Below are 72,089 nucleotides of genomic sequence, written 5' to 3'. Positions count from 1 at the left end.
AAAGTGAAGGCCTATGCTGAAAACAGTAGCTTTTCAGCTGCTCACATAAGGCATGAATTCATAGTCTCCACCAAATCCTAAATGGACCTGGAAGGAGAGAGAAGAGTAAATGTCAAAGATCTTTGGATTCATGCCAAGCTTGGTTCCCCTCCTTGAGCTTTGAAGATTGAAATCAGTCAGAATTCTAAGGGGAACTTTTTTTTCAAGATTATCCTTTTCAACTTGGTTTTGGTTGAAAAGGGATTATTACCTCCTTGAAGACAAAAACTTATGCCAGCTGCCAACACTGGCTTGTTATAACCCCTGAGTAGAAAGCCAAAAAGTTGCTATAGAATTTAGGAGAATGGATGCTATTTCCTGCTCAGCTTCTGAGAACAAAGGTATCCAGCTACATAGGGTAATGACAGACTTAATATGAGAGGATGACTGCTTTTCAAATATTTAAGTGGATAATTCAGAATATTTCAGAAAAAGGAAGAGTAGGCAACTCTGTATTGACCCCTAAATTGTCCAGTCAATTAGGCAACTCCTTTCAGAGAGGCATCTTAGGGATATGGGAATATAACATCATGTCCCAAGAATTTTAATATATTCATATAATTTAAATATCATAACAACCACTAAAAACAGATTTTTTAAATATACTCATTTTGGAGATATCCAAAGTAAGGCTTAAGGGGTTGGGTCAGGTGTACGGTCCATCTGCTGGTCTATCAGGAATAAGCGGCTAGACCAACATTTGAGCCCCGCTCTATATAGGGCTAAAAACATTCTTTTCTGACTCTACCAGAGATTCTAATTTGATACTCTTAAGGGCCAGAAATGGTCCACATACTGTTTTGCTTCGCCTGCATAATGACTTGGAACACTTTAGAATGCTGAACTTTAAAAAAGAAGAAAAAAAGAAAGAAAGTATAAGATTTTACATAAAAACTGAAAAAGCTGGCATTTCTCCTTGTGAATAACTGACTGGAATTCATGGTGTCACCACAGGTACCCCAATTCCTTTCACATCCCTCTCACTGCTGTTCAGAGGTTTATGATGTAGTGTGTTTTTTTTTTTAATTTTTTTTTTTTTAAATGTCTGAGAGAGAGAGAGACAGCATGAGCAGGGGAGGGTCAGAGAGAGAGAGAGACACAGAATCTGAAATAGGCTCCAGGCCCTGGGCTAACTGTCAGCACAGAGCCTGATGCTGGACTTGAACCCAGGAACTGCGAGATTATGACCTGAGCTGAAGTTGGAGGCTTAACCGACTGAGCCACCCAGGTGCCCCTATGATGCAGTGTTTGTTACTTATTGTCATGGATTGAATTGTGCCCCTTCCCAAATTCCTATATTGAATCTTAATCTCCGAAGGTAATTACAGTTAATGATCATAGAGTGAGGCTCTAATCTAGTAAGACTAGTGTCCTTATAAAAAGAAGAAGAGACACCAGAGATGTGTCTCTCTGCACTATACAGAGAGGCCAGGTAAGCACTAGCAAAAAGTAGTCTGCTGCAAGTCAGAAAGAAAAATGTCACCAGAAACCACCTCTGTTTATACTTTGATCTTGAAATTCCAGCATCCTCAACTGTAAGAAAATAAATGTTAGTTGCTTAAGCCACGTCTTCTGTGGTATGTTAAGGCAGCCTGATCAAACTATTCACTCACATTCAGCTATCTTCATTTATTTTATTTCTGTTACATGCCTGGTCTCTTTACCTGTGTCTTTCATATGATAATTTTTTACCCTGCCATAGAGAAAATACCGGAGTTATACTAATTTTAAAGTTCTCACTTGAAGCTGACATTCATCAGATTATTCTAAAAATTTGGAGGGTCAACATACAGTCTTATTTGAAAATGATATTGTGTCTAAGATTTTGATGTGAAATATCCTGGATTAGTACTTCTTAACCAATATATTTAAAGACTTATTCCCAGAGGGAAAAAATGTTGACAAAATAACAAGATTGTATTTATGGAAAAGTGTGCTCAAGATATTCAGGAGACTGTCCATTATAGTGATTAAGTAGAAATAGTGGCTTAACCCTTTCTACAAATTATGAATTATTTACAAAGGGCACAAACCATTTTTACATGATTCATATGTTATTATATACATATACACACATATACGTAGAAAGAATGGGAAAAGGATCAAATATATTTCCAACTAAAACTTAATATTCACGAGGACATAAACTATCTGTGGCCTTTTTACCTGTGTAGCTCCAGGACCTTCACAATGTATGTGCTTAAAAAATACTTATGAAGAAAGTAAGTGCATATTCCACACCCAGCATAGCTCAAAGGAAGTAGACTAAATCCAAGAGACCTGGTTTCATTTCCAATTCCTTCAGTAACTCTGCAATGTTACATAACTCCCTAAACTGAGCCCAGATTTATTTTTACTTTAAGTTGGTCAAATGAAAGGATTCAATTTTCATTTTGCCTATGGACATGAATACTCTTAAGATCCCCAGACAGAAATTGATTTAAAAATTTGTAAATAGGAATGTCCTTGTAAATAGGAAGCTTGTCCTTCAAACAGTGGGTAACAGTCCTCTGAGCCAAGACAGTGATGTGTTCTATCACCTATCCTTTCAATACATGTAATGGCAACAGGATGAGAAGGAATTAATGTAATATGGGTTTGTATATAGAAAACATTTGTTCCAATAAATCAATGGAAATTTGTGTTTACCGTGTGATAATTTAAAAAATCTTTTAGAAGTTTCACCCATTGCTAAATGTCTAAGGAAAACTTACAAATAAATGAGTATCTTGTTACTAGGCTCTGATTTTGAAACACATTTTAAGGGAATGATTAAAAGTCATTTTTTAATACTAGGTGAACTGATGAATAACTACTGCAGTGCATTCTATGTAATCTTGAAGAGTTAGCACAGTTGTTGAAGCATGCAATTTATTCTCTGCAAGCAGTTATATAGTGGAGCAATTAAATTTGTTTAAATAGTTTACCAACAGATTTTTGGTAATATTATACCAAATTAATCACAGTAATATATGTTTGTAGTAAGTTAATGTGTTTGCCATGATTTCAAATTCTGTAATTGCAAAGAAATTACCCACCTTCCTTTATTCATACCTGATCCTTTTTTTTTTTTTTCACGTGCTATCTTTTGACAGGAATAGTTTTTTTAAACAGTAATTATATTGAATAATTCATGATGGTAATAACCATATAGAAAATGAAATGACAATCCCATTCATTTCATTAACCTCTTGACATTAGAAGAATTCCGTCATGTCTGAAAGAAATGTTTGACAAGAGACGGGACTTTCAAAATTTAGAGGTCATAAGAAAAGTCTGGAAATATTTTTTTAAGAATACAAAATACAGGGGCGCCTGGGTGGCTTAGTCGGTTAAGCGTCCGACTTTCGCTTAGGTCATGATCTCGCGGTTCGTGGGTTCAAGCCCCTCGTCGGGCTCTGTGCTGACTGCCAGCTCGGAGCCTGGAGCCTGTTTCAGTCTGTGACTCCCTGTCTCTCTGACCCTCCCCTGCTCACGCTGTCTCTCTCTCTCTCTCTCCTAGGGAAAAAAAAAAAAAAAAAGAATACAAAATGTAAACATGTAAACATGTAAATCTATACAAAACATTCAAATTACACTTCATGAATTGATATGACATTGGACATATGGACTCCGGTGTTTCTGGAAATTAGTAACACCATATATTTCAATCATAACTGTATGACAGTAAATTATTTTTAGCTTCCTTTCTGCCAATGAACATCATACTCAGCCCACTTCCAAATTTTACTGAATAGCCAGAAGAGTGATATAACTCATAGTTAGACACTGAAAAATGTGTTTGTGTGGGCTTTCTTTTTATATGTATATCTACAAACTAATGGGTACTTGATAGCTTTCATGTGACCTCTGCCCTGTGAAACTTGCCCGCTAATGGGAAAGGCAATGATGAGGTGTTATCAGTATGATGAATATTAAAAAATAAATGAGCAAAAGAGATGAATGCAGTGCTGTGAGAATGTGCAGGAAGTCAGTTTAACTTAAGGGAGGTCCTTAAGGAAGAATATGTTTAAGATGAGACTTAAAGAATTAGTAACATTAAAGCATCCCTTGGTGGCTCAGTCAGTTAAGTGTTCAGCTTCAGCTCAGGACATGATCTCATGGTTCATGGGTTCGAGCCTTGAGTCAGGCTCAATGCTGACAGCTCAGAGCCTGGAGACTACTTCAGGCAGGCTTCTGTGTCTCCCTTGCTCTCTGCCCCTCTCCCACTCATGCTCTGTCTCTCTGTGTCTCTCAAAAATGAATAAACACTTTAAAAAAACATTAAGAATTCATAACATTGAACCAGACAAGGATGGGGAAAGAGCATTTGGGGAAGAGTGAAAAGCCAAGCTCCTCAAGAAGCCCTGGAGGGTAGAGAAGGAAAAGGTTAGCCTAGAGATAATGCTGAGACAAAAACAGAATCTTGAGCAAAAGGTGACACAGAAAAATGAGAGGAGAGATAGGAGGAACTTTACAGTGTGTAAAAGATAAGAGGAGTCTTTCCCAAAAGTAATGTATGATCTATTTATGAGGGTGTATCACACAAAGCATTAAAAAACACATGTGTAAGTCAACATGATAAGAAGTAAAATTAATAGGATTGCATACTTTAAACTTTATAGATTCTGACACAAATATTTAGAGGATTTGGGTAATATCTTATATTTCAAAACTTTACAATAATAAAATTATCTTTAACAAGTGGATTTATCTCCCCCATTTTAACTTCTACAGAAATAGAATGTACGTTAGATAAAAGCCTTTTAAATTTTTTGAAAAACAAAGAGAAAATACAAGCTTGTGACAGAAAAATTAAAATAAGAAATACACCATCAACAAGTGTAAATAGGGGTTAGCATCAAAAATAAAAGACTGAAGAGTTTCTTGAGAATTCAGCTTTTCAAATAATCATTTAAAAGTAAGAATTCAAAGAATTGTTTATGTTTACTGAAGACAGATGAGGAAAACAGCCATTTTAGGTCATAAGTAGTTTCTTGAGAATGGATCATATTATATTTATCTACAAATTTTTCCTTCTTAGAACCGTAAGTAAAATTAATGTGATATTTTATTTATGCAACTACTTGAGTGTAGATTGTTAATGTATGTTCTTATTTTCCTGAGGTGCTCAACCCCTAAGTTAACTGTATATCAAATACACACACACACACACACACACACACACACACACACACACACCCCTCTTAATCACATCAAATTCCATTGTAGTAAGATTCTACACTACAGTTTGAGAATATTCTATGCCACTGTGATTTCTGGAGGGGGAATAATTGGATATTTTGAAATGTTCTAGCAATTCAGTTTCTTTCTTCATCAGAGAATAAACATGTAAGCCAAGTGGTCAGGTGGGAGTTTATGAGAATGCCAGTTTCTAATGGATAGCTCACTTTAGTTCAATAATAATCAAACCTTTTCTTTTACATATTGCTACCAAAATACAGATGATAGAAGTTTGGATTTTTTCCCAGAAATGACTTTGACAGCAAAAGCAGAAGGAGTGACCATGGTTTTGTTCTGCTTAAGCATGACCCCATCTCAGCTTTTGTAAATACTGAAAGGATGAGCCAAATCAGAATATCCTATCCTCTTTAAAGTTTGGCCAATGATTCACAAATGCCTGATGAGGACGTTTTCTTACCAAACCTGGCCACTGTCCAGAACCCAGATGAAAATGTTGGGAGGCTGTGATTCCTTTCTGTTCCTAGCAACCAAAGTCAAAAAGGTGATGAGAGCTTCAGAAATGTTTTGATGTGTTAAGAACCAAGCAACTTAACAGGTGTACTGCATCTACAAAGATGATTTTCCCCTAGTTATGTCCAAGTCTCCCCATCTTCTGGCTATAGCCATAGCACTAAACAGAATTGGAAAAAAAAAAGTATGTCTATTTGTTTACAAGTACTCACAAATACTGCATAAACATTGACTCTAAGCTTAGAAATAGTAACAGTGGACTGTACAGACCCTTTCTCTTGGAAATATTTCAATGAAGTCTTTTATACCTCATTGTTAGTGCTGATCATTGCTTGAATATTGCAAAAGGGGTGTCTCAAAACACTTTCCATAATTGGAATCACACTAAAAGAGCAACCTTCTAAGTACTTTTTCCTCTGGAAAAGGACACTGAAACATGGTTTTGCAATACAACATTACAATAGATGGAAAGTACCATGAAAAGCCAGCTAAATTGATTTTACGATGGGCATTTACTGGTAAAAAAAAAAAAAAGGTTTAATTTGGTCTGATTTTAAAAATTCCAAGTTTTTGTTTTCCATGGGAGACAAGGGAGGACTTAGACGCATAATCAAATTTTTTATTGCATAAATCTTATGAAGCAAATGCTACTGGTCTCCTGCTCATATCTCTTCAACTGCCTCCAAATGTCACACAGAACCAGTATCTTGTTATCTGGATTCAGTAACATTGCCACCCACAAAACAGGCCAGACATGCCAAAAAGTTATGGCCTCAAACAACCCTCAAAGAGTGAGGGAGGTAATCTTGAATATAAATTAATCATCTTTAATTGAGATAATTCTGAGATGTCTTCCACACATCTGTCAGAGACTTCAGAGAAGATTGACAATGAGCTGCCCACTCAATAACACACTTTTCATTAGCTTTCCTGACACTCTCTAACAGCTCTTTCTGAGAGTTCCTTCCAGTAAGTGACTCACAATCAGACTGTTTCACTGGGGTCTGACTTTGGAGAAAAGCAAACCAATATACCATCAAGATTGTTAAATATAGAACATTATCTCATGGTATTTCCAAGGTAATAATCTGGAGCAGTATTAGTAACATTAAGAAATCTGTAGGAATTCTTTCTTTTTTAAATCTTAATTGCTCAGACAAAAACTTACTTAAGATACACTCTGTTGTCTTCATTGGGCGTGGCTAACTGAGGACAAGATTTACCTTAAAGCAAAGCATCCAAGGACAACAATCCATCACCTCCTGTTGTGAGGCCTAATTTGTTTTGTTGTTTCTCTTTTTATTCTAGTTGCTTCTCCAATTACACCTTTGCAGACTGACATATAAGTACAGAAAATAAGTGTCAGGAATGAGAGTCTGAACAGAGGAAAAGTCCAAGGATAACTGAAAATATGAGTAGCATAAGATAACTAACAGCTAAGATGTGGGGTATTACAGAAAGAGTCTGTAAGGAATCTTCCCCTATGTGAGAGAATAGAAGTCCATTATAAGGAACGTTAATTAAAATAAACCGAAATGGTAGGCAAAAAGGAAAAAAAGCAACCTGAGAGTCATAAGCACAAATGTCTTTAAATTGAGTCCATGTGATAAAGTTTGTTTGGCCTTCCAGATTCATTTCCATAATTACACTATGTAACTTTAAAGTTTGTCATTAGAGAGAGATTTTGCTAAGGTTTAAATTTTGAGTGTAGACCAGCAATTAAAGATGCAGAAATGAGATCACAGCCTAAAGGGATAGTTTATATTTTTGAAGCAGTTGAGCAAGTTATCTCATATGATGGGAGACAACAGAGTTCTAAAAATTTGTTCTCATCACTTGCCTTGTCAACTACATTTATGTACATATGTACATATGTATTTATGTATGTATGTTTGTATGTATATATTTGTATTTCTAGAAAACTGGTTGTCAGAGAAGAAATGGGAAATGTAATCATGAAATGCAACATGTGAAACATTTTAAAACCTAAATGAAACATATTTGATAATTCCCCAAATCAAAATCCAAAATTGCAAATTCTACTTTCCTGACATACTACACTGAACACATCCTCATCACTATAATTAAGTTGCAAGGCACCTGCTAATACCATACCTGCCATAACATGCCCAGGAAGAAAATACTGAAAAGGCTATCAGTGGTTTCAGTAATTGTTGAACCATCTGTGCTGCCAAATAATGTAAAAATTCAGATGTGTTCACGACACAGAAAGTTGGCTCATTTCAGGAAAAGCTGCTTGCTTTTCAGTTCCTCCTATTGGAAATTCTTAAAAACCCTATCAATAGAAATACTGAAAGTTAAGAATTATAGGCACTAGTGCAATGCGACACTCATTTCATATTTCCTCACATATCAAACATCCAATTACACAGTCGGAGATTGTGTCATTTCATAAAATGAGTTACAGCGGTTCACAGGGTATGTAAATCATCTGTGTGCAGCTGATTGGCAGAGTCACAGATACTTGTGCTTGTTATAGCTTCCCTGCCCACTTCCACAAGCTTACAAAATCTTTAAGGTGGTTAAGGTTGCAGAATGTAGACCAATTTTCCCTCATGCCAGTTTTCTGAGTACAGCGACCCTCCTCTCCCCGTGTAAAATCCGTCCTCAGTATCTTGCACACTGCCAGAATTTCAAGAAATTGAAACACCTGAATTACTCCAGTCAAGTTTGGAATAAGCTAAATTGCCCCAGTCCTAGAATAAGTCTGAATTTACAACGATGGAAGCCAGGTAACTCTGCTGATCTATCATTCCGATTTGGCATATATGATTATCTCATCTGCCAGTTAGAATTGCATTTGTTCATCGTCTTCCCCAGATAATGTTAAAACTTTTTGACATGGCTCTTCTTGTGCTTCTTCCCTCCGTCACCATGGGACTAACTCTTCATTATCCTCCAGTGCTCAGCATAAGTAATTCTCCCTACAAGGGTCTTACACAATTAGGTAGTTAATCTGATCGCACCAGGGTGCGATGCTGATCTCACCTTAGGGTCCTCTATTGCTTCCCTGGATTCATATCCATACCCATTGTCCTTCTGACTCTAACTTTTTTTTTTAATGTTTTATTTATTTCTAGGAGAGAGAGAGACAGCGTGAGTAGGGGAGGGTCAGAGAGAAAGGGAGTCACAGACTGAAACAGGCTCCAGGCTCTGAGCTGGCAGTCAGCACAGAGCCCGACGCGGGGCTCAAACCCACGAACCCACGAACCGCGAGATCATGACCTAAGCAAAAGTCGGACGCTTAACCGACTAAGCCACCCAGGCGCCCCATTCTGATTTTAACTTTAAAATGTATCTAAAACATACCCATCCATTCTTCTATCTCCATCCCCCAAGCTACCATCATTTCTTACCAGGACTATGTCCAATATTCTCCATTTCCTATGTTTTCTATAGTCCGTTCTCCAGAGCAGACAATGAGCTTTAAATAGATGTATAATATTAGAAGATTTTGCTAAGTGTCACCCCACAATGGCTCCCTACTGAACTTAGAAGAAAAAGGAAAAAAAAAAGAAAACAAGCTCCCTATTGTAATCTACCATACTGTAAATGATCTCTCCCCTACCTCATAATTTCAAATGTCTCACATTTACTTTATTTTAATAATGTATTTCTATTTTAATGACCTTATTGCTATTTTCTAAGCATCCTAAAGTTGTTTTTCCAATAATTGTCTAAATATTCCTCCAACTGAAATGTTATTTCCAAAATCTTTGATTGTCTTCTTTATGTTATTCAGGTCTTAGTTTGAATGTTACCCCTCCAGAAAGGTATCGGATTTCACCCTCAAATTCAGCCATTCAGTATTGCTCTATCACCTGACATACACTATTTATACTATTTTACAATGGCTGATACTATAAAATGTCATTCATTAAGTAATTATCCATAGAGATGCTGCTGACAGTATAAACAACCTTCAGGTCTAATCTTACCACATGGAGTAGTTTTGGCCCATAATAGCTTTCTGTAAATATTTGTTGAATAAATAAAGGGATGATTTTATAAATGAATGTCATTTATTATACTATCATACAAATATACACACATCTATATATAATATACGTATATACAAAATAACTAACCATAATAGGTACTCAACAAATACACTGTGAATGGAAATATCTGATTGTATTCAGTCTGCTTAGTTTATTGCAAGGATTATAGTATGCCTATTTCCCTTTTACCTATAGCAGATAATTAAATGGTCTCTTTTTTGAATACCCATATATGATGAAGAAATAAATGTCAAGAGGAGATGCCTTGCTAAGAATTTATGCTGATCAAGAATATGCCACTCCTAAAGGCAGGTCTGTAAAAATAGAAAAGTTTTGGAGCACCTGGGTGGTTGAGTTGGTCAAGCATCCAACTCAGTTTCAGGTTCGGTCATGATCTTGTGGTTTCATGAGTTCGAGGCCCTCATTTGGTCTTTGTGTTGAGGGTAGAAAGCCTGCTTGAGATTTTCTTTCTCTTCCTCTGTCTTTCTCTCTCTCCCTCTCTCTTTACCCCTCCTCCACTCACAGTGTCTCTGTCTCTCTCAAATAAATAAGCTTAAAAACATCTTTTTAATTTAAAAGTTTTCATAAAAATATTGAGCAAAAGGATACTGGCCTATGAAAAAGAATTTAGAAATATTCTCTATATTTAAGAATATTATTGAAATGAACAACTCTAAATAAGGACTGAAATATGCAGCAGAATGGTTATCACTGAAAAGTAACTTGGCAAGACAGAGGAGAAAGCCAAGGAAAAAAATTAGTAAAGATGCAATTTGGAGAACTAAAGGTTTAGTATAATATGATTTCCAGTTTAAAAACTTACAAGGAAATTATAGTAAATGCTAAGGTAAGCATAATCCCAGACAATTATAGGAAATATAAAAGAAGCCAAGGGAAAAAAAGAAATGTCTGAGGTTCACCTTTTAAATTCCCAAGAGTAGCTCTTTCTGGTAAGAGGAGTAAGGTTGGACATTGGTCAAGAAATAGAGTTTGGAGCATTTTATTGTTCCATGTAAAAAATGTATTCATACTCCTTGTGGAATTTTAAAAATAAAATATTGAGAGGCATGTGTGTACTCAGGCCTACAAATCTGGGAAGGGAATGTTTGTAAAATTGGTCAACAGGAACTGACAATGCAATAACTATTTTTCCTTTTTCTAAGTACAGGTGAGACTTCTAGATTACGACCCCTGCTTTTATCAAAGAAAGCCAAAGTCATTGGACCATATTAAGACTGGTCACACATTACAACTGGAAAAACTGAAACAAAACAAAACAAAACTCTTTGGAAACCATTCTGAAACTCTTTTAGTAGGTAAACCTCCCTAATCTATTTACAAGATACTTCTACTTTGCTTCATGTCTAATGAGACTCTGCCACTCTGAAGATTTAAAAATGGATTTAGACCACAGGATGTTATGGTAGATATTATTGCTGGCCACTATCTTTGCTCTGCAGAAAGTTTATAGTACATAGTCAGGACACTTCCATCACTTGCTGAATCGTTAGACTGTTCTCATAGATATATCTATGGGAATGAGCCCTCTGTTTCTGCTCCATTACCAACCAAGTTAGTTCACAAGACAAAAATTGGGGCTAGCCATAGTTAAGAATATTCAGTTAAAGACTTCTTTTTACAAAGCCAGCTTACAAAAAGAGGTTCAAATGCTACTTGTTTATCCAACTTCATGTAGGTGGCAGCAGATATAAATTCTTTCTGAAGGAAAGCATCCTCAGTTTATGTACCAAGAATTTTCACAAATTAAGATGAAAAAGCAGAGAAAATAAAAACAAAATCATTATTTTTTATTATAGAAAAGACTAAAAATATAGACAAGCAAAAAGGTACATGAAACTTAACTGTTAATCCCAGTATTCAGAAATAATCCTCCACTGGAAGTTAATTCCTTTACTACTTTTCTATGATTATGTGCATGTATATTTTGTTTTCATATGTGGAAACATAATATACTTACTAAACTTTAATCTCCTTTTTTATGTAATAATAAGCCATTAAGATATATTTTGCTATGAAATCTTTCTAAGCTTAATCCTTTTTTATAAATGAGATGATATTTCCAAACATTATAGAATGTTTGGAACTTTGTGCTTGATGAATTTTGACAATTACCCATGGCACATGAAAGTAGGAAAAATAGTATTTCCATAGTTCCAGAAATTTCCTTCATGACTTTCTTAAGTGCTTGATGAATTTTGACAATTACCCATGGCACGGGAAAGTAAGAAAAATAGGATGTCCATAGTTCCAGAAATTTCCTTCATGACTTTCTTCATCCAATCCCAACTTACCACAGGCAACCACTTTCTGACTTCTACTACTAGGTTAATATGCTCATAGCCAGACTTCAAATAAATGAGATTATACAATGTTTATTCTTTTGCCCAACATAATATTTTTTGAGATTCCTACTTGTTTCTAGAGTGCTTTCGCTCATTCCTCTTTAATTTTGAATATTTCATCATATAAGATAATTTGCTCATCCATTTTTTTAATAAGTATTTCTGTTATTTCCAATTTTGAAATTTCATGAATTGCTCATACAGATATTCCTATACAATTCATTTTGTATACTTAGATTTTTATGATCACTTTTGTCACTATCTAGGAGTGGAACTTTTGGGGCATAGGAGAGATACACAATTAACTTCTATAAAACAAAAAGGTTTTCAAACGGCTGATGCCATTTTATATTCTCTTTAGCCATGTATGAAAATGTTCAATTGCTCCAACATATTAGCAATAATTGGTATGGCCAAGGAATGGAATCCTTGTGTTATGTTCATTGTTTTTTACTTATTTACTTTATTGGATATAAAACTGTATATTATTACAGTTCTAATTTGTATTATCCTTGTGACTAAGAATGTTCAACACATTATAACCTATTTATTGACTATTTTTATCTTTTGTGAAGTGTCCAATTTTTCTTCATCCACTTTTTAAGGATCCAGTTATCTTTTTATTTTGATTTGAACACCACTGGGATATAACTCCCTTGTGAAATATTTGTATTGCAAAAACATGTCCTAGCCTGGAGCTTGCCTATTTATTTTGTTAATGTTTTCTTTAATGGGGAGAATTTTAAGTTTAGGTGAAATTCAATTTATCTATTCTTTATGGTAAGTGCATATTTTGTCCTGTCTTCAAGATCTTTACTACAAGTTGCAAAAAGATTCTTCCATCTATCTTATAGATATGGTTCTAGCTTTTATGTTGAGGTCTAAAATTATCTTTAATTTTTGTTAACTTTTTGTACTTATTTTTATTGTTTTTGTTTTTAGGAATATGTAGTTGTTGTAATATGATTTGTTAAAAAAAATTTTCCCCACTGAATTTACTTGGTACCTTTGTAAAAAGTCATTTTAGAGGCACCTGGGTGGCTCAGTCGGTTAAACGTCCGACTTCGGCTCAGGTCATGATCTCACAGTTCATGGGTTCGAGCCCCGTGGTGGGCTCTGTGCTGACAGCTAGCTCAGAGTTTGGAGCCTGTTTCAGATTCTGTGTCTCCCTCTCTCTCTGACCCGCCCCCCCCCAGCTCACGCTGTCTCTCTCAGAAATAAATAAAACATAAAAAAAAATTTTTTAATCATTTTATAATATTGTATCTGTCAAAATTCTTTACTATATTTTATTGATATATTAATCCATATTAATACCAATTCCACATTGTTCTGATTACCATAGATTTATATCCCAAAGTTAGATTTGGGGTTGCTATAATAGAACCCCATAGACTGGGTGGTTAAAACAACCTCATTTATTTCTCCCAGTTTTAGAGGCTCAAAGTTTGAGATCAAGAACAGTAAAGTTCTTGGTATAGTGTCTCTTCCTGGTTTACAGACAGCAGCCTTTGCATTGTGTCCCCACATGCCAGAGAGATCTCATGGCTCTTCCTCTTTTTATAAAGACATTTATATCATCCTAAGGGTTTGACCTTACTAACCTCCCAAAGGCTGGGGCCAAGTACCGTCACACTGGGGAGTACAGTTCTGCCATATGAAATAGGGGTTGAGAGGAGACACATATATTCTGTCTAAGTAGTATTCAAATTTGTTTTGGCTCCAATTTTTGAATTTCCATGTAAATTTCAGAATGAGCTTATCAATTTCTTCTAAAACCTTTTATTAGTAATTATTAATTTCTTACACTCTTATTAATTCATATTTTTGACAAGTCTATAGGTTAATTTAGTAAGAAGTGACATCAAGAAAATATTGAGTCTTTCAATCAATTAAAATTGTTTATTTCTGTACTTATTTAGATCTTTAATTTCTTTCCACATTGTTTTGTCGTTTTCAATATAGCTGTCTTGCGAAATTTTTATTACATATATTACTGTTCTATATATTGATATCCTGATGCTATCATAGAGGTATTCTTCTAGTTCAATGTCCAATATTCCATTGTTATTACAGAAAACTATAATTTATTTCTTCATATTGACATCCTATTCTACAACCCTACTCAAGCTACTTACTAATTCTAGCAACAGTTTCTAGACACAGCAATGCCATTTACAGTTTTACCTCTTCAGATAAAACAGTTTTACCTCTTCACAATCATTTGAATTTTATTTTTATCTGTCTGCAGTTAACATCTCTTCCAGTAGTAGATGTTGAAAAGAAGTGCTGAAATCGGATATTATCTTTTCATTAATCTTAGGACATGCAATTTAATCTTTTTCATGTAAAGTAAGACGGTATTTGTAGATTTTTAGTAGGTATCCTTTATAAAATTAAGAAAATTCTTTTGTTTGTTGAGAGCTTTTGTAATAAATGGGTGTTGAATTTTGACAAATGAGTTTTCTACATCTACTGAGATAATCACAAGATTTGTAGGTTTTATTTTATTGCACTATGATAGTGATTGCTTTTTTAAAGTGTTAAACAACCATGCATTCCTAGCATAAAAAAACATTCCTTACTTTGTAAGATATATTACTTTTTCATATTCTTTTTAGAATTTAATACATATATGTTTTTTGGCAAATATTTGGATATTCATGTTCAAGAGAGTTGTTTTTCTATTATTTTCAAAGTACTCTGTATAAAATTGGTTTATTTCTTTGCAAAATGATCAATAAAATTCCTTTTTAAATTGATATGTGTGTGTGTGTGTGTGTGTGTGTGTGTCAAAGACAACAAATACTCCTGCCACAAGGACTCAGATAAGGATGACTCCTTTTGGAGAAGTAGAAGACAATGGATGCCTTTGGAGAAGGTACAGGGAAACTACTTGTGTCCTAGCCACAGCAATAATAGTCCCAGCCAGTGGTGGGGTAAATGCAAGCACTCTCTGCCCTGGTGGAGGGTTAGAAAAGCTCCTGGACATAAGATTCTGTACTGACTATAAGCAGAAGTTTGCAACTGCTACCTCAGGACAAGAGGTAGTAAATTCTCTCCAGTAGTAAACTCTCTCCTACCCAAGACATTAGAAAGCAAGGCAGATTTCTGAGAAAACCTCCTCTTGATGTCCGCGAGGCCAAGGTTGTCAAAGTTTAGGTGGAAAAGAGCAGAGATTTGTCCCTGACTCTATTATAAGCCTAGGAGTAAGAAACTATTGGAAGTAATCGACCACTAAGGGAGCAAAAAGAGCAGAGAATAGGATAGAAAGCTTAGGGAAGAGGAACACTGGAGAAAACCCTCTAGCTATTCAGGTCCTATATTAAAACACAAAGTATCCAGAGCCTTCTCATAGAGGAATACAAAGAATATGGTATCAAGCAGGCAATAATAGCAGTAACAAAATCCAAACTCAGTTCAACTCCTAAATACATTCAATCACCTACATATAGGCCTGAGAGAGAAAAAAGACAATTCCTTGAGGAAAGTAGAATTTATTCTATTCTCGGGGCACCTGGGTGGCTTAGTCGGTTAAGCGTCCGACTTTGGCTCAGGTCATGATCTCATGGTTCGTGGGTTCGAGTCCCGCATGGGCTCTGTGCTGACAGCTCAGAGTCTGGAGCCTGTATCAGATTCTGTGTCTCTCCCTCTCTCTGACCCTCCCCTGCTCACGCTGTTTGTCTCTCTCTCTTTCTCTCTCTCTCTCTCTCTCAGAAATAAATAAAACATTAAAAAAATTAAAATAAGAAGTGAAAACCAACTATGATATCTGAAAGATTTGAGTGGTAAAAGTTAACATATATTAACAGGAATTTTAGTAGAAAGATATACTCTCTAAGAAAGAATCAAATGGGAATGTTAGAAACAAAAAATAAAATATCAGTCATCAATAATGAGTTTGATAGACTCAAAAGTCAGTATAAATCCAAACTCAAGCATAAAAAAGAAAATGATTAAAAAGAAAAAATAGAAAAAAAGCATCTGGGAGCTTTGGAATTAATGAAATGGTCTAAATTATATATAATTAAAGTTCTAAAATGACAACAGGAAGAAGGGGGGGCAGAACAAATATTTGAAGAAGTAATAGCTAAAATATTTCCAAAAATAAAGACAGACAACAAAATGTAGATACCAATAGCACACAGAAAACCTAGAAGGATAAGTAACAACAATAACAAAAGCACGTACCATGCTCAAAACATTTTTAAACTAAAAATAAAGAGAAAAGCTTGTAAGCATCCAGAAAAAAAATACATGAATAAGAACAAATGTAATTACAGTACACATCTTCTGAGAAACAATTCATAATTCTAGGGGGAAAAATAAGCCCAGAATTCTACGCCCAGTGAAATATATTTCAAAAACAAAGCAAAATCACCACCATTTCAGAAAAAAAAAAAAAAAAAAAAAAGCTGAGAATTTATTGCTAGGAGGCTTGTTCTACAAGAAAGACTGTAGGAAGTACTGTGATACAAATTTGTCATTATATGGAAATTGGGATTGAGAAAAGAAACAGAGAGCACAGAAATCGCTATATATAAGGATGTCACGTGTGTAAGACATCTTTAAATAAGAAGCCTTTAAATGTAACTATATACATAAGTTACATGTAAGAAATTGAGGAAAAAATACACAATGCAGTATAAATCAAAGAAAGCTGTCATGACTCTAATACCAAAAAAATATATATATTGCAGAATAAGAAATATTGCCAAGAGTACAGGGATACAGCAAATAATTTTAGTCAGTTCATCAAGAAAGCATACTCATAAATATGTGTCACCTACTAACAGCACTTTAAATGACAGAAAACAAATATTGTTAAACTAAAAGGAAAAAAGAACTACAAGTATTCTTAGAGACATGTCACTTCTTCAGAAATCAGCATAAGAAAAGAGAAAACAGTAAGGATTTAGAAGACATGAACTTGCAACCAGCTCAACGAATTTGAAATTTACAGTACATTCTACTCAACAGCAGAGCCCATAGCAGAACCTGTCCAGTGTTTTTCAGGTATACATGGTAGACTGACCAGACAAACCACATTTTGGGATATAAAGCAAACATCAACAAGAAAATGAAAATTGTACAAAGTCTACTTTCATAATTAAAAAGCATATTAGATATAAACTTTGAAAATATCTGGATTAGATTTTAGCACATTTCATAATGAGGATGGTAGTCAAAAAATTAGGTACATTGATTCTTAAAGATACATTTAAAATTTTGCATTTTTTCTTATATAAAGCATATAATAATTAGGACTTGTCAAATTCCCAATTTCCGGAAGATGTTTATTTGTGGTATGTCTATTATCTCCTTTCATGTTCAGTATTATATTTTTGTATTTCTTGTACTTTACTGCTGATTTTTTTGAACTCCACCAAATTCCAATAAAAGTAAAAAAAAAAAAGTCATATAATATCACCTGGTTAATTAGGTATTAGTATTTTAATGGTAACAGTAGGTGAAAGTAGTTTTCTGAAACAATATATATACAAAGCAGAGGATTTCAAGCAAACTAGTGAATGCCATGAAAATAAGAATACATAAATCATCTGTGTACTCATTAAAAATGAAGAAAGGGGCACCTGCGTGGCTTATTTGGTTAAGTGTTTTACTCTTGATTTCAGCTCACGTCATGATCTCATGGTTTGTGAGTTCCAGTCCTACATTAGGCTCTGTGCTGACAGCGTGGAGCCTGCTTGGGATTCTCTCTCTCCCTCTCTCTCTGCCCACCCCCTGCTCATTCTCTCTCTCTCAACATAAATAAATAAACTTAAAATAAATGATGAAAAAAATTCAAAAAACTTGTATGATTCTTCCTTATTTAATATATAATTTGAAAGCATTTCAAAATTTTTATTTAACTCTAGCATTAGAAAATAATACTGAGGTCTCACAACTGTTAATATAATCAATCCTATATTTGAGTTTAAAGAAGTAGCCACCATAACTATCTAATTCAGATAGCCCTATTTTCCAAGAAAACAAATAAATACAATGCCTCTTTTTAGCTCTAATTCTTTCTCAATTCTTTAAGAAATATAGGCACATGCGGGGACAGGGGGGAGTCAATTATACAGTTTTCTTCTAAATGAAATCATTCTTTCATTGGCGACTGGCTGTTTGGTTCTGAAGTTTATGAATCCTCTTTGGACATATTTATTCTGGAAATGGATTCTGCCTTAAGCAATATGATTCATCAGGAAGTAGGAAAACTTCAAAATGAATGTACCTTTCATCTCTGCTCATTTTTATTTGGATTTTAGTTCTTTTCCATCAATGATAATTAAAAAGTGATATCACATTCTACATCTGCACCATTTGATTGTTGTATGTTGGAAGTTGTATATATTATGAAGCCTTACTAAAGTGCATTTTATGTGTTTATAAAATTTTGGAAATTGATGTTTAAATATAAAATCCCCAAATGCACTTTATTTCTTATGTCTGTTGATAGCAGGTAGTAATTAACTTTGAATAATCATCACACATATAATGCAGCCTTAAAAATACACCACACGTGCCTTGAATAAAGATTAAACAAATAAAAATATCTTTAATATTTTTTCTTTAATACTGAACAGAACCTAGGCATGGGATACAGATTTTATATATTTAAAATATAAGACTTTAAAGATTGCTTATTTCTAAAAGATATTCCAAAAATTCAACTATCCACGGTTTGATTTAAGAAACCTCTTCAACTTTGTGAATCAAGAAAAGACTTTCTTTACATTACTTCACATTCTTAGATGAATTATGTGATGTTAATTCCAGGGCAGGGCTGAAGGGTGAGAGAAGAGGATAGTCTGTCACTTTGAAGAAATCTATTTCAAGCCATTCCATTAATTCTTAGTCATCTCCACATAATACAGCTATTCAGTATAATTAAAAAGGGCTTTCTCATCCTATCTTTATTTCTGACTCTGACAATTATTTTTAACCATTATATATACTTAAAAAAAAGTAACAAAGGAAGAAACATAGATTTAGTAGTTAAGAGGAACCTAGTATCTAGTTCAGTTCCTACCTATGATGCAGAAATTGAAGGTCATGAATAGTACTTAAGTTCTAAGTTAGTGCTGCAGATAAGACAGGAACCCATACCATCTGATCGCTAATTTAATGTCCATTGTATTACATCAAAATGAGGTATCCAGCTCTTAAAACCTGCTTATGTCAGGGATTTTACTTATTTGTACCTCATTTCCTTGGAAGTCCAAATGTGTACTCCTAAGACAAATGTTGAGCTACTGCTATAGTCTGAATGTTTGTGTTCACCCAACAATTGTATGCTGAAATCCTAACTCCTAATCTGATGGTATTAGGATGTGGTACTTTTGGGAACTAATCAGAAAATGAGAAAAGAGTTCTGGTGTTTGGGATGAGAGTCCTTATAAAAGAGGCTGCATTTCTGAGTCCATTCCACTGAGAAGTTGGCAGTCTACAACCCAGAGGGGGGCCTTTGCCAGAATCTGACCACAATGGCACCCTGATTGACAACTTCCAACCTCCAGAATTTTGAGAAATAAATTCCTGCTGTTTATAAGCAACCCAACTTCTGGTATTTTGTTACATCATCCCAAAAGGACTAAGACAGAAGTGTTAATGAGAAAGTATTAAGGAAAATTCTTAAGAAAGAATACAAGAGAGAAGGTATAACATATTATGAATTATGAAGTAGATACTATGCCAGCTAGAACAAAAATCACATTAACAAAGTAGTTTACAAGATGGAACCAGAAAGATGCTACCAAGAATTGCGCTTTCAACTGATGTCCGGGCATGGCAGAATCCTGCCTTCCCCTTATTTTTTTGAGCAATTTTTACGATTTATAACTGTAAGAAGAATAAACAGTCTGTGAATTAAAACTTATACAAGAAGCTGGTATTCTGATGGAGTAATAAAGAGATCTAGGGAATTAATAAAGTTTATTAATTTACTGTAGTTTCTGAAATTAATATAACCTTTTTGATCAAAACACTAAAAACTCACCTGTTTCTTTGACATTAAGAAACATAATTATAACCTCAGGTTGGAAAGATTTTTGTGAAATTTATTATTATGCCCAATATTGTTATTAATAATGTTGGTTTCTAGAAAGTATACAGTCTTTTAATCTTACCCAAATAAAAAGGACTGTAAGATTCCCCCTCCCATTTTAATAATATATAGAAACATTGAATATTTAACATGTACCATTAGCCCAAGCAAAAACTTCACAAAGGATTCTACTTAATCCTCACAACAACTCTATGATATGGCAGCATTATATAGGAAAAGAAACTAATGTATATAGAAGTTAGTAACTAATACTGGCTAAGGATAGAATGTGAACCCAGGGATTCTGATTAAAGGGTCTGTGTGCATAATTACCTCATTACCTTGTTCTGTGTATAAGGAAACCAAGTATGAAGCAATAAGTGACTTACTTCTGCTCACATAGCCAATTAAAGATGACATAAAATTGAAATGTAATCACAAACACTATCATTCTACCAAACAACACCGAAATCGAGGTTGGTCAGAAGTAAGCTCCTCTCAGAAGCTCCAGTGATGAAAAATTTTCTTTCAGGTTTCCTCACATTATATTCAGACCTTACCTCCTTTGACTATAGAACTGATGTCTCCATTTTCCTGCTGGCTGTCATCTGGAGGCTCTTAGCCCCTAGGGGCTGACCAAAGTCTTATGCTGCCTAGTGCTTTTCATAGCCAGCAAAAGGCCAGTGCTTTCATTTACACAGAAGCAAGAAATTCTGTCAGTAACATGAATGAGCTCCAAAAGCATTCGTTTCTCAGTGGAGTCTCTAGATAAGAATGCAGCCTGAATTAAAAATTGACTGCACCACTGTGAGTCCATGAATAGATTACCCAAGTAAACTATCTTCCTATCCCTGTTGAGCTGACTCTTTACAAGAAACTGCCATGGGTAGGGCCATAGGGAGGTAATCAAAGGGCAAGACTTTGGCCCCATATCACATAAACAGGAAAGAGGAAGAGAAGCCAGGAGGCAGACACCAGATGATCTAGGAATGAGAGGTGAATGGAAGATTAAGGTCTGGAATCTTGACCCACAGAAACTACAATATAATAAAGATTTGTTGTTTTAAGTTGCTAAGTTTGTGCTAAACTGTTACACAAAAATAGAAAATACAGATTTTGGTACAAGTGAGTGACAATGTCATAAATGACTAAAATGTGGCAGTGTTTCAGAATCAGGAAGAGGAAAGAAACTAAAAAATTTTTGATGAGCATAGAAGAACCAAAATTAATTGATCAGACTATTAGTAGAAATATGGGTTTTGAAGGTGCTGCTAGTTAGGGCTCAGAAAGAAGGAAGGAACATGGTACTGAAACATTAAGGAAGGATGATCCTAGGTATGAAGTAGGAGAAAACTTAGTGAAATTGCCTGTGTAAGTTATATGCAACAGAACTTGGAAGCAGATCCTTCTCCAGTCAAGCCTCTGATGAGACTGCAGCCCCAGCCAACACCTAGGCTGCAGCAGCTTATGCCATTATAGAAAACAAAATAGCTAAACCCTACCCAGACTTCTGCCTAAACACTGTGAGATGATAACACGTATACATGGTTCACGTCACTAAGTTTATATAATTTGGTATATGGCATAGACAACTTACACAGTCATATAATAAAATTCAGCCATACCTTGGGAGTGTGGACATTGAAAATTTTATACCTTTGTGCTACAATCACAATCTTTTATTTTCTATTTCACTTAATATATCCTTGTAAAATATTGCCATTTTATTTCAATCTAAACATTAAAAGTTAAATTTACTTTCTAAAAATGTAGCTAAAGGGAATAAAAGTTAAATTCATTTTTTCTCAAACTTTTTATCCAAATAGTCCTGTCTTATAGTTTCTGTGTAAATAATAGAATAATTGTTACTGTAAGTAACGTATTGCCCTGGAAGTATAATAGTTGGGCATGTGTTGGGATGAGCACTGGGTGTTATATGGAAACCAACTTGACGATAAACTATTTAAGGGGAAAAAAAAAGAGTGTAGAACGCATTAGAAAGCCACTGAGTTTAATTGCATCCTTCTCCAGAATGCTTTGTGTTGTGCTTGCAGCTGGTTTTTTGCATGGGAAAAAAAAAGTCAAGGTCTCAGATGCAATTTTCAGTTGCCACTAAAATTGTGGAATGAGATTATGGCTAGCCTTCAAATACTAATATTTAAAAATGAACAGGCTTTGAAATGTATTTTTCTAAAACATGGAGGATTTTGTCCTCCAACAATGGTACAATGTTTAGTTGTTTTTGTTTTTGTTTTTCCCCCATTCCTCCCAATCCCAACCCTCCACATCACTTAGGGAGGATATCAAATGTTTTTTTCTGGGTAGAAGTTATGGATATGTTGATCTTCCCAAATAAATTTAAAATCAGAAATATAGAGACTACACACAAACTGTTTAAACTTCAGGGATGTTTACAAAAGATTTGTGTGGGAAGGGAGCAAAAGATGTTACCCCAAAAAGTAACAATAATTTCAGTCTGATTATTTTTAAGAAACAGCACACACAGAAGATCTCAAAATAAAGTAAAAGTTACTGTTTTATAAGACATTTACAGGAGAAATCTCCATTTTTAAGGGTGTTTCCCTCTCTGTTATAGGAAAAGAGAATGACTCTCCATCTCCAGAAATTCTTCTCAATGGAGAAGTAATGGACTTAAATCTGTGTAACAACCTTACCCTTGTTTACTGTGCTTTGTCTGATAACATCCCATAACTGGCATCTCACTCCCCAGTGTCTCTTTTACCTTTAGCTGGAGATGGAATTTAATGTGGTAGCTTGGGCCACTGGGGGTTACTCAGTTTTCCCAGGGGTCTCCATATATACAGCAGGCACAACTTTGAAATTTAAGGTTATTCAATGTTTGCTTCTTTTTCTCCTGTTCATCTGTCTTTTATTACAGGGAGATCTCAACCAAGAACTTAAAAGGTAAAAGGAACATGTTTCCTCCGCCAGTAGTATATAAATAGGCCAATACAGCCTAACAAGATATGTTTACAGATTTCCTTTGGTAAAATGGCATTAAGGTGGCATCTTTCTCCTAAAAGCCTGAGGCATTTGTTGATAACCAACTAATGTCCAACATGCTACTTTGAGAAAAAGAGAAGAGACGGTTATGACTAAGAGCAAAGGAAGTGAGGTTCTGAGCAGTTAAACACATGGTCCCCGGTGACAGTAAACCAAAGAAAAACCTAGGTGAAAGCAGATCAAAACTGAATGTTCAGTCCACTAGAGTCTAAAGCTTTGACCTGTGCACACTGTGCTTCAAATTGTTTTCATGGGGGAAATAAGCCTAATGGGCATCAGCTTTAAACATCGCAGAAAAATAATATCCTGAGTCATTTATTCAATGAATAATAACTTACAAAAACTTGCCCCAGAATTTATGATTCTTAGGGAAAGCAGGAAGAGCTTCTTATAATCAATCTGTTCATAAAACAGAAAAAGCAGTAATGAACAATTCTATTTGATGGATATCTAGTCACCTTTTCCCTTTGTCAGATACTGTACAAGGATTTTACCAGGAATATATTAATGTCCCTATACTTGTGGAGTTTTGCAATGGAAAACTGGCATGCCCTTGACCAAAATGTCCTCCATGTTCATTTCAGCTTCACTAAACATTAGATTGGTTTTTTTGTTTTTGTTTTTGTTTTTTCCGACTACAATCTCTGATCCCTCTTTTCTAAGAGCGTTTACTTTAGAAAGCTTGTAACTGCAATTTCTTTCTATCCCTTTGAAATGTAGATAAATTTCCCAGACTCTTGCCAGCTTTACAACCGAGGAATATCTTTTTCAAAGATCAGGGATCCATCCCTTTGAAATACAATAATCTAATAAAGATAGAGCCCCTGTCTCCCAGTCTAGGTGAGGATAGGAATCTTAGATAAACAGTAACTGGCAAATACAGAGGGCTTTCCCACACTTGCCACTGGTGCCACTAACCTCCTCTAGTACTTTCCACTGACTCATCCCAACTAATGGAATCTCTCCCACCTTTTGTCTGAGTGGAGGTGAGTTCAATCTTCCCAAAGCAATAGTCTTGAACAAATTATTTTTTGCCAGTTTAACCCTAACACATTTTTTCTTTAACAGCCTATGGGTTCAAGAGAAATTGGACAATAAAGAGATTTCATATTTGTGGAAGACTGAAAGTTAACAATTGTGATAATATGCATAAAATGACAAGGAAGGAATTAGAGTCTCAAGTTATAAACTGCATCTGGATCTCTACTTGATGGAAAGTATAGTTGTAGCCCTCAATATCTACCCCATACATCACTTTAGCCCTGCAGGGTTGTAAATAGGGTTGAATGTCACCCATTTCCCCTGCGTAATTGTGGAATGGATGGTGAGGAAAAGTCCAAAGCAAAACTAATGTTCAGAGAATGCTAGTAAAGAATAAAGAACAAGAGACTGTAGGGACAAAGAAATGAAATGATGGGTAAGGAAACAGCAATCAAATTTACTTTAACTAGAGTGAAAAGTTCATTTTGGAGAAAATCAAGAAATAAAGGTGACTAATTACAGAAATCTGTTATTGAAAAAGTTTAAGCACGTTGTCTTGATCTAAAGTTTCTTTGGAATGAAATAATTTTTAATAATAATTTTGAAGATTTAAACTTGTATTCAGACAGTCTAAACAATTTGTGTTTTAAACTTGAGTTTTAGAGCAAGTCTTTCTGCTTTCTTAACATTAAAAAATAATTGATCATCAAATGACTGAATTATTTTAAAATATTTTCATAGTACATTGCACACATTAAAATATTTTATAGGGTTATATCATGCAATATTTTATTTAAATATTTAAATCTTATTGTTATTCTTACTTAACTCATTGTTTATCTCTTCATAAAGATTTCCATAAATTTCTCTTTTTTTTATTACTTTATTTTGAGAGAAGGAGAGTGCATGCACTCATGTGAGGGGGGTGGGGGCAAAAAGAGAGGGTGAGAGAAAATCCAAAGCAGATTGCATGTTCAGCACAGAGCCTGACATGGGGCTCGATCCCATGACAGTGAGATCATGACTTGAACTGAAATCAAGAGTCAGTTGCATAACTGACTGGGCTACCCAAGCACCCTAAGACTTCCATAAATTTAACACCTATGAAAAACAGCGTATGTTTTTATTTACCCAATGATTTCTTCTACAGCTATGATATGAAGCACTTTGCTCATTAATCAGCTCCACATTAACACATTTAAGGCCATTTTTTCAGGACATGATATTCTCTTACTTCTTTGCATTTAGAAAATCATGAACAATCATGATTTTAATTCTAACACTTTTGCCTTCTGCCTCTGAAAGGTACATATATAATTTGCATTAATTTTCTTTCTAGGCTTTTTTCTTTTGGAAACCTCATCACTTCAATATTCATCTCTGCGGCCCTATTTAAGCAAGTGTGAGTTACATCTCTAGCATTTCTAAAGGTAAGTGTCTTGATAGGCCTATGATTGTTTAATCAAGACCCAATGGCAGCTAACAGGAACATGTCAGAGTAAATTCCTGCGATATAGAATATGAAAATGTTGATTGGCATGCCATTTGTTAATTCAACAAACATTTTATAAAAACTACAGTGTCCCAGATATTGGAACAGATCATGAATATATATTAATAAATAAGACATGGGACTCACATTCTAGTAAGAAGAAAGCAAGCAAAGCAAAGGACTGAACTAATATTGTAGCAAACCTACCATTTGTCAAAAATTCTGCATGCTGTGAGATTTATGATCTCTTCCATATCATATAAAACAAAATTCAAAGAAATCAAAAACCTTCAGATTGTCCCATTTCTCAATGCACTGCGGAATCAGGATAAGAATCTAAGTGTAACCATCATGAAGTCCAAATTCTTTCTATATTCCCTTGTGCAAAAGAAGTTAATCAGAATGCCACAAGAAGAAGCAAAACAATGATGCCAGAAAAATAATGGAATAGAAGGTATCAACCTTCATCCCTTTACAAAAGCACTGATTTGGCAATCATTCCTGAAAAAGTGCAACTGTGGGAGCTTTGGGATCCAGCTAAGAGGATGTGATATCCCGGTGGCGCCCAAGACCAAGAACTGTGGTTTTAAGAAGGCAGGTCTGCTTCTTGGTAGCAGGAAAGGTGAACACAGACCTGACCGCAGCTGTGATATGGAAGCAGCCTAATGACTCAGCTCAAGACCCACTTAATCATGTCCCAGAGACAGTCTTTTCTCCTCAAGTACCAAGCCGGAGCCACACCATCCAACAAAATGAACAAAATGAAAATGCAAATTACTGGATAGGAGAAAATATCTGCAGAGCATATATTTGATGTAGATTAATATCCAAAGTACATAAGAAACTCCTACAACTCAATAGCAAAAGAATAACCCGATTAAAAATGGGCAAAGGACCTGAACATGTATTTCTCCAAACAAGAAATACAAATGGCTAGTAGGTACATGAAAAGATGCTTAGCATCACTAATCATTAAAGGGAATACAAATAAAAACCACAATAAGATATCGTTTTATAACTGTCAAGATAGGTATTATCAGAAAACAAAAGATAATAAATGCTGGTGAGGATGTGGGAAAAAAAGAACCTTTTTATGTTATTGATGGGAACATAAGTTATTATAGTTATTATGAAAATGAGTGTGAAACTTCCTCAAAAAGTTAAAAATAATACTACCATATGATCCAGCAATCCCACTTTCTGGGTATGTATCCAAAGAAATTGAAATCTGGAACTCAGAATGCACTTTTTTTAAACACTGACTTTAAAAAATAGCAAAATACTGCATGATTTCATATATGGAATCTAAGTCAAACTCATAGAAGCAGAGAAAAAAATGGTGGTTACCAGGGGCTGGGGGGCAGGGATAATGACAAGGTAATTGTCAAAAGGTGAAAAGTTCAGTTAGACAAGGTAAGTAAATTCTGGACATCTACTGTGATATAAAATGTCTATAGTTAATAATAATGAATGGTATACTTAACATTTATTAAGCAAACAGATGCCTATTTATAAAGCAGAACCTTATGCTAGGTTCTCTTATCACAAAGGGAAATAAAGCAAGGGGAGTGAGAAGAAATTTGGGGATGGTATGGATACTTTTACAGAATTGATAGTGGTATTGATTTCACAGGTGTAGACCAATATATTCCAAACACATCATGTTGTAGACATTATATAGTGACAGCTTTTTATATATCTATCCATAAAGTGGTTTTTATTTTAGTTTTAAAAATTTCTATTTTTAGAGAAAGAGAGAAAGGGAGAGAGAGAGCAGCGCACAAATGAATGGGGGAGAGGGGCAGAGGGGGAGAGAATCTTAAGAAGTCTCCATGCTCAGCTCAGAGCCCAAATGGGGGCTCCATGTCACAACCCTTGGGATCACAACTTGAGCTGGTATGAAGAGTCCATGCTCAAATGACTGAACCACCCACGCACCCCAATAAAGTGGCTTTTAAAAACACACACAAGAATCCAATCACTAGAGAATGTTTGCCAAAAGCAGAACAACAACAACAAAATACATACAACACCACAGAAAGCAGAGAAGAAATGAAGTAAGTGTACGTGTATATCATAGCAAGCCATTCTCCTACCTAATGGGATCTCTTCATTTATTTTCTCTGTGCTTCAAAGTGACTAAGTCATCTAAGGAGGTGTTTTAAAACAGGTGAATACTAATTGACCTGCAAGTTGAAGGTAAATGGTGTTGGGGAAAGAGGGAGTTTAGGTATTTAAAGTGTACTTCATAATTTGAAGATGGATACATTTTTAAAAGTCAGTTTTGGACAAATGTGTATACTACATCTTTTTTTCCTATAAATTTTTAAATAGTACTTAAAGGAAAACAATGTTATTTTACCTTTAAACTTTATGAATAAAAACATTTTCAGAGGACTATAATCTTAGTTTTTATAAATGTGACAAATTTTAGGGGAAAAAATCCAAATGGCAGAACTACCACTGTTAAACCTCTGCTGTCATATTTCAGTTCCTCCTTATTTTCCAAAGTAATCAGAAAAATTGTGAGAGTACTTCCTTTTCTAGACAGTTTAGAATAATATTATTTAGCATGGATAACACTATCATTTATTTAGCATCAATATTAATGATTTGGAATGGGAGTAAAATTACAGTAATAAAATTCATAGCTGCTACTAAGTCTTCAGCTGTTAGAAATGCCACAGAGAGATAAATATATAAAATGACTTGGATTGCTTAAAACTCTCATTTGTAAATTGCAATGGGAGTTTTAACAGGCACTTCGACTTTGGGGAACAAGCATTAGATATTTCTAGTAAGGAACGACACTTTGAATTGGAGAATAACGTTTATAAACCAATATCCCAACTGAAGGAAGATAAGCTCATTTCTCTTGAATCACTTTTTTTTTTTGCTTTTACACTGTTAAAGAAAACTCCGATTTACCCTTGTAAATATAAGTTACTCATAGGCCAGAGTCTTGTTAATGAAACTTCATCACCAAAACTAGCCCAGTCTCTTCAAATATATTACCTGTTAAAAATCATTCCTAATGAGTTGAAGTTTAATGGTCTCTCCTACAAAGCAATTTAATCTACCCTCTGTTGTACCTGATTCTAGTATCAATAATGGCAGTGGCACAGGCATCTAGGGGCTGTCCTCATAAGGTCGTCAAATCAAGCAACATAGGAAATGCTGTAAGAACCATGGCTGCATGTATATGTGATGCCCTTCACCTCAGTTTCAACCAGAGTAACCAGAGTAACATTATTTACCTTCCTGAGCCATTTAATCAAAAGGTTGATCAGAGGTATTAAGGCAAAATAAAATGTACCTTGGGTAATATGTGGTAGGCATTTAGCAAAGAACATCAAAACAAAGAAAAATTCTTTAAAATAGTTGAAGAGGACTTATTTTAAAGTTTTTATTTTTTTTATTTTTAAGTAATCTCTACACCCAATGTGGGGCTCAAACTTATAAGGTACAACAATCAAGAGTTACATGCTCTAGTGACTGAGTCAGCCAGGTGCCCCAAGGAAGATTATTTTAAAACCCTCACATTTATGGTTAAAACTATTTTTGGAGGTGAGAATTTAACTTACAGAAGCTAATAAATTAAAGATCAAAAGGTATATGTCATCATTACAACTTCACCATAATATCAGTTACCATCCACGAAGAGCCACCAAGGACCACTTATTGGCCATTCCAATAAGTACTTTATACATGTTACATTATGTAATCTTACTTCCATACATCACATAAAATAACTATGAGTCAGAAGGGGTGAATAGGCTCAAGTAGAATAATTAGCAAGTATCAGAGTCCACACACAGTCAATTCCAGGGTCACTTTGCCTCCAAACGTGGGGGATCTTTGATCCAGTATAGTACCTACTTATAAAAATTGAGACCAAACCAAAGCAAATTCCAAAGGATTAGTTGGATATAAATTTTCGCCACTGTGTACTGAGGATATTTACATCAGAATTCCACTGAAACATTTATAGCACAATGTATATAATTGGCATCTGTTAACTTTGTTAAAATGTCTAAAAATTTTTGTCCATTTTTTTTGTTTTGTTTTCATGTGTTTTCTTTCTTAAGCCATGAGTAAAAGACTTTCAGTGCTTTTAAGTTCTAGCAAGAAATATATGATCAGTATCTTCACATGTCTATTAGAGATAAAATTTCTAATCCTCTAAGTGCTATACAGACCAGCTGTCATTGTAGACCTGTGACTTATCAAGGTCTATACTTTTTTGAGTAGTCTACCTAGCACCAAAGCAAGTAAGATGGTGTTTAAGCAATGGTAACACTCTAAATATCATATAGTCATTCATACTATAGAGATTTATGAGGAATCATCAGTATTTAGAACAGATAGAAATTAAATTTTCCTTCTGAAAATAAAATTGTGGACACTCTTATGGGTATAAAGAAAACATTCAAAGTAGAAAATGTGTCTTAAGATCTCTTACATTCTGGAAAACTAGTTGTTTAAATAACAATTCTCTGGCCACTGGAGATGGACAAAGTTAATGAATTTGAAATAGAACAGGGTAAGAACGGAGGGCAGTTTTGTAGCAAGGGAAGAGATAGTGCCTTATAGGGAAATGGAGGAGAAAATTAGCTCCTTTGCTACCTGTAAAAGAAGATGGAGGCATATGAGGAGGCGGAAAACAAAATGCTTCTATAAATGGTGTTCAAAATTTAAAAGAATTGTCCCTCTGGTCTTACCTCCCTGCTGCAAGAATGGACGCTGTTGGACACTGTTGTCCAATATCAAGAGGAGCTAACTACTTATTTCTGAACTTTCCATTTGTTGCACAACACATTCCTGTCTCAAGTGGCCATGATAACTCTTTTGCGAAGACTGTTTTGAATCTGTAAAATGATACAATAAGGCTAATATCCAATTTCATTTCAAAATTGTAAAAAGGTCAAAATAAAGCACGGTATTACAGGAGACTAATGTCTCACACAGAACGCATAAAGCACAAAATTTGAAAGTCTCCTATGTTTGATATAAATTCCAATAAAAAGGTAAAATGATGCGATACTACTCAATGGTAATGTAAAAGAATAAGCAATAGGGATAACAGTTCTAGTTTCAGTGAGTCTTTTATTGCAGGCAAATACTGCAATAAATCAAGCTGCTGACAGGGGCTAATGAAAAAATCAAATTATCAGAAAGCATAGTAACAAGTGGTCTTAATCATTACAAAATACCATCCAGTAGGTGGCTTAAACAACAGACATTTATTTTCTCAAAGTTCTGGAGGCTGGAAAGCCCAAGATAGCCCAACTCCTACAGAGTTGGTTTTCTGGTGAAAGCTCTCTACCTGACTTGTAGAGCACTGACTTCCTGCTAGGTCCTCACATGGCCTTTCCCGGATGTGTGCACACGGAGGGAGCAAGTTCTCATCTCTCCCTCTCTTCTAAGGGCCCTGTTCCCATCACGGAGACCCCACCTCCATGACCTCACTTAAACCTAATGATCTCCCAAAGGCCTCACCTCTAAACCATCATATTAAATAGGAAAGCTTCAAAATATGAATTTGAGGAGGTGGGGAAAAACATCCAGTCCCTAACAGAAAATAACCTCTTCATCTACAATTGTATAATCCTCAGATCTGTTGCAGAATAAATAAATTAAAATTGCTGCTGCTAGAGTCTGGGACCATGGAATTTTAATCAGTTCTCCTATATTTTTCTTATGCATATTGAATCTTAGTTTGGAGAAGAGAAATAAAAAACTACCAAGTGCTATGGAAGGAACTTTATTATTTATGTATAAACTACTGGCATTCTTTTTTTTTTTAAAAAAAAATCTTGCCATTAAACCAATTGCTGTCATCTTTTCCAGAGAGTTTGAATGTCTAGTTATCATACTGTTAGTTCTAGGAATACCTAATAAATCAGAGAAGCAATCAAAATTTAGAACTTAATTGGATATACAGTATGGTTTATATTTTCAGAGAAATTTATTTCAATAGTCTCTAGCTTCAATGAGACTGCACAAATATGGGGAACCATTTATAAGCTATACAAACAATGGAATTCCTACACCGAATGAAGTAAATGAGATATAAGATGTTCTATGTAACATAATTTGGGATGAGTACTTTCCATTATTACAAGAGAGATCACATCACAATGAAAAAAATCTCATTATCTTGACTGGTCAGGATGATTCTATGTTTTTACTAATTTGAATCATCTGCAAAACTTCAGCAAAAGCAATTGAACTTCAGAAACTATTTAAATTGCCTAGATAATGTTTTGTGTGCCAGAATAGGAGGGCATGCCAAAATAAACTGTGCTTTCAAAAGGATGAAAATGTTGACAGTTTAAATGAGATACACCCAAGAAGGCAATTCAAGGCCAGCAATAGGGACTGGGAGAGGTGAGGATGGAAAAGGGAAAATTATTTGATCTTCCTGGTGAAATGTTTTAGGAATGAGAATATTGCAGACTTGGTGTTCAATGCAATGGAAAATTGATGAAGGGCTTCGGGTAAGCAAAGATGGGTCAGTGTGACAGATGAAGAAGCTGGCTCTGACAGTAATAGCCCGACAGATGAAAAGTACTCAATCCTGGAAATAAGAAATCAAGTGAAAATGAGGTACTGGAAGCCAAGCTGAAGATAATCAAGTCTATTTTATAGTGAGAAAAGAATATAAAGTGGAAAGGACAGGAACAGGCCGGAAAGTAGAAAGCACTTGTAATGTTTCCTTGGAGAATTAGCAAAAAGGAAGTGATCAAAAGTTATTTCTTGAATGAACTAATTAATGATTTATTGAGTGATAATATATTTAATTCAATGAACATGTATCTAGTACACACTATGCATCAAGTGAGTTAGCTGCTGAAGAAAACAGCAAAATGGTGTCAAAGCTTCCCTATTTGCCACATTACAGAGATGATGATATTGCCAACTGTGAATAGAAATGTACATTTAATCTTCGAGCACTGAAATGTGGTTTTACTTTGACTTAATCCTAATGTCATCAACTGCTTAGAAAATATTTATTGTTGACTGCCAAAAAGGAGGCATTTTCAAGTACAATTTCAAACCTTTCAAGCTCGCTAGCAAATTGAATGTTAAAGTCAATAGAATTTGCATTTATGAAGATTCATATGCATAGAAGTGAATTTTTCAGAATGTTTCTATCTATCTCAACCCCTGGAAAATGAGAAAAATGAGACATTAAACTGAGTCTTGCAGCTTACCTCCTCTGTCATTTAAGACACCTGATTCTGTATCTTGCAAAATTAGAGTATAATGTCAGAAAGCATTTAGTTGATGGTTGGAGAAAATATTAAATGATGCTGTTATTCACCTACAAATGTCAGCACCGAATAATACAGCAATGCTTTGCTTCTGGATTTGTGTTTCCCTACACAACAGCTTTATGAACCAGGAAAAAAGAAGGACTGTAAGATTTGTTGCACTGAGTTTTAGGCATTGTTTAAGGCCCGTTTGCAGTACGGATGCATTCTTACTCGAAAGAGCATCAAGTATCTTCAGATCCCAAATGAGTATTCAAGAGAAAGCGAATCCTTTGGAAACTATTTGAATTATCTGTGTAAAAACAGCTATTTATAGTCCATAGGATTAGAAAAACATCACTCTCTCCAACAGTGTGTTTTCCACTTTCCTAGCTGAAATGAGAGTCTCTTATAATGGTACCTCAGATTAGACCCTGTCAAAACTGACAAGTAACAGCTTTAGTGACAATGTCTAAGTCCACACAATTCTGACATAGGTCTGGGGCAGATGATGAGACATTTTTCCAAACAACATTGCATTGATACTGAAATGCACTTTTTTTTAATGCTTTGAAATCTCTGAAAGCTGAGTTGGAAGGATTTATCTTACTTGGTCATTCACAAAATATAGTTTGCCTTAGGTATGCAAAATACACTAAGCATAATTGTAATACCCAGCAGTAAATCTCCAACTTATCTTGGAATCTGTGACCCAAAGAAGAACTTAAAATAGAGTACAACAAAGGTAAGGACATTCTTACAAGACCTGTGAAGTTATTATTTAGGATGTGTTAGCCACATGATCAATGGCACAATCTCTACTCACTGAGCTTCTTGCTTGACCAGTAACCTGTTTAAGTGTCTACTCTCACATTCACAGATGCAAACTTTAATTCCCAAGAGACAAGTATAGCTGCTCAGGCAATTAAATAGTTTGTTTCATTTAATGTTTGGGGAGAAAAAAATAAATGCCTGACAGTGTAAAGGTAGCAACTTTAATTACCATTTCTAGAGCCACTGTAAATCACTTGTGTGACCATTCTATCTTAATTATACAGCAGAGTGAAAATGGTCCTACAGCCCGAGACAGAATGCATGCCATAAAACCTGCCAGAGGTAGAGATGAAATACTGAAGTGAAAACCACCTTAATGGATAAAACACAGGCTTGGGAATCTAGAAATGATTTCTGCTTAATCTCTCCATCATTTCCTCACATGGTGAACACTCCCTTGGTTGTAAAATGGAAATGATTATGTTTTCAGTCTCTGTGAGATAATATGCAATAAAAAAATCAAAATGTGTACTAGTTTTGCTCCATGGAAAGAAGAGATTATTTCAATACAAATAAAAGGAGAGGAAAATAGTATGATAAATAGATCAGAATTACTACTTACTAGAGTGAATAGAAATTTGATTGAATTATTAAGCTACAAGTAGTATCAAATGAATATGTGTTAAGCAAGAAATATTTGTGATCTTCAAGGCTTAATTTCCTACCAATTTGGGGGAGGACTGTGGTTTTCATTATGCTCCTACTAAAAAATCCTGACTTTGCCACCTAGTGCATTTGGTGAGCTGATCACAGACCCATAGAGCAGGTGGTCACCAGATGCAGCACACCTCTAAGAAAGAGAATCAGTGCTTAGCAAATTTGTTTAGGCAGGTGGTCTATGAATCCAGGTGGTCTCCTAAACAAGTTTCACTGTATTTTCAATATCAGAAGATAGAGGCAGAAAAACCACAGGGAAAATATTCGACATAGCTGTATTTCAGGAGATAGAAAGTAGCATTCTTATAAAAAAGAATTTACCAATTTACAGGAAGAGCTAGCTTAGCCATGTGTGAGGCTCATTGGAACAGGGATACAGAGACTCAGGTGTGGGTTCTGGCTCTATGGCCACAGCCCTATCACACACTCACAAAGCATCTGTTCTCTACTGCCTCAGAATTGGAGAGAACTCCAGTAATTACTCAGTTCAACTTTCTCATATTCAAGATGGAGAAACAGATTCAGAGGGAATGAAAGCCTTACTACAATTCCATATCCTAAAAGACAAATAAAAAGGCAAAAATTCAATCTAGAATTCTGCCACTACACCATGCTACCCCTCCTATCTGAAAAAGAAATTAACAAACAGAATTACTATGGACCACTAGATGATCTCTAGCATCTCCTCCAACTCTAAAATTGCCTATTTAATATTAAAACATAGTGAAGTCTTGATAAGTTTTAAGCATTTACATAGAAAACAATTTTAAGCTAGCTAAACCAACAGACTTAAAGTAGAATAGCTGAATGCAAACCAAAAATAGAAGAGAAAGTACCATGTGTTTTACCATCTCAGATCTCACTGTCAATCTTTAACATTTCTTCTCAAGCATTTACATTCAAGATGATATTTTTCGTTATTTACAATTTCCATTTGCAAAAGATATTCAGTTTCAAACTTCCAGAAACTGCAATAAAATCACATTAAGCTAAGTAATAAAATGCTATTATTAGAGTGACAAGAATCTGCACTACCTGAAGTTATAATGCCTGCTCCCCTACCAACGGGGATGTTGTGAGGATTAATGAGATATTTAGAAAGCATTTTATGCATATGGAGAAAATAGCCTCATAAATGCAGAGGAGAAATAACGGTAGTTTATCTCCCCCATCAACGGAGGAAAGCCTGTCTAAACAGATGGACCTGGAATGGTATCTTGAAATTGAGAAAACACTACCTGTGTTAAAGAAGCCTTAGGAGAAAAGGCTTCTTAAGAAAAAAATTACTTCTAAAACTATAGAAGTTTTTATTTCTTTAATTATGTCTCTGGGGTGACCAGCCATCCTGGCTTGCCTGAGACTGAGGTGTTTGTTGGGAGGCAGGATTTGCAGGGCACTAACTGGGACAGTTCCAGGGCCACCAGGACACTTCTTACCGTGTTTGTAGCAGTCTTCTTTCAAACAGTTTTCATTTTTCCTATGGCACTGACAACCTCAGTCTCTAACGTTCTAAGTCAAATTTTGAATTACCTAATTGACCGCGTCGAACACATGTTTCCGGGAATGTTCAAAGAACTGAATGAACAGAAATGAGCTTGATCCTCATTCACGGAGGGTATGGTAGCTTTGGAGACATTCAGGTGGACAAGGGGAATGGCACTGACACTTCAGTGCAAACCCCACCACCTACTTTAACGGCTAATGCTTCCACCTGCTAGCCACTTCTGTTCTATGTAGAAAGTCCTAACACAATCTCCCATAGTAGTGCTTTTGTGCTTGTGGCTGAGCCGCTGACAATGGAGGAGAATTTCCAAAAGTTTGCATCTCTTGAAGGTTTGTCATGGATTGCCTGATGGCAAAGGAGCTCCTCCTTTTGATGGACCTGGATAGAGCATTTTTCAAAATGGATCTTATTTGTTGAGCACCAGCCTCAATACTTTCTGGAAATGCCAAGGTGCTTTTTTCTCTATCATGGACCTCTCCTTGAACTCTTTCCTCCCTTTTATTTTTTTCTTTTTCTTTCTATAAAACTTTGATGTGTAAAAACTTAACAAAAATCTATGGCACATAAGAAGGAAAGAAAATATTTTGTTTAAAACTTTATTTTAAAACACTAAATTTTCAGGGCACCTGGGTGGCCCAGTCAATTAAGCAGCCGACATCAGCTCAGGTAATGAGCTTGTGAGCTCGAGTCCCGCATGGGCTCTGTGCTGACAGTTCAGAGTGTGGAGGCTGCTTCAGGTTCTGTGTCTCCCTCTCTCTCTGCCCCACCCTCTCTCATGCTCTGTCTCTCAAAAATAAATAAACATTAAAAAATAAAAATAAAATACTTGACACTGAATTTTCTTGCCATTACAAAGTGTATAATTCTGGGGGTGTTAAGGACAAGATTAGGGAGGATAAAGTACAGGCTTTGCAAAAGCCAAAGTCATACAACTTAAAATTACTGTTGCAGCCTGTGTTACCAATTTCTTTTTATTTCTTGTTTTCAATATACTAGAATGTCAAAAAATGAAATGATCTCAGGCATTCTTACCCTCTGGCAGATGCTAGAACCACAATGAGAATAAACAGTATACACAGTACGTATCTATCCTTTACACTGCAGCCAACATTCTTCTTACTATGACACTGCAAAGAAAATACACTTTCTTTTGTCTCTTTTGTACATTTTTACTTGTCGGGTCAATTTGATAAATCACACATTATCAGACAGAGAGCAGAAATTAACTTCAACGCTATATTCCACAATGACACTGTTCTGTACCAGTTGATCATACACAGAGGGAAAAAATAGAGGCATTCACTCAGCTACCTGCTCTTCAGTTTAGCATACTAATTGTCTAAATGGAGTCATACATGCTATGGCTGCTTTTCTGCCTCCAGCCTCTCATGGATTAATACCTATTTGCCTACACTGCTATTTTTCATTCTATAGTATAGCTTGAAAAACAAACACCATCTAAAATCATCAATTCAGGTCACGTGTGAAAGATATCCCCCTATACATTCTGCACCTCTTCCTAAATTTACATTGGAATTCTCGGCCCCCTGTGCGTGGGTAACTTGATAGTCTTCCTGATTATACAATCACATGGAAACTGGCCATTTATATGGAGGCAGAGATTAAAATTAGAGCTGGATACCTAAAAACAAGAGCCCTTCTTTAAAAATGATGGAGTACTCCCATATTTTCATCATGAAAGTCACAGAAATACAGGTAGGGTATTTATTTTCAAAATGTGAATAAACATAAAAATAGACTTCTGTAGTATGAGAATTTCTTAAATAAATAATAGCAATGCTTCCATTTTAGATATCAAAGCCATCCAAGGCAATGTAAGTTTAGCTGTTACTGTTTGTAATTCTGTCCATAAAAGTTTGATGCTCATAACAAATACTTTTGAGTACCTACTGTTTTCAGGGGACAAAGGGATAAGGAAGATATGAGTTTGAGAAGCTGACAGTCTAGAGGAAACATAATGGGAGAATATGAGCCACCAGAAGAGTCCTAATTCCTGCCAAAATAGAGTGGATAAGGAAAATGGGACAAAGAGTATGGGGATTTCAAAAGAGAATGGAGGGGCGCCTGGGTGGCTTAGTCGGTTGAGCGTCCGACTTTCGCTTAGGTCATGATCTCGCGGTTCGTGGGTTCGAGCCCCACGTCGGGCTCTGTGCTGACTGCCAGCTCAGAGCCTGGATCCTGTTTCAGTCTGTGACTCCCTCTCTCTCTGACCCTCCCCTGCTCATGCTGTCTCTCTCTCTCTCTCCTAGAAATAAATAAAAACTTTTAAAAATTAAAAAAAAAAAGAGAGAGAATGGATTTCATCTGGGGAGAATGAAGAAAATCTTCCTGCAAGTAGTATCATTTGATATGGAATTTGAAAGATGAGTAGAATTTTGATACACAGTATAGGAGTCATTTCTTGCCACTTTCCTTTATTATAGATACTAACAAGAAAATGACATTTTACTATCCATCCTGAATGGTAACACATGATGAAGTAATGAACATGTCCTCTCGAATATTTTTATCTATACAACATATGTTCATTAATTAGGTGAGGTAGCTGGTTAAGATTCCCTGGGGTCACTTATCAGATGTGCAGCCCTGGGCGTGTTACTTCTGTGTTTTGGTTCTCACTTCCTGTAGCTATAAAAAGAGTACGATTTCAGCTTCTACCTCACAGGGTTATTATGAAGATTATGTGAAATAAAACAAATTAAAAGCTTAGCAAAACTTGGGACATAATAAGGAATTTGTACAGGTCAGTTATTCTGAACTATAGCAGAAATAGCAATAAGAACAAAAACCACAGAAGTGGGGAATTTAAATTGTGCTTCAACATGTGGGTAAGTTTGAATATAGGACAGGAAATTCCTAGAACTACTGAGGACCATCAGCCTGGACACATAGTTTGAGTCATACTGCAAAAGACCAGGCATGCCAGAGTGGGGGGTTCATTTTCAAGATTTGGAAGGGGCAAACCAGGAATGTACATTATTTCATGGAGTCAAGTGCAAAACGCACTGGATAATTACAGGAGCCTAGCTTCAAAATCATAAGAGCCGTGTTACAGAAGAAGACCAGTCTGGCTCCAGTGGAGATTTGCATTTATATCACTTTGCAACTGACTACAAAAGGGGACCAAAGGGATGGAGGATTCAAAGAGAAATTCAAGTTTCATTACCTGAGAATGAAGGCACCCTAAGTGGTAACAAGAAAGCTAAAGAGAGAAGATACCAGAGTTGGTAAGAGAAGGGGAGAAGAGGCAGGAGTTCCAAAATCACAATTCTCCTTCTGCAATATGCCTTAAGCCTATTTATTTATGGAGAATGTTGAAGGAAAGAGAAGTTGAGGTCATTTAATGGAGTCATCTGCACACAGTGATGGCACAAAATATTGCCAAGCATAAAGAAAATAAAATATCAAATTAAAAATTCCATTTTAAAAAGTATAACAGGGACGCCTGTGTGGCTCAGTTGGTTAAGTGTCCGACTTTGGCGCAGGTCATGATCTCATGGTTCGTGGGTTTGAGCCCCACGTCAGGCTCTGTGCTGACAGCCAGCTCAGAGCCTGGAGTCTGTTTCAGATTCTGTATCTCCCTCTCTCTCTGACCTTCCCCTGCTCACGCTGTCACTCTCACTCTCAGAAATAAGTAAAATATTAAAAAATTAAAAAAGTATAACAGACAGTAAATGCAATACATTGATAATAGTTTAACTTAATTTGATTAGATAGCTGTACAAATAAAACTAAACAAGTTCTTACAAACATGAATTTCAATCACTGTCCTTGTTCTTATCAATGCCAGAGAATTCCAAGAGAATCAGTGTAATGCGCATGCACACATAGCTTTCAATTCCTCGTAGAGAAGAACCTATAGAAACTAAATATTTCAGTTCATTTCAAATAGTGTACTTCAGATTTTTTTCCCTTGGTTGTTGGGGATTTGCTACTGAGGTTTTAATTCTTACAGCTAATGTGATGTTCTTTATACATTGATTTTCCTCTGTTCTTCTTTCCTTCTATCCTAGGCCTTTCACAGTATGTCAGTCAAGCTACACAAACAATTCTAATTTAAGAAGCAAATGTATCACATTAAGGATAGCAGGCAAGTCGCAGGATTGAATAAATACACAGTGAACAGGCCCAGGAAATATGTGGGAACAAAGAAGGGTGGTGACTAGGCAGCAGAAAACACCCCAGTTCTTATCAAAGGACAAGTCAGACTAGAATCCTGCCCCAGCACCACTGTCATGGAACTCCACTCTTCAGCCAAACTCTTCCACAGCTCTGCATCAAATCCACTAAGATCCCAGGTCCTCAACAAGGGTGCAAGATGTCTCACCATACCTCCTAGCACCAAAAAAGAGGTTGGACTCCTGTTTTGGCATTTGTTTCTCGAGGCTAATGTCCCTGTTAAAATGTTGGTTTTGAACCTTTCTTCAATTTCTAAGTAAGCATCTACTTCTTTCCTAGTTAAAAGTTGACAGATTTGTGACTGACAAGACAATACAGAGGAAGTTAGAGACATACTGTGGACATATTAGCCTCTAAACTCCAGGAAGGTAAGTTTGCTTTGCCTGTCTTGCCTGGGATTTAGTAGATATTTTATACTGGATAGTGTGTGTGTTTAGACAAAAATATGTATACAGATATAAATATCAATATATAATTTGGTCAGCAACTTAGTCCAGTCATCCAGTCATTTCAGTCAGAAAAGCTTAGCATGACATGATTAAATAGCAAATTCTTAGTTTCAGTATAATGTAAGATTAATTAGGCATGGACAAAAGTAAGTAAAATAATTCCTTTGATTAAGCAAGGAGGAATCATTGAAGTATTACTTAGTCCAAAATTAACTCTATCCTACAGTCAAGGTGGTTTATGTAAATTCCCACCATTGCTGAAAAGATGGGGATGACATTCATTCTTAGGCACCTGCAGAAGGCATATTTCATAAAGTGGACAGCAGGGAAGAGTCTCAACCCATTAGGTTGTAGCTTTGCAAACATCTTCAGAGTATTTATAAGAAAAGCATTAGTAAAGCCAAGGAAATTATAACACTTTCCAATTATATTATACAGAGTACTTGTTTACACCACTACCTAACAGTTAAGGAAAATAATAACAAAGATATGATGGTCTAAAATGGGAAAACACTAGTTTAAACAGAATTAAGCTGATTTATTTAGAGTACAACATTCTACAGCCTTTAACATAGTAATGTGAATTATAGATAACCTAAGGTAAGATAAAATAGCTTAGAGTTTCCAAACCTACAGAGGGATCCTGATGTTCTACTGAAAAAAGTTGCAAAGTGTTGCTCTATACTTTGAAGTGAAAAGTTTGGGAAATTGCAGACATTCAGAACTGTATGCAATTAGCATGTCCACTTTTTTCATAAAAGAAATTTCATATTTCAGAATCAGCCATTTCAGGATTAAATGAAGACATAAAGAAACACTGCAGGACCAGATGATAAAAGAAGAGTCTTCATCCTATCCATACAGAATGAGGACATACACTAATATGAAGTTCTCTAGTAAATAAGAATTAAAAGACAAAAAATATACCAGGCAAAAATCTATACATATGGCTTGATCTTGGTGTGTTTGCATATATAAATATTTTTCCTGTATTGTAAACAAAAAGTGGATGAATCTGTAATAGTGTATGCTTAGGCTTTTTTTTTTAAATTAAGTGGGGATGTAGCTCAGTGGGAGAGCACATACTTTGCATGTATAAGGTCCCAGGTTCGATCCCTGGCATCTCCACTTTATAGAAGCTCCAATTCACTGGGGCACCTAGACAGCTCAGTCAGGTAAGCTTCTGACTCTTGATCTCGGCTCAAGACATGATTTCAAGATTCATGAGTTTGTGTCCCAGATCGTGCTCTGTGCTAAAGCACAGAGCCTGCTTATGATTCTCTCTATTCCCTTCACCAACTTGTGTGTACATTCTAGCTCACTCACTCTCTCTAAAAATAAATAAACTTAAAAAAATATATATAATAAATTTAGACAGCCCCTCTGCCTTTGCCTCACTTGACAACAACTGAGTGTATCAACAAAAATTAAAATGACCATGAATTTCTGTGTGAGAGAGGACAGACCCGATAAGGGCCACCAATCATGGAAGGATATTTAGGTCAACCCTTCTGTATTTAGATAAGTAACATGTTACAGTGACAATTAAAATGCAAAGAAAAAATCACCCAAGTGAATTTTGAATAATCAAAATGAAAATCCAAAGGCTTTGGGCAAAAATTTTCATATTTTAACAAGAAGGATTTTTTAAACAATGTAAATATTGCTAATTCAATCAAAATTTGTGAAATATGAAAGTGTCATTTTTATCTTTAATTTTAACATGAAACAGAAATGTCTTGATATGTATTTGAGCATCTTTTATCATTTACTGTGACAATAATTCCTCAAAAAGAAGAGTATGTTTTAATTCCTTGGTAGCATACAGAATATATTTTGATCAAAAAAGTTCAACTGATAGATATCTAAAGATTATAAATTTTTTTACCATTAAAAATAAGGCCACCTTCTGGGGTACGTGGGTGACTCAATTGGTTAAGCATTTGATTTCAGCTCAGGTCATGATATCATAGTTTGTGGGTTTAGTCCCTACACTGGGCTCTGTCCTGACAGCTAGGAGCCTCTAGCCTGCTTCGGATTCTGTGTCTCCTTCCCTCTCTCTCTCTGCTCTCCTCAACTTCTGCTCTCTCAAAAATAAACAAATCTTATTTTTTTTAAAAGAAAATAAGGCCACCTCATTTTATATATGTTTTTTCTACATAGTGCTTCAGCCGTAATAAGAAAATGAAAACCAGTATGGCAATGAAGAAAACAAATTTCAAATAGCAGCAATGTAAAAGGATTTGATAGAGAAATCTAAGGTTAAGTAATATAAAGAATTTGGCCATAAGTGGATTAAGTAAATGGGGAAAATATGGCATAGAGAATTCTTTTAACAGTATTTATTTTAAAAGTTTAACCAATGTCTGAACCCAAGGGACTTTTGTCTGTGAAAAGGCATTATTGCAAATATAATCATTTATATAACCAGAGAGGATGAAAGATATGAAAAGGAAATTAAATTTTCAATAAAGCAATTGTCAACCACTTTGCCATTTAAAATACAATGAACTAGCAAATGCACAAAATATTTTTTATTTCATATTTGACCTTCAGGGGTCATACTATTTGTTGATAAGACACTGCATACGAAACTGAGCAACATTGATAATAATTGCTATAAATCAAATTTTATGAATATGCAATGTAGTCAGTCCTACTGGTTTTCTTGACCACATTATTAATATTTTTACTTGTATGTTGAACACTTTACAAAATATTACATTTTAAACAGATAATAAAAATATTAGTAACATACACATAGTAATCTGTTTAAAAATCAACATATTTAGAAAGAAAATAACATTGAAATTCTAATTTTATTAGAATGCCTCGTTGTCTTAGGAACCTGAGTGTTATTCCAAATTGAAGGAAATTACCACTACTTTAACGGGACAACTCTCATCATTAACTCTGTACAATATTTTATGGCAGATCATTTGTAAATTATTTAACAAGCATATCAAGTATCATTTTCTGTTGGCCATAAGTTTGATATTTGCATCTTATTTGATATTTACAATAACTGTCTTAGAAAGACATTTTATTCCTAATTTTTGATAAAAAATAAACTAGACACAGAAAGTTTATAAAAGTCACACAGCTAACAGGTGACAATCTCAGAAACTGACCTGGATAATCAAGTTTGAAACTAAATTTTTAAGCCTTATGCTTTGTTGCCTTTCAAAGTTCAGAATAAGTTCATAATCCATTCATGATTTTAGGGTTTTTAACTAAATGTAGTCTTATTTCTAAACACAATTCACTTATACAAAAGGTACCATCACTTTTAAATTAGGAGAGTATATATCAAATCTTAAAATGCATATCACAGTCAGTATTTTAAGTCTGATCATATAGAGTCTGTTTATCATGATGAAATATGTATGTGAATTAGAAATCTGAACTTATGTCAACAGATTCCTAATTCAGACGGGTGTCAAGGCTGAAGCATATAAATACTGAGGGACCTTAATCAAGTTGTATATTACCATAAAACTCATTTCCTGATCTGTAAATGGAGATTTTAAATATACCAGTTATACAGGTAAGATTATGCTACTGAGACAATACATACATGGTTAAATCTGTTTTTGTTTTCAAATTATCTATAGATCAGCTAATACCAGTACCAAAGATATTCTTCCGTTTTGGCTCATCCAAATTCAGTATCATTAACCTGGCAACTATAAGAAACAGGTACTTTCATTTTATCAGCTTTTATTTTCCTTGAGACAATGATTGGCATCTAGAAGGAATACTTTTATTTTCTCTCCATCATTTCCATAATGGTCTTGTCCTGCCTTGTCCTCCAGAGGGTAATTGCAGAAACATAGCCTGGCCTAAGAGAGTTAGAGCCAATCCGTGAAGGAATAAAATCAAGTCAGAGAGATAAGAAAAGAGACTGACTGTTCAGATCGTACCTAAGGAGGACAGAGAAGACCAATTTTGAAGCAAAAATCAAAATCTTGGAGGAAGCCAAATCAAGTAGACAGAAGCCTAACAGAGCAGATATAAAACAATAGAGTCTTGAAGATATTTTGTAGAAATGGGAAGTACAGGAAGATTAGGTTAAATCTAACAATTTATTTTCATAATGTTCCCTTAGAACATCGTCTGCTAAATTCAGAGACTTTAAAAGAGAGCTGCTGACAAATCCACAATGGATCCTCCTAACTTCCATGGTAGAAGTAGAGTTCTTTAAGGTTTTCTTTGTGTCTATTTGCCTCTTTCTGAGACATGTTTAGGAACATGGTAGTGGGATAGTACTGCATACTGGGCACTGGTGTTTCCAGGCTCTATTGGCCCATACTTTCAGATACCGTGAAATGCTGTAACTGGATTGGCAGCTTTTCAAATCAAAACAGACTTGAACACTTGACCTGGTTCATTTACCTAAGTAGTACAAACAGGTTAGAAGTTGTAGGCACAGATTAAAGTCCCGCAAGTTATATTCAGGATAGAGTAGAAGAACACATGGTAAGTGATCTACACAGGTTTAAAGAAGAAGGAAAAAGAGGCAGGGAGACTAGAAAGAAAGCAGAGGAGTGCTGTATGTTAAGCTGTAATATGATATTTATATGGAAATTTATAAACCAGAATATAACATTTTGGTGGATGTAAGAGAACATAAAATTTGTATTTTTATGATAGTGTATTATGAATTGCCCAATCAGATATGACAAATCTAAGATTTATGTCTTAAAAAGTATTTCTGGAACCATTAGAGTTGTAATAACGGTAGTTTTCTCTTTGCTGAAAACATGCTCCTTTAAGTTTCCTGCCATTTGGCTCTTCTACCTCTACCTGTGCTTAAGTCAAAACTGTCGTCAGTGCAACACTTACAATTAAAGTCAGACATTCTACTGTCTAAGCCAGATGCCTATCCAAATCTATAGCCTAAATTTCTTAATTTTATTAAATTCACTTATTAAAGATTTTAGGTGCTGACTTTAATGGGTACGATGATTGACACAGGAGATTCATCTTCTCTCCATTCATGTTTCCACTGTTGTAATTCATTACCTCATCATTTTTCAGCTAAATCTTAGTGGTAACAGCTGTGTTCTGCCTGATTCTTATTATGCCCTTTTCAATTGTGTCTCTTTATTATTCCTAGAATGAGTTTTATAATACACAAAGCTGATTATGTCAAGCCCCTGACATAACTCAAACTTTTTAACATGACATAGACAACCTATCATAATATATTCTCTGCTTACCTTTGCAGTCTACTATCTTGCTACTCTTCAATTACATCCAACCTTCATTTCCCGATCTAATTGCATCCCAGAACATGAACTGATCTTTCTCAACATTGAACTAAAGTTCACCCTGCTTTCTGCCTTCCTTATAACCCCATCCATCAAACTTTATATTTTCAGACTCATTTCAAGTGACCCCTCTTCTGGGAAGGTACTCAAAGCTGTCTATAACCAATCACTCCCAGAAAGGCTGGCATAGAAACTCTTTCAGTAAGTTTTCATAAATATCCATGTACATCTTTACCCTAAATTTTGTTACATAGTATAATTACTCTGTTTATTATCTGTGTCCACCCACACATTAAGCTAAAAACTTTTGGTGGCAATATATGTACCTTAGTTATGTTTATCATTTAGAGTAAATGTTTCAAAAAATTTAATGAAGGAAGACATGGAAGAGTATCTCATCTGGATAAATATTAAACATCTGAAAAGCTGACAGAATGGAAATTATATCTGACAAGGTAAAAAGGGAATGTAAGAAAGATCTTGAAAGTTCTCATCACAAAAAAGAAATGGTAACTATGTGAAATGATAGAGGTATTAGATAACACTTCAGGAATGATCATACTGCAATATGTAAATTTACCAAATCAACACATTGTACATCTTAAACTCATACAATGTTATATGTCAATTATATCTCAATTTTAAAAATATTAATAAAGTATCCTACCTTTCTGGGCATAACATAAATATAAAGGTAAGTTCCACTGGGGAACAAATATTACAAGAACCTTTTGTGAAAGGCTACTTGGCATCTTCTAGTATATGACAGCAAAATGGCTAACATAGGCAATGTCTGCATGTGAAAGTGGAAACAGAGTTAGGAAATTCCCCAGAACAAAATCCTGACTGGGAGTCATGACTAATTACACCTAATAAAGCAAGACAAATGTGTCTAAAGAAATAGATGAGGTTGCACTAAAAGTTCTGTGGAAATTTTACGTATAAAAGAGATAATCTCAAAAAATAAGAGAAAAAAAAAGCACTGTGATATGCCTAATTTTTTGTAAAACTTCTCAGCATAGACAGTGGATATGAGTATTTGCATGAGTCAGTTTCCGGAGCTTCAATCCATCTTCATGGGACATTTAGTAAACATAACTGGAAATATATGCTCCAAAGGTATATATCACTTTAAATATGAACAAGTGCTTTGACTAACTTTATGAGAATTTTTATTAATTAGCATAATGTATATTAGTAATGGAGTTTTATTGGTAAAATAAGTTTTTTGAGATTTATTGAAAGAAAGATTTGTTCTAAAATAATAAATCATTGAGACTGCTTTTCTTCACTAGATGATGTATACAAAAAATGTGTTAAGTATATATACATATATATTTACATTGACATTAAAAGGTTTAATGTGCATACATGCAGATATAGACATAGATATATATGGACACACTCACACACAGTATACAGATTTTATTAGTTTTTGCCTAACGTACCTTTTCTGTTCCAGGATCCCATCCAAGATATTGTATTACACTCAGTTGTCGTGTATCCTTAAGCTCTTTTGTGCCATGACAATTTCCTACTTTTTTATTTGGTTTTGATGATTTTGACAAGTTTGAGTCCTGGCTAAGTATTTTTTTAACATTTATTTATTAGTGAGAAACAGAGAGAGACAGAGCATGAACAGGGGAGGGGCAAAGAGAAGGGGAGACACAAAATCTGACACAGACTCCAGGCTCTGAGGTGTTTGTCAGCACAGAGCCTGAAGCAGGGCTTGAACACACAAACTGTGAGATTATGACCTTAACCAACGGAGCCACCCAGGAGCCCCCTGGATAAGTATTTTGTAGATGCCTTTCTATTATGTTTGTATGCTGTTTTCTCATGATCAAGTTATGGGTTTCAGGATAGAAGACCACACATCTGAGTGCCACTTTGAACACATAACAATGACATATGCTATAAACATATTTATCACTAATGATATTAACCATGATACTTGGCTAACTTACTGTTTTATAGATTTTTCCACTATAAAGTTAACTTTTCCCCTCTATACTATACTGTTTGGAAGCAAGTCACTAAATACACTCACAAATAAGGAGTTTAAAGTTATACTCCGTCATCTTTTGAAAAGGAATATATCTACATAAATTATTTGGAATTATGGTGTCTGAGAAACATGTTTCTTCTTTCTCATCTATTTAATACAATCAATTATTTACATCATTATGGACTCATGCATATTTATTATGTAATTTGAATGATAATCTTACTACTTTTTGTTGTTGTTGTTACTCAAATTGTTCAAGTTTTAGCCATTGGGAATTCTCCCTGTCGGTTCCTCCATCTCTTTAACATACTACATTGTTTTGATTTTTGAGCACTTTCTTACTTTCTAACTGTAAAAGATGCTCCAAGCTTATTTTATGTATTTCCTGCCTAAGACTTAGAACCAGACATTTTATCTACAGAACATTGCTTTCTTTTATTAGAGAATGACACCAGAAACAAAGATATGATCAATGAATAGTCTCATTACCATTGGAGGATCATTGTTTTAAGACCTCCTCAGTGGACAGAGCTAGGAAANAAGGAACATGCTTGTAATTTATATATCTACCTATCAGTATAAATGTTAAGTTCAACATTATTTCATATTAGTGTCTTCAATGTTAATTCAGCACCACATAAGTCATTTTACCCTTCTTCCTCGCTTACTTGAAACCTCCCTGATAGTGGGAGAAACATAGTTACCACCATTTACCATTCATATAGTTAATCCTCTAATTTTAAATGCCTCTATATCCTTACACTGTCTCAGATGATCATTATCTGAGTCTGTACAGACAAATCCTGCTACTAAAATTATGGTAAATCTGTCTTAGGTCTACAGGCCAGATTTTATTTGAGTCCTAAAAGGACTGATCATCGGAAGTCATCCAGGTCACATAGGTCCTTTATTTTGTTGTTTGCTAATTAACAGCAGAATGTTTGTCAGAGTTTAATCTGGGTTGTAGGGATGACAATAGCCTCTTCTATTTCTAATTATTGTAAGTTAGTCATATCTACCCCAAAAAAGAATTTACTAACTGTGCCTATCTAAACTGCCCATATCAGTTTTCAATAAAATGTATATTCAAGAAGAAATTTAAAAGTCAGCCTAGATTTTTAAGTATACCACTAGGACCAAGGATGATTTCTGAATTAAATTAGATTTGTGGTTAATAATAATGGCAATACAAAGAAAAACTTTAGCGTAATTAAGGCAAAGGAGAAGGATAGCACAGACCTACACTTCCTGACATAGTGCTGCACAACAAGACTGGATTTGTGCATGTATTCTTTTCCTTCCAGAGCACAGCCCATCCATGACTACCACAATAATAATGGATGATGCTGATAAATTTTTCTCTTGCTATTTTGCTCTTATCTTCTCTTTCAGAGAGGATCTTTAAACATGAATAGACATGAAAGACGAAACTGAAGATCAGGATGTCGAACAGGGACACCTGCGTGGCTCAGTTGGTTAAAGTGTCTGACTTTGGCTTAGGTTATGATCTCATAGTTTGTGAGCTTGAGCCCTGCATCAGGCTCTGTGCTGACGCCTCAGACCCTTGAGCTTTCTTTGGATTCTGTGTATCTCTCTCTTCCTGCTCCTCCCTGCTCATGCTCCATCTTTCTCTCTCTGTCTCAAAATTAAGTAAACATTAAAAAAAAAAATGTTGAATAACATAAGGAGTATACTTAAGCTTTGCCAATAAGATCAAGTCTCTTGGTCTAAACCTACATTCTGAGTACCAAATCTAACTTCAAAAAAAAGATTCCCCAAATACTAACAGTCATGTTGGTGTATGAGTGAAAATGTGCCATTCAAATGTTCAATAAAGACTAACTGTGCTGTGCTTTGTATGTATCCAAACAAAAGGTAGGGATGTGCGGAAGTTGTAAAATGAAATATTTTATGTCAACATAAAGGAAAACCCTCCAATAATATTGGATACTTAATAATGGAAGGAGATGTCTGAGAAGGTAGTGAAATACTTATTCATAGAACTATTCAAAATACTTACAAGATACTATTGTGGAAAGAGTCTCCATTAGATTAGGATAGATGGCTTCTAAACAGACAGTTTTGAGTCACTGTGATAACTCTTTATGACATCTAATAAGTGTGGACAATAGAGAACTATGTTTAATTTCAGTGCCAATTATGTTCTCCTTTGTACTTTTCATTTTTAATTCCTCTGGTTACAGCACTGAACTAATTAAAAAACTCTTTATATAGTTATAAAGACAGCTCACAGTAGGTGTTAATTCATCTTGTTTGAAGTTAAATCACTTTCTTAGAATAACTTTCTCTTGGTGAATTTTTAAAGTTTATTTTGAGAAAGAGAGAGAGAGAGAGCATGCACACATATACACACCAGAAGGGGAGGAGCAGAGAGAGAGAAGGACAGAAAATCCCAAGCAGGCTCTGAGATGTCAGCACAGAGCACGATGTGGGACTTGATTCCATGAACCTCAAGTTCATGACCTGAGACCAGATCAAGAGTTAGATGCTTAACCAACTGAGCCACTCAGGTGTCTCAAGTGAAGTATTTTTTTTAAGTTTATTTATTTATTTTGAAAGAGAGAGAAAGAGAGAGTGAGGTAGGGGCAGAGAGAGGAGATAAGGAATCCCAAGCAGGCTCTGCACTGAAAGTGGGGCTTGAACTCCTGAACTCTGAGATCATGGCCTGAGCCAAAACCATGAGTCAGACTTGTAACCTACTGAGTCATCCAGGCACCCCCAAGTGAGGTTTTAATTTAGAGCTCAATACATGCCAATGTTGATAAATTTTAATTTAAATGTAATAAATTCACATTTTAATACAAACATACGTACATATTTTTAAAAGTGAGAGAGAAGGGATAAAAAATGGTGGCATAGGAAAATTGTGAATTCACATCCTTCTATGGATACACCAGGTCTATAGCTATATATGGATCAGTTCTCTCTGAAAAAATATATAAAAACTAGATAAAATACTTTTCCACAACAAAGGATAAAAGGACCTCATCAAGATGGGTAGGAGAGGCAGAGACAGGATCTTAGCACAGTATATCATACCAAATGTGGCAACATACAGTAGGGAGGAATCTTACCAGTCTAGCACTTCTGGAGGAGTGAGGGATTAATGCTCTACATCAGACACTCCGATCCTTGGGATCTACACCAGAGAGAGGAGTTCCCCAAAACATCTGCCTTAAAAAACAACAACAACAACAACAACACCAACAATGTAACTAACTTCTGAGAGACCTAGAGTGCCATAGAAATTAAGATTTTCCTTTTAGCAGACTTACATGCAGTCTCACTCACCCTGGGATACAGTTCAAAAGCACCAATTTGAAAAACACCTGTAGTGTCTGTGAAGGGGTCTCATTTGCTGGTGTGGGGGCATGTGATTGAGTGTCAGGGGAATGTTGGGGATCTCTCTGGAGACGGAAGGCTAGTGGATGCCTTCTGTGCACTCTCCATCTATCCTGCTACTGCTAGTGGCCCTTCTGGGATTGCTGTGCCCTCCCACTGCCCCACTGGGTTGGCAGGAATGTAGTGACAGCACTATCTCACTGCCCTGCTGAGGCTTCTGAGTTCAGACAGTCATACTAATCCTACACTCTGGCTGGGGCTGGCAAGCACAGCCATGGCATCCCCCTGATCCCAACCTGGGGCCAATGCATGTGCACAGATGAATGCACACTCTTGCCAGCAGCATCCAGGAGGCCTTTGGGTGGATTCAGTCAAAGTATTTTCCCTCTGACTTTCTGGAGCCACTGGTTTGTCTACCCCTCCCACTATACTCTCCAGATTACCTGGTAAAGCTGGCACACACATGCAAATGACACAGGGGATATCCCTTGTTCACTTGGCCCTGGTGGCCAAGGAGGCTGGTATTCCTGAGCTCCAAGTCACTGTGACAATTAGAAACACAGTTCTTGGCAGGCTAACATCCTTAGGGCACTGCACAGACAACAGACAGAAACATAACCCCAATCTTCCTGGGGAAATGCCTATTTATTAAACCTGGAGATTTAGCCTGAGGGACAGGCTTCAAGTTTCCCTCACATTTAGAGAATATGGAATGGCTTACAGAGAACATAATCAGGGTGACATTATCCTGTGCACCTCACTACAATTCAACAAGACCTCTCAAGAAAGAGCTTAGACATTTAACTGGAGCCCAGATTTTTATAACTGTTGCCTGCAGTTTGATCTAGGGAACCTCCAGATCAAATGGTGTGGAGGTCAATAGAGATTATGATTGTGGTGCCACAGGGCTGTATATATTTGCATACTTTAAAGGCTGCTGTGTTAAATGAGATCCCTTCCTTTGGGCAACTAACAGGTCTTGGCACACCTTCAACTCTAGGGACTTAATGACAATAAATCACACTGTTTAGACAACCACAAAGGTTAAATAGACAACAAAGAACTAGGGCAAGTTTGAGCAAAAAGTTTTTTCACCTACAGGACATTCCTTCAAGACTGAATGAGGTAGGGGCACCTGGGTGGCTCAGCTGGTAATGCGTCCAACTTCGGCTCAGGTCATGATCTCACGGTTCATGGGTTTGAGCCCCAGGTCAGGCTCTGTGCTGACAGCCAGCTCAGAGCTTGGAGCCTGTTTCAGATTCTGTATCTCCCTTTCTCTCTCTGACCCTCCCCTGTCTCTCTCTCTCTCAAAAATAAATAAAACATTAAAAAAAAAAGACTGAATGAGGTAGTTATCTCACTTATTACACAGGAAAAAAAGCACAGAAATTCAAACATAATGAGGACACAATGAAATGTTTGGAACAAGAGAACAAGATAACATCTCAGAGAAGACCTTAGAGATATGGAGATAAGTAATCTACCTGATATAGAATTCAAAGTAATGGTCATAAAAGTACTCACCAAACTCATGAGATGCATGGGCAAACACAGTGAGAACTTGAACAAAGAGAGAATATAAGAGAATATGAAAGAAGCCACACAATAACTGAACTGAAAAATACACTACAAGGGTTCAATATCAGATCAGATGAAACAGATCAGCAATTTGTAAGACAAAGCACTAGAACTCACCCAACAGAATAGGAAAAAGAAATATAAACTTAAAAAAGTGAAGACTTAAGGGAAAACATCAAGCATGCTGTGTTAAATGAGATCCCTTGAAACATTCAAAAAGAGGCATCCCAGAAAGAGGGGAGAGAGAGAAAGATGCAGAAAACTTATCTGAAGAAATAATGGCTAAAAAGTTGCCTATCTGGGATAGGAAAAAGAAATCCAGGTCTATGAAAGTCCAGAAAGTTCCAAACAAGTTGAACTAAAACAGGTCTATGCCAAGACATATTATGAGTGAAATGCCAAAATTTGAAGAAAAACAGTCGTGAAAACAGCAACTTGTTACATACAAGGAAAACCCATTAGACTACTAGCAAATATTTCAGTAGAAACTTTGCAGCCCAGAAGGTTGTGGTATGACATATTCACAGATCTGAATAGAACAAAATTTAACCAAGAGTACTTTTTACCCAGGAAGGTTATCATTCAGAATTGCAGGGGAGATAAAAGTTTTCCAGATAAGTTGAAGCTAAAGGAGTTCATCACCACTAACCAACTTTACAAGAAAAGTTCAAGGGAATTATTTGAGCTAAAAAAGGAGCAGCACTAATTAACAAGAAAACATACAAAAGTAAAAATCTCACTGGATAGGTAAATATATAATACAGATAATAGATATATCACTTATAAAGCTAGCATGAAGGTTAAAAGACAAAAGTAGTTAAATTAGCTAAAACTACAATTATTATGAGATACATAAAATAAAATGAGGCAAAGTGTGACATCAAAACCTAAAAGAAGGAAACATTTAGAGTTTGGAAATGTGTTTAAGTGATCAACCTAAAATAGACTGTTATACATGTATGATGTTATGTATGAACATCTCACATGTAACCACAAAGCCAAAACTTACATACAAAACAAATACACAAAAAAATGAGAAATGAATCTAAACATTACACTAAGGAAAGACATCATATCACAAGGGAAAAGAGAAAGAAAAGAATGAAAAAACAGAGAGGAAAGAAAACAACCCAAAAAGTAGCAATAAGTACATTCCTATGAATAATAACTTTAAATGTAAATGTATTAAACTCTCCCATAAAAAGACATATAGTGGCTGAATGGATAATAAAACAAGATTTATCTATGTACTGCCTGCAAGAGAGTGATTTTTTTTAGCTTATATAACAATGGTTTGGATACCTGAAAAGTCCAAATTCAGCCCTCAAACATAGATTAGTAAGGATTCCAGCTCTAATTATCCGTTTCTCTATGAATCCCTGTGCTTTGGCCCCATGGCTGGCTTCATTTTCAGGATGACTTCTTTCATTGCCAGTAGGAACCAAGGCTACAATGCTTCTTCATTTATATTCAAAGGCAAAAAGAAAAAAATTGGTTCCCACAACCATTGGGAAAAAACTCCACACACTAGAACTTCATCTAATTGGTCTTCCTCCAATAAATCAGGTATTTTGGAAATGGCTGGTTGCCTCCCTGACATCCATTCCCCATTCACCTTTCCTAACAGAATTTCAAGTTAGAAATGCACACTTTCTCCATGCAACCATATGCTTTTTTAAAAAATATATAATTTATTGTCAAGTTGGCTAACATACAGTGTATACAGTATGCTCTTAGTTTTGGGGGTGGGTTCTCATGATTTATCACTTACATACAACACCCAGTGCTCATCCCAACAAGTGTCCTCCTCAAAGCTTATCACTCATTTTCCGCCTACCCCCTCCTTCCCTCCATCAACCCTCAGTTTGTTCTGTGTATTTAAGAGCCTCTTATGGTTTGTCTCCCTCCCTCTCTGTTTGAAATTACTTTTCACCTTCTTTTCCCCTATGGTCTTCTCTTAAGTTTCTCAAGTTCCACATGTGAGTGAAAACATATGATATCTGGCTTTCTTTAACTGACTTATTCCACTTGGCATAATGCCTTCCAGTCTCATCCATGTTGCTGCAAATGGCAGGATTTAATTCTTTCTTATTGCCAAGTAGTATTCCATTGTATATATAAAGCACATCTTCTTAACCATTCATCCATTGAGAGACATTTGGGCTCTTTCCATAATTGGACTGTTGTTGCTAGTGCTGCTATAAACATCAGGGTACGTGTGCCCCTATGAATCAGCACTCCTTTGTCCTTTGAATACTTCCTAATAGTACTATTGCTAGCTCATAGAGTAATTCTAGTTTTAATTTTTTGAGGAACCTACACACTGTTTTCCAGAGCAGCTGCACCAGTTTGCATTCCGATAAACAGTGCAAGAGACTTCCTGTGTCTGCACATCCTTGCCAGCATCTGTTGTTTCCTGAGGTGTTAATTTTAACCACTGACCAGTGTTAAGTGGTACCTCAGTATGGTTTTGATTTGTTTTCCCCTGATATTGAATGATATTGAGCATCTTTTCATGCGTCTGTTGGCCATCTGGATGTCTTCTTTGGAGAAGTGTCTATTCACATCTTCTGCCCATATCCTCACTGGATTCTTTGTTTTTCAAGTGTTGAGTTTGATAAGTTCTTTGTAGATTTTGGATACTAGCCCTTTATTTGATATGTCATTTGCAAATATCTTTTCCCATTCCATGGGTTGCCTTTTAGTCTTGTTGACTGTTTCCTTTGCTGTGCAGAAGCTTTTTATCTTGATGAGGTCCCAAAACTTGTTTTTGCTTTTATTTCCCTTGCCTTCAGAGACATGTTGAGGAAAAAATTGCTGTGGCTGAGGTCAAACAGGTTGTTGCCTGATTTCTCCTCTAGAGGTTTGATGGTTTCCTGTCTTACATTTAGATCTTTCGTCAATTTTGAGTTTATTTTTGTGTATGCTGTAAGAAAGTGGTCTAGTTTCATTCTTCTACATGTTGCTGTCCAGTTCTCCGAGTATCATTTGCTAAAGAGATTCATTTTGCCATTGAATACTCTTTCCTGCTCTGTCAAAGATTTGTTGATCATACATTTGTGGATCCAATTCTGGGTTCTCTATTCTATTCCATTGGTCTATGTGTCTGTTTTTGTGCCAACACCATACTGTCTTGATGATTACAGCACTGTAGAAGAGGCTAAAGTCTGGGATTGTGATGCCTCCTGCTTTGGTTTTCTTTTTCAACATTACTTTGGCTATCTGGGGTCCTTTATGGTTCCATACAAACCACAAAATGGATTGTTTGTTCTAGCTCTGAGAGGAACGCCAGTGCAATTTTAATTGGATTGCCTTGAATGTGTAGACTGCTTTTGGTAGTGCTGACATGTTAACAATATTTATTTTTGGATTTAATAATAGAGATTGAAAGTAAAGGTGTGAAAAAATAATCTCAATATTCTACGAAAATGGAAGGAAAAAGAAAGCTGGAGATGCAATAATTATCTCAGACAAAATAGATTTTAAAACAAAGATTGTAACAAAAGACAAAGAAGGGCATTGCATAAGAATAAAAGGATCAATCCAGCAAGAATATTTAAAATTTATAAATATGTATGTACCCAATAAAGAAGTACCAAAATATATAAAGCAAATATTAACATGCCTAAAGGGAGACATTAACAGCACTACAGTAATAGCAGGGACTTTAAAACACTACTTATATCAATGGATAGATCATCCAGACAGAAATTCAATAAGGAAACAATGGCTTTAAATAACATACTGGACCAGATCGACTTAACAGACATATTCAGAACATTACATCCAAAAGCAGGAGAATGCATATTCTTTTCAAGGGCAAATGCAACATTCTCCAGGATTATTCAGATGTTAAGCCACTAAATAAGTCTCAGTAAATTCAAGAAGGTTGGAATCTATCGACCATCATTTCTTACTACAACAGTATGAAATTAGAAATCAATTACAAGACAACTGAAAGGGAAACATAAATATCTAGAGATTCAACAAATGCTATTCAACATCCACTGGGTCTTCAAAGAAATTGCAGGAAACATTTTTTTAAAAATATAAAAAATGTCTAGAGACAAATGAAAACAGAAAAAAAATAAATACTAAAATCAGGATGCATTAAAAATAGTGCTAAAAGCAAAGTTCACAGCAATACAGGCCCATCTCAAGAAAAAAAAATCTCAAATAAACAATCTGATTTTACACCTAAAGTAGCTAGAGAAAGAAGAACATACAAAGCCCAAAGTTAGTAGAATAAAGGAAATAATAAAGATCAGAATAGAAACTAAAGACAAAACAGAAAAGAGCAATGAAAGTAAGAGCTCATTCTTCAAAAAGATAAACAAATTTGACAAAACTGAAGCTACATGCATCAAGAAGAGAGAGAGTGGACTCAAACAAATAAAATCAGAAATTAAAGGGTTACAACCCACATCAGAGAAACACAAAGGTCCTTAAGACCCTACTATGAATAAGAATCTACAAGACATGGATAAATTCCTAGAAATCTATATTCTTCCAAGATTGAGTCAAGAAGAAACAGAAAACCTGAAAAAAACTGATTGCTAGTAAGTAGATTTAATTAGCAATCAAAACTTGCCATCAAACAATAGTCCAGGACAAGAGAGATTCACTGAAGACTTCTACCAAACACTACAAGAAAATGTAAGACCTATCCTTCTCAAATTTTTCCAAAACACTGAGGAGATGGGAATAATACCGAACTCATTTCATGAAGCCAACACCACACTGATGCTAAAACCAGACAAGAACACTATAAGAAAAGAAAATATAGGCCCAATTCCCTAATAAACATTGATATAAAAATTATCCACAAAATATCAGCAAACTGAATTTAAAAAATACATTACAGGGATCACACACCATGATCATGTAGCATTTATTCTAGGGAAGCAAAGATCGTTTTTGATTGATCTACAAATCAATTAACATGATATACCACATTAACAAAATAAGATAAACATCATATGATCATCTCAATGGATGCAGAAAAGGCAAATGACAAAATTCAACACCCATTCAAGATAAAAATTTCCTACAAAGTAGGTATAGATAGAATATACCTCAACATAATAAGAGTTATATATGACAAACCCACAGCTAAAATCATACTCAATGGCAAAAAGCTGAAAACTTTTCCTCTAAGCTCTGGAATAAAACAAGGATGCCCACTCTTGCTGCTTTTATTCAGCATACTATTAGAAGTCCTACCCAGAGTAATTATGGAAGAAAAGTATATAAAATGCATCCAAATTGGTAAGGAAGATGTAAAACTTCCTATTTGCAGATGACATGACACTCTAGGAAACACTAAAGATGTCACGCACATGCACATGCACACGTACACGTGCACACACACACACACAACCTGTTACAACTAATGAATTCAGTAAACTTGTAGGATACTCAATTACTATATAGAAACCTTTTGCATTTTCATATACTAGAACAAAATACCAGAAAGAGAAATAAGAAAACAATTCAAATTACAATTGCATCAAAAAGAATGAAACACTTAGGAATAAATTTAACCAAAAATGTAAAAGACTTGTACACTGAAAACTGTAAGACACTGATGAAAAAAAAATGAAGACACAAGCAAATGGCAAGATATTCTGTATTAGTGGAATAATTAATACTATTAAAATATTCATACAGCCCAAAGCTATCCACAGTTTCAATGCAATCTCTATTGATATTCCAAAGGCATTTTTCACCAATAATACTAAAGAACAGAACCAATAATTCTAAAATTTGCATGTAATCACAAAAATCCCCCAATACATAAAGCAATCTTAAGAAAAAACAACAAAGTCAGAAGTTTCATGCTTCTAGATTTCAAACTATACTCAAAGCTATAGTAATCACACAGTATGGTATTGACATAGATCATTGTGTCTATTGACATAGACACAAAAATCAATGGAAAAGAATAGAGAGCCAAGAGGTAAACCCATGCTTATATGGTCAATTTATTTATGACAAAGGCAAAGAAATATTCAATGAAAAAAGGACAGTCTCTTTAAAAAAATTGTGCTGTCAAAACTATAAGGGTACATAGAAAGGAAGGACACTGGATCCCTTATACCACATGCAAAAGTTAACTCAAAATTGATTAAAAAGACCTTCATGTAAGACCTGAAACCACAAAACTCCTAGAAGAAAACAAAGGCAGTAAAGTTGATAGTGGTCAGAGCAATGGTGTTCTGGATATGACCTCAAAAGCAAGGGCAACAAAAGGAAAAACAAATGGTACTACATCAAACTAAACAACTTTTACACAACAAAGGAGACCATCAACAAAATTAAAGGCAGCCCTACTGAAAGATACACAGTATTTGCAAATCAAATATCTGATAAATGGTTAATATACAAAATATATTTTAAAAAACCATACAATGAAGTAACACAAAAATAATATGATTATAAATATACATTAATTTATAAATATATGCATAAGTAGACATCTATTTATAAATAGACCTACAGATGGCCAATATGCATGTGAAAAGATGTTATCATTATCATGGAAATACAAATAAAAACCACAATGAGATATTACTTCACACCAGCAGAATAGCTAATATTCAAAAGACAAGATATAACAGAAGTATATGTATAATATATATTCATTATATAGTGATATATGTAATGTATAGTAAATATTATAGTGTATATTCACTATATAAAACAGGTGCATTAAAATGTACAGTAATTTGTAAAAAGCTATCTGCTTCCCTATGTTCACTGCAGCATTATTTACAATAGTAAAGATAAAGAAACAACCTAATTCATCAATGGATGAATGAATAAAGAAGATATGGTGTTTATACATACAATGGAATACTACACAGACATAAAAATGAATAAAATCTTGCTATATATGACAACATGGATGAACCTTAAGGGTATTATGCTAAGTAAAACAAATCAGGCAAAGACAGACAAATATATGATTTCACTTATACGTGCTATCTAAAAAACCAGTAAGTAAAACAAAACCCAGACCCATAGATACCAAGAACAGATTGTTGGGTGGCAGAGAGGAGAAGGAGTTTGTGAAGGTGAAATGAGTGAAAGGGATCAAGAAGTACAAACTCCAGTTTTCAAATAAATAGGTCATGGGAATGCATTTAACGATATTATGTTGAGTTTTTATGATGACGATGAGTAACTACACTTACTGAGGTGATCATATCACAATGTATACAAAGGTCAAATCACTATGTTATTCACCTGAATCTAATATAATATTGCAGGTCAATAATACTTAAATAAAATTTTAAAAAATGAAAAATGGGAAGAGATAACTTGGCTAAAATGCCAGTAACTTTAATAATCAAAATGAAATATAAATATTTAACTCAATAAAATTGCAAGTACACAACTGGAATAAATTTTGTATGAGCATTAGCATGATATTCACAAAATAAAAATTTTATTGAAAGAATTATACAATTTCTAATTTAAGATTTTTTTTACATGGAATGCCTAAAACCCCTGTAAACTCAGACTGTTAGGCCCCTATAGGGGACCTGAATTCAATAAAACATATACACTGAAACTATAAGATACTGTTTTTTCCTCCAAAATGAGAGTCACCTACTAATACCTATAGGTTCAAATGCATGGCCTCCATATTATTTTTTCAATATAGTAGAGATATAAAATTGCATTGCACTCATTCAGTAAATAAGTATATATTGAATTAGGTATTCTGTTAGGTAATATAGAATATTCTTTACATATCTATAAGGTATATAATACTGTTCCTTTATTAGGTGCTGGAAATTAAGAGAGAAACAAGACAGAGTCCCTGCCCTTAAAGACCCTAACAGCTGAGCCAAGAAAATAGATGTTAAACAATTACTTAACTATTCACTTTACAGTTGAAAGAAAGAATACTTAACTATTCACTTCATAATTATATCCAGGATAATTTTGTGATTATATAGAAGATATCCTTGGTCTAAGGAACATCCGGAAATGATCACTGAGTTTAGTCTTAAAGCGTAAGAAGGAATTGATTATACGAAAAGTGAACAGAAGATGATTTCAAGAAGATACTAATGTATATGAAAAGAGCCTGAAATAGGAAGGATCCTGTGTATTCAAGACACTTAAAGTGGTTCATGCTTCTGGGGTGTACCAACAGGAGGGCAGGTGGAGAAGAATGTGTGATCACTCCAGGAATAAGCAGAGACCAGAGGAGTCAAAACTATATGCACATAACCTTCCATCCAAAGCTCATCCAATAAAAACAAGTACTCTTCCAAAATTACTCCCATGATTACATATGGATAAAATATACATGGTTGTGATTTCTTTGTTCTTTTTTTGGTCACATTTATTATCCATCTACATTTCAGATGGTATAATACATATCTTTTGAAATCTTACATAAAAGGTTTTGAAGTACTTTGAAAGTGAGCTACAATATATATATACATACACACACGTATACATACGTATGCACATATATATACTTATTTACATTCACTTTATGTATATACTTTACATGTATGTGTGTGTGTGTATATATATATATAAAGTGAATGTAAATAAATCTGGTATATTCTTATCATTTCACAGTACAATAAATGATTTGCAAACAAATGCAACAACAATCTATTCTTCTACTAAAACAATGCCAAAGGGTTAAAAATAAAAATGAGCATAGCCCCAATGAAATTTGAATGAGTACTATTCAAATATCAACCATGTGATCCAGTTTGAAAGAGGAAAACAATGCATTGCATAGCATGAGACAAATTTATTTCTCTGTGTGACTATTTTTTCAACATCTTAGAGATGAACTTCCGACTATAAAAGTATTTTTTTCCAACACAGATATTGGAAATGAATTTTGCATTGTTTGTTTTAGAATGAAGTAACCAGCTGAGGCCAGAAACAAAACAAGTTTTGTTCTATAATACATTCATTTTTTCCAATTTAAAAATTATTCAATTTCATCCTCCTCTGTTCCCCCTGCTACTTACCTGTTGGGGATTAAATTGTTTATGTATGCCACTATAAAAGATTAAATGGGGAAAACAAAGTAAACACCTATAACTCCATGCCATTTTTTTGTTTAGATTCTCAAGCAAAGTATTGATTAAAGAGACCTGGAATGAATAATGATAAATAAAAGAACTAATTTCCACTTGGAAGGATCCAGAGGTCATCTAGTACAAATTTTGTCCTCTTATAAATAAGAGAACTGCAACCCAAGGAGGTTAAATGATTTACCCAGAGTTCTCTAACTAGTTATGGAAGTTGATTGATTTCTGGTTTACAGCTCTTCCCGATACACCCTGCCTATAATTTCACTTTGCCATGTTATTGTTTTTCCACATGTTAAAGAAGTGGCTGCATATTGCTTTTCAAACTGCAATGATGTTAGAAATAAAATTCAACTAGGACTCTTGTTTATAAGGCATCAACTTCAAAAGAATCAATTAATGTTGCAAAGTAATGAGACTGGGGTGAAAAAATAAATAAAAAGCCAGCAGAGCAATAGACCAAGATGCAAAAATAAAGGGCCTTACTCCTGCTGTCAGTTAATCTTTATGTACCCCTTCAAATGGACAACCTTGGTGTTAAAAGTCAAGGAATCAATTTTGTTACATTTTATGCCCAACAGTGACAGTAAATTTGTGAAGTGCTTACCAGAAACAGAAGCCTTGGCTGACTGTCTAGCACCAAAGTAAATAAACATGTTGTTGTAATTTAACTGTTCTTTAGAGGGACCTCATTTTATTATTCACTTATTAAATTTATTCTTTAAATGGAAGAAAACAATACAAGGCATGGTAGAGAGTGACAACAGAAAAAGTAAGTTCCAAAAGTTCTAAATTTACTTTCCAGTAATCTGTAAGGATGCACTCATTTTTTCCCTAAGTCAAACAGACCTACCAGGAGATAGATTAAATACTGATGAGATAAAGAAAACCTATTCCAGAATCACTGATTTATAAAAATATCTTTGTATTCGGCACTGAGTACCTATGGAAACTTTTGCAGCTATGACTCCTCTTGATTCAAGGAGAAATGTTTGCTACAATAAAGGGAATTTGACTTTGAATAGTTTGATAAAATTCATGAATTATATCTATTACAATCAGTAATATTGCTAGGCTATATTCAAGAAAACTTGTTTCAAAAATGAATGGAAGGACAAAAAAGAAAAGATTATAGTTTTTCTTGTGAACCATGTCTAGGCACATATTCCGTCACACAAAACATAGTAAAAAGATACTTTATTTCTGGTCTTGAGCAACTCTCTGGCTCTTGTTCCTGTAGGTAAGCAAGTAAGAAGCGTCTGTTTCATCCTTTCTGTCTCCCATAAGTAGATTTTGTATAGTCTTTGACTCAGAACTTCTTGCTTGGCTTTTGAATCAACGGCATGACCACTGACTTCCATATAGATGCTGTTTCCTGATTCCTGACTGTGTCCTGCTTTGGAGTGCGCCCTGGTTTCTGTGTCCTTTTTGGATCTCTATAGTTTCCTTGCCTGATTCCTAGGCAATGTTTTTTCTTCACCTATCCTGGTTTTGTTTTCTGCTTCTATCTCTGACATCTATCTCCACTCACACCTTCTACATGTGCAGAAGTTCCCTTGATACTATGTGTTATAGAATTTAATATAAAAGAAAAAATTTAAACTTTCAGTTAATCACAGTTCTTTTTAAATACTCAAACTATCTATACTTGTGTTCTTCCTGTACATGTAATCAACTCTTCATGAGTCCAGACAAACTAAATAGTATTTCAATGCCTATGTGGACAGTTTCAAAAATTTAGAGCCAATCAAAATGGATTTTGAATTCCAATGGTTTTGGAGATCATACTATCTGTGAATATTCCAACTGTGGACTTAAAAAGTAAAGACAATTATAAGAATTTTATTTTACTAGTTTTTGTTATTAGCACCATCTTTTGAGTACTCCATGAATCTAGCTAGTATGGTACCTGATCTCTTTTCACTAGAGCTTAAAAAACATTATTCAATGAGTATGTTGTGGAACATTCACTAAGTACAGATGAGGAAACCAACATGTACATAATTTAAGTATCTTACTCAAGATCACACATTAAGTAGGTGAAGGAGTTCAATTAGAAACTGGGTGTGTTTTTGTTCAGACAATAAAATGAAATAAAAGTTCAAATTCGCAAAGAAGTCAAACTTTCACTTTTTGCAGACATGATCCTCTATGTGGAAAACCCGAAATACTCCACCAAAACCCTACTGGAACTGATACATGGATTCACTAAAGTTGTAGGATATAAAATCAATGTACAGACATTGGTTGCATTTCTATACACCAATAATTAAGCAACAGAAAGAGAAATTAAGAAATTGATCCATTAACAATTGCACCATGAACCATAAAATACCTAGAAATAAACCTACCCAAAGAGGTAAAATATCTGTATGCTGAAAACTATAGAAAACTTATTAAAGAAATTGAAGAAGACACAACAAAATGGAAAAACATTCCGTGCTCATGGGTCAGAAGAGCAAATATTATTAAAATGTTGATGCTATCTAAAGCAATCTACACATTCAATACAATCCCAATCAAAATTACGCTGGCATTATTCTCAGAACTAAAACAAACAATCCAGTTGTGGTTTACATGGAACCACAAAAGACCTTGAATGGCCAAAGAATTGTTGAAAAAGAAAACCAAAGCAGGAAGCATCACAGTCCCAGACTTTAGCCTCTACTACAAAGCTGTAATCATTAAGACAGTATGGTATTGGCACAAAAACAGACACACAGACCAATGGAACAGAATCGAGAACCAAGAACTGGAGCCACAAATGTATAGCAAACCAATCTTTGACAAAGCAGGAAAGAGTATCCAATGGAAAAACGACAGTCTCCTTAGCAAATGGTGCTGGGAGAACTGCACAGCAACATGCAGAGGAATGAAACTGGATGACATGTTTACACCACACACAAAAATAAACTCAAAATTGATGAAAGACCTGAATGTGAGACAGGAAACCATCAAAGCCTTAGAGGAGAAAACAGGCAACAATCTCTTTGACCTCTTTGTTGCAGCCACTTTTTACACAACACTTCACAAAAACGAATTATTGGGACTTCATCAAGATAAAAAGCTTCTGTACAGCACAGGAAACAATCAACAAAACTAAAAGGCAATTGACAGCATAAGAGAAGACATTTGCTAATGACTTATCAGATAAAATGTGAGTATCCAGAATCTATAAAGAACTTATCAAACTCAACACCCGAAAAACAAATAATCCAGTGAAGAAATGGGCAGAAGACATGAATAGACACTTCTCCAAAGAGGATAGCCAGATGGCCAACAGACACATGAAAAGATGCTAATCATCACTCACCATCATAGAAATACAAATCAAAACCACAATGAGATACCACTTCACACCGGTCAGAGGGGTTAAAATGAACAACTCAGGCAACAACAGATGCTGGCAAGGATGTGGAGAAATAGGAACCCTCTTGCACTGTTTATGGGAATGCAAATTGGTGCAGCTGCTCTGGAAAACAGTGTGGAGGTTCCTCAAAAAATTAAAACTAGAATTATCCTATGGCCCAGTAATAGCATACTAGGAATTTATCCAAAGGATAAAGGAGTGCTGATTCACAAGGGCACATGTACCCCAATGTTTATAGCAGTGCTATCAACAATAGCTCAGTTATGGAAAGAGCTCAAATGTTTACCAACTGATGAATGGATACAAAAGATGTGCTTTATATATACAATGGAATACTACTTGGCAATGAGAAAGAATGAAATCTTGCCATTTGCAGGAACATAGGTGGAAGTGGAGGGTATAATGCTAAGTAAAAGAAGTCAGTGAAAGAAAGCCAGATATCTTATGTTTTCAATCATATGTGGAATTTGAGAAACTCAGCAGAAAACCATGGGAGAAGGGAAGGGGGTGGAAATAGTTTCAAACAGAGAGGGAGACAAACCATAAGAGATTCTTAAATACACAGAACAAACTGAGGGTTAATGGTTGTGGGGGAGGGGAAAATGACTAATGAGCTTCGAGAAGGAGCTTGTTGGGACGTTGTATATAAGTGATGAATCATGGGATTCACCTCCAGAAGCCAAGAGCACACTGTATATGGTGTATGTTAGCTAACTTGACAATAAATTATATTTAAAATAATAATAATAATAAATAAAATATTTTAAAACATATTTTAAAAAGAAAAGAAACTGTTTTTAGGGGCTCCTGGGTGGCTCAGTCAGTTAAGCATCTGACCCATGGTTTTGACTCAGGTCATGATCGCACGGTTTTCATGAGTTAGAGCCCCGCATCGGGCTCCATGTTGATAGTGCAGAGCCTGCTTGGGATTCTGTCTGTCTGTCTCTCTGCCCCTTCCCCACTCATGCTGTGCTCCTCCCCTACTCTCTGTCTCTCTCTCAAAATTAATAAACTTAAAAAAAGAAATTGGATTTTTATGATTTTAAAGCTGATGCTATTAGCAATTTTGCTAATTTTTTTCCTAAGAAGCCTAGCCTTTGCTCCCCTAAAACTCTGTTAAAAAGAAAACAAATTCAGTGGGTGACTCCACCTAAAAGCTTAAAAAAAAATTTTTTTTTTTTTTTTTTTTTTTTTTTACTTTAAAAGTAGATCCAAAGGGAAGAAAAAACAGTTATTCTCACACATAGCTGGTGTGGGTGTAAATTGGCATAAACACAATGGGAAGCTATTTGGCAGTTTTTACTAAAGCTGAACATATTAGTATCCTGTCACCAGCAATTCTACTGCAGAGTGTGGATATATATTCAAATTAAATAAGTACATATGTCAACTAAAGGACATGCCTACAAATGTTGGATCAGATTTACTTATGTTAGCCTAAAACTCAAAGCAACCTAGAATTCCATAAAGAATGAAAAGAATTAAATAGATTGTGATATATCCATACACTGGAGTACTGTGTAACAATGGAAAAAGAAACAGCTATGTATGTCAAAGACATAAAATTGAGCTGAAAAACTCTGACACAAAATAGTATACTGCATGATTCCATCAAGTTCAAAAACAGGGACAACCCAACTCTGGTGACCGTTGAGGCAAGTTATTTCCTTTAAGACGGTTGTACTGCCTGGAGAAGGGAGAGGGTTCCTCTACAGATGTAAAAATATTCTACATTACTCTACATTGGCTTGGGTGTTGGGTTGCTCTCATATGCATTCAGAAACATTCACTGTACAATTAAAATGTGTGTATTTGTAACCTAGGCTTCAATTTTATTTTATTTTTTTACTGTTTATTTATTCATTTTGAGAGAGAGAGAGAATGAGCAAGCAGGGTAGAGGCAGAGAGAGGGGGAGACAGACAATCCTGAGCAGGCTCTGTGCCATCAGTAAAGAGCCTGATGTGTCAGGGCTCAAACCCGACAGAGCCTGACACTGGTCTCAAGCTCACAAACATGAGATCTGACCTGAGCTGAAACCCAGAGTCAGATGCTTAACCACTCAGGCATTCCATGTCATTCAATTTTAAAAAAGAAATGTTCTAGGATAAAATAAAAATAAATTCTCCTCTAAAAAATGTTATAATACTCCCAGAAAATATGTAATTTGAAACATTGAGTTTGCTTCTGACTTTCCTTAAAAGGTATGCTTATACATACGTATGGTTTCCTTCCAAAATACAGGGTTCTTAAGAAGAATTAGTCAATAATTAGTACTGAGAAAATTGTACCACCTTTGGAGAGGTGACAAAATACTAGATTATTTTCTCACAGTATACTCAAAAATAAATTCAACATGGTTTTAAAATTTAAATCTAGTCAAGAGACTAAAAATCTAGTCAAGAGACTAAAAGAGTCCTGGAACAAATATAGCAGGTTGCTTTTCTATTACTCAGTTGAATAAGTCTATGAGTGTAACTCTATTCATGAAGGAAAATATTGAAATATTTTCTATTTTAAAATTTCTCATCATTAAAAATTCAGAAGCAAAATTTGAAAAGTAAACCACACCCTAGGAAAGATTTTTCACAGTCTTTGACAGGAAATGGTTACTTATTATCTCTAGTACATAAAGAAAGCTTTATAAGCCTATCTATCTATCTATCTATCCACGTACCTACCTTTCTATTTTCTTATTTCAAAGCAAAGTAGCAGAGTAAAATTAAGAGAATATAGATAATGTAAATACTAAGTAAAACATATACTGTGGCATAAGAAAAATGCTCAACTTCATAAATCAAATAGCATAAATAAGAACTACAATTTAAAAACTCTTTATCTGGCGCCTGCCGGGCTTAGTCAGTTAAACGTCTGACTTCCGCTCATGATCAAACGGCTCATGAGTTCGAGACTTTCATTGGGATCACTGCTTTCAGCACAGAGCCCATTTAGGATCCACTGTCCCCTGTCTCTGCCCCTCCCCCACTAGCACCCTCTCTCCACCCCTCCCCCATGAGCTTGCACTTGCACTTGCTCTCTCTCTCTTTCAAACTAAATAAACTTTAAAAAATACTTTATTAGATCGATGAAAAGTAAAAATATAATAAAGAAGTAAGAAGTACAGTGAAAAAAACAATTATGCATGCATATTACATGTAAATTGGATCTAATTTTGTTTTTAAATTTTTTCTTTATTTGGGTAAAATTAGCATGCTCAAACTTTCTTGACTGGAATCTAACCATACAGCAAGAGCTTTTAAATGCTTGTGAGAGTGCCTGGGTGGCTCAGTGAGTTAAACATCTGACTTTGGCTCAGGTTATTATCTCATAGTTTGTGGGTTCAAGCCCCGTGACAGGGCGGTATGTGGTCTGCTGTTTGGGATCTCTCTCTCTCTCTCTCTCTCTCTCTCCCTCTCATTACCCCTCCCCCCCGCTCTTGCTTGCACACACACGTGTTCTGTCTTTCTCTCTCTCAAAATAAATAAATGAAAACTTTAAATACTTGTGTTTTCTGGAGCTCCTGGGTGGCTATCAGTTAAGCAAAAGTCTGACTCTTGGTTTTGGCTGCCATCATAATCTCCTGGTTAGTTACATCCATCCCCCCTCAGGCTCTGAGCACTGATTGAGATTCTCTCTTTCCTTCTCTCTCTTTCAAAATAAATAAATAAACTTTAAAATAAAATATCAAATCCTTGTGCTTTCTAACTCAGTAATTCCGGTTAGAACTCACATAAAAAATAAAACAGCAATAGAAATGCACATGAGTAGCTGTGTAGAGGAAAAACACATCATTCTCTTTTACTACAACTCCACAAATACTTATCAATGAACTACCATGTTCTCAGCACTGTGGTACTAAAGGTAGAGGACGGAACAGGGTATGAACTCTGTGTAGTGACAGACAATATAAACCTTAAACTAATAATTGTTAGCACAACTGTTTTTATATATGGGAAAGATTAGTGTGCTATGTAGTTGAGAGATTTATCTGGAGGATTATGAAAAGGGTCTGAAGAAATGATGTTTAAAATGAAACCTGATGATTGGAAGAATACGACTGCCCTTAGCTTCTAGCATATAGAGCCCACACTTGGGCTCTGTTCTTACAGGAACTCTGCATGTGTTCTACTAAGGAATACATGAACTCCACTGTCACTCAGGACCTGGTGGAAAAGGATACAAAACCCTAAACATCACATCTCACAACCAACATCATTCAAGCCCCAGGAACACAGTTCTTGTTCTAGGTCTTTAAAGAAAAGGGTCACTGCCTCCAAAATTGCCAATATTTTGTAGGCTGTATGTATCCTGGTCAGTGTCAGAGATGGGTACCAGTGAGGAGGAAGTGATGCGTAGAAGTGCTTAAATATTAGAAAAGACAATTAATTTCCTTGAAAATATCTCACTTGAAATTGCCTATTAGATTACTTGAACCCAATCAATTTTTGCATAACAAAATAGCGTTACCAAGTCCTGCGGAGCATCTGTTTTTCTGCTTGTTTTCAAGTTTCAGAATTCCCAGGGGTATTCAGGAAAATTCACAAAATTGTAAATTACACTTGGCAACTAAGGAATATTGTCAAATAAAAAAAATTCATAATACTCTTTAATTTGTATATATGTGGTCCNGACCTAAGTGAAAGTCGGACGCTTAACCGACTAAGCCACCCAGGCGCCCCTGTGGTCCTATATTTTAAATGCATGAAACAATACCAATTACATTCACAACTCGATGCAAATAGAAAGCCAGGATTGCAGAAATGGGTTTACTATATTAAAATTTGTAGTAAAAGTTTATTACGTGGTCAACAATACAATTAATTAATTTTTAATTAATTATGATTAGTTCATATAGGTCCATGTATGATTAATTTATATGTTAATTAAAATTTTATTTTGACGTTTTATTTCAGTAGATGGTATAAATATTTGATAAGAAAAACACCTTTTCAAAACATAAAAATAAATTATTCATGATTTAAATTCATTAACTTCCATTTCTGTGACTATATACTTGAGTTGTAAACTTTGAATATAATTATGTTTTACACACAACATGCTGTTAAAGCAACTGGATTTCACTCAGCCAAGATACACTGTAGCAGCAGAGTTCAGGGAAACAACAAAATGTCCTCAGATAAAGGGCAAAGAGGGGCCTCACACCAATTAAAATTAAGTTTTGAGTACATATACATCTATTTGATAAGAACTTTAATCTGCTATTAATAATATTAGCAAGTCCTTTAAACAAATTAAGGGTGCCTGGATGGCTTCATTGGGTGATTAAGTGTTCAACTCTCAATTTCGATCTCAGGGTTGTGGGATTGAACTCCATGCTCACCACACAACCTGCTTAAGCTTCCCTCTCTCTGCTTTCACTCATGTGTGGAACTTGAGTAACTTAACAGATGAACATAGGGGAAGGGGTGGAAAAATAAGATAAAAACAGACAGGGAAGCAAACCATAAGAGACTCTTAAATACAGAGAGCAAACTTACGGGTGAAGTGGTTGGTGGGGTGGTGGGTTAAATGGGTGATGGGCATTAAGGAGGGCACTCTTTCAGATGAGCACTGGGTATCATATTTAAGAAATGAATCACTGGGTCCTATTCCTGAATCTAAGACTACACTGTATGTTAACCTGAGACAGAAAAAGAATCAAAATAAAGAAAAAAAAGATTATCTTTCTTTGGGCCCCTCCCCTCTCTTGTTTATGCTCTCTTTCTAAAAAATGACTAAACAAATTAAATTTGGCTGTTTCACCTTTTTAAATAATTTAAAATTTCTTATATTTTTGGGTGGCTCTGTCAGATAAGCAGCCAACTTCAGCTCAGGTCATGATCTCATAGTTCATGAGTTTGAGCCTCTCGATGGGTTCTGTGCTCACAGCTCAGAGCCTGGAGCCTGCTTCAGATTCTGTGTCTTCCTCTCTCTCTCTGCCCCTCCCCTGCTCGTTTGCTCTCTCTCTCTCAAAAATAACCATTAAAATTCTCTTTAATTTTTATATTTTTTCTATTAAAGGAAACCGCATGTGAAATGTGCATAAATGTGGTAGTCTAATAAAATACAATACAGAAATAATGTTTCCTTGAAGAAAATGTTTACATACAAATATTACGAATTAGTTAATATAAAGTCTACTTTCTAGTCACTATGGACCAATATATAAATCTGACTAAACAGAAAGATGAACAAACTAAGAAACATGCTTTATTTTCAAGTTGTTTTTATAAACATTCTAGCATGAAGATTTTTGAAAGAAGAAACATTGTATGGATCTACATATTGCTGTAAGAGATTATGGATACTATTTTAAAATAATGATTTATATGATGTTAAAATGTGTCAGGCTATTTTCTGATGGTAATTTATTATATGGAAACCCATTATACCTTTGAACATGATATATAAAAAATGCAGGGATTTTTCCCAGTTTAGGTATCGCTTTAAACATTTATTTATAATTCCATTTGTTACTACCTTGGCAAAAATGATTATCTCAAATTGTAATTCACATAATACTCCTATGAACTATAAAGATTCCAGAGAAGTTGCTCAGTTTGGAATAGAAATTATGTGAAAAATATTCAGGACTAGTGACTTTGAAATGAAGGAAATAAATTTTGATAAATCAATATTTGTAAATGATGGGTTTCATCCAACTCTCTTCAACATATCAAAGAATGCCAGACATGGGCAATATCAATTAGATTAAGTCATCTTTGATCTTGATATTTTTCCATCATCCCATAGTATAAAAATAACACTTTTAAAAAGTTTTTATTTATGAAAGTATATTTGTATAAGTAAGCAGAACGTGTTTTATACTTCATAAATATTTAGACATATTATATGTG

At 35.1% G+C, this 72,089-nt stretch overlaps 1 non-coding gene across 1 annotated transcript; it reads left to right on the top strand.

The window, feature by feature from the left end:
- The first annotated feature begins 41,624 nt into the window (after window positions 1-41,624).
- On the top strand, window positions 41,625-41,696 carry TRNAA-UGC (transfer RNA alanine (anticodon UGC)). The gene has a single exon. It is a non-coding gene; the product is annotated as a tRNA-Ala (tRNA).
- Window positions 41,697-72,089: the final 30,393 nt, after the last annotated feature.

Source organism: Crocuta crocuta, unplaced genomic scaffold, assembly GCF_008692635.1.
Source record: "Crocuta crocuta isolate KB4526 unplaced genomic scaffold, BGI_CrCroc_1.0 scaffold309, whole genome shotgun sequence".
Taxonomy (NCBI): domain Eukaryota; kingdom Metazoa; phylum Chordata; class Mammalia; order Carnivora; family Hyaenidae; genus Crocuta; species Crocuta crocuta.
Note: the sequence above shows the minus strand (reverse complement) of the source record. Positions and strands in the feature narration are given on the sequence as shown.